General features: G+C 47.1%; 1 protein-coding gene across 1 annotated transcript; it reads right to left on the bottom strand.

The window, feature by feature from the left end:
- Positions 1-23,815: 23,815 nt before the first annotated feature.
- On the bottom strand, positions 23,816-70,474 carry DENR (density regulated re-initiation and release factor). Its single transcript, XM_069755668.1, has 8 exons — positions 70,339-70,474; positions 68,515-68,633; positions 67,647-67,666; positions 58,963-59,047; positions 42,190-42,270; positions 34,770-34,886; positions 34,552-34,691; positions 23,816-24,077 (listed from the first exon to the last, which is right to left on the bottom strand). Exons 2-8 carry the CDS (start codon positions 68,621-68,623, stop codon positions 24,033-24,035), a joined length of 597 nt encoding a protein of 198 aa, XP_069611769.1. The 5' UTR covers positions 68,624-68,633; positions 70,339-70,474; the 3' UTR covers positions 23,816-24,032.
- Between the last annotated feature and the right edge of the window lie 1,615 nt (positions 70,475-72,089).

The following is a 72,089-nucleotide window of genomic DNA, read 5'->3' as shown; positions in this document are numbered from 1 at the left end:
TGATAAATCCCCAGCCAACAGGAAGCCCTCCCCCTGGCAGTATATATTAGCTCACACATACACATAATAGACAGGTCATGTGACTGACAGCTGCTGTATTTCCTATATGGTACATTTGTTGCTCTTGTAGTTTGTCTGCTTATTAATCAGATTTTTATTTTTGAAGGCTAATACCAGACTTGTGTGTGTTTTAGGGCGAGTTTCGTTTGTCAAGTTGTGTGTGTTGAGTTGTGTGTGGCGACATGCATGTAGCGACTTTTGTGAGATGAGTTTTGTGTGGCAACATGCGTGTAGCAACTTTTTGTGTGTCGAGTTGCATGTAACAGGTTAGTGTAGCAAGTTGTGTGCAGCAAGTTTTGCGCATGGCGAGTTTTGCGCGTGGTGAGTTTTATGTCTGGTGCCTTTTGAGTATGTGCAAGTTTTGTGTGAGGCAAATTTTGCATGTGTTGCAAATTTTGTGCATGTGGCAATTTTTCCGCGTGTGCAAGTTTTGCGTGTGGCGAGTTTTCCATGAGGTGAGTTTTGCACTTGTGGCGAGTTTTGCGTGAGCCTAGTTTTTGCATGTGGCGAGTTTTGCGCGTGGCGAGTTTTGAGCAGCGACTTTTGTGTTTCGACTTTTATGTGGCAAGGTCAGTGTATGTGTGGTGAAATGTGTGCTGAGGGTGGTATATGTGTTCAAGCACGTGGTAGTGTGTGGCGCATTTTGTGTGTGTGTTCATATCCCCATGTGTGGTGATTGGTATATACTCTTTTGCGCCATCGCTCTCATTTTTTAAGTCCCCCTTGTTCACATCTGGCAGCTGTCAATTTGCCTCAAACACTTTTCCTTTCACTTTTCCCCATTATGTAGATAGGGGAAAAATAGTTTGGTGAATTGGAAAGCGCGGAGTTAAAATTTCACCTCACAACATAGCCTATGACGCTCTCAGGGTCCAGACGTGTGACTGTGCAAAATTTTGTGGCTGTAGCTGCGACGCCTCCAACACTTTTCATTTCACTTTTTCCCCATTATGTAGATAGGGGCAAAATTGTTTGGTGAATTGGAAAGCGCGGGGTTAAAATTTCACCTCACAACGTAGCCTATGACGCTCTCAGGGTCCAGACGTGTGACTGTGCAAAATTTTGTTTCTGTAGCTGCGACGCCTCCAACACTTTTCCTTTCACTTTTTTCCCCATTATGTAGATAGGGGCGATATTGTTTGATGAATTGGAAAGCGCGGGGTTAAAATTTCACCTCACAATGTAGCCTATGACGCTCTCAGGGTCCAGACGTGTGACTGTGCAAAATTTTGTTTCTTTAGCTGCGACGCTTCCAACACTTTTCCTTTCACTTTTTTCCCCATTATGTAGATAGGGGCAAAATTGTTTGGTGAATTGGAACGCGTGGGGTTAAAATTTCGCCTCACAATATAGCCTATGACGCTCTCGGGGTCCAGACGTGTGACTGTGCAAAATTTTGTGGCTGTAGCTGCGACGGTGCAGATGCCAATCCCGGACATACACACACACATACACACACACACATTCAGCTTTATATAGTAGATATATATATAGACAGTATATATGTTGTTTTTTTTTTTTTTTTTTTACACATGGATCCCTTGTATAGCCGTATGTCGGTTTTGCAAGCCTGCGATAAAAACACGCAGTACGGATGACGTACGGATTACATACAGAGGATGCCATGCGCAAAAAACGCTGAAACACCCTGCCTACGGAGGAGCTACGGACCACTATTTTCGGGACTTTTCAGCGTATTACGGCCGTAATATACGGACCGTATATTCATACGCTGAGTGTGAAGCCGGCCTTAGAAAAAGCCGGTGTACCGGCGAAACGCACGTCGAGACACATCCTATAGTTTAGAATGACGTTAGGTAGTCAGGATCTAGAACAATATAAAAGGCAGATTATAGCGGTAAATCAGCTTGCACAGGACTGAACTACACCTGGCACATAGCAGAGTTTCTATACGGCAGCATTGCTGTTAACACTCCATGTGCCATGATATGCACGGGGAGTGATCGCGCCTGCTATTGATTACCAGTCGCAGTACAATACGAACAGCGGCTTTCAGGCAGCGATCATTACCCCCCTTTGGTGGTGGTCCTGTGATAAACTGAGCAATAATCTAGTCCGCTTAGTACAAAACTGTGCCTAGGTTAGCGGAGACGTCACACCTCAACACACGTGTGTGTAATCCCGCTATTAACACTTTATGCACTGTGTAATTCATGGGGGGGTGTGTTGTGAATTCTGTGGCTGAGTTCACTTCTGTGGTCACAAGTGGTATTGCAGTCTCTGGGCTTCCTCCCTCAGGTGTTTTGGTGAGCTCGTTGGCTGCCTTGCTATTTAGCTCCACCTGAGTCTGTCTTCCTTGCTCCTTGTCAATGTTCCAGTGTTGGATCTGAGCTACTGCATCTTTCCTTGGGCCTGCTGCTCTGCTAGATAAGTGCTTCTAGTTTGTTTTCTGTTTTTTCTGTCCAGCTTGCTATTAACTTTTGCTGGAAGCTCTGAGAAGCAAAGGGGTGCACCGCCGTGCTGTTAGTTCGGCACGGTGGGTCTTTTTGCCCCTTTGCGTGGTTTTCGTTTTAGGGTTTTTTGTAGACTGCATAGTTCTTTGCTATCCTCGCTCTGTCTAGAATATCGGGCCTCACTTTGCTGAATCTATTTCATTCCTACGTTTGTCTTTTCATCTTGCTAACAGTCATTATATGTGGGGGGCTGCCTATTCCTTTGGGGTATTTCTCTGAGGTAAGTCAGGCTTGTATTTCTATCTTCAGGCTAGTCAGCTCCTCAGGCAGTGCCGAGTTGCATAGGTAGTGATAGGCGCAATCCACTGCTGCTTATAGTTGTGTGAGGATAGATCAGGTACTGCAGTCTACAGAGATTCCACGTCTCAGAGCTCGTCCTATTGTTTTTGGTTATTGCCAGATCTCTGTATGTGCGCTGATTACTGCACGCTGTGTTGCCTGATTGCCAGCCATAACAGTACAAGGAGCCAAACCAATGATTCCCAATAGAGGGAAAAAAGAAATCCTGACATCATTTTTTTTTCTTAGCTCTGTCTTCAGTCTTTTTTTTCCCCTAGACATTAGAGTGCTTCAGGACACAGCTGTGGACATGGATATTCAGGCTCTGTGCTCCTCAATGGATAATCTCGTTGTAAATGTACAAAAGATTCAAGATACTATTGATCAGAAATCGATGCTAGAACCAAGAATTCCGATTCCTGATTTGTTTTTTGGTGACAGAACTAAGTTCCTGAGCTTCAGAAATAATTGTAAGCTATTTTTGGCCTTGAAACCTCATTCTTCTGGTAATCCTATTCAACAGGTTTTGATTATTATTTCTTTTTTTGCGCGGCGACCCACAGGACTGGGCGTTTTCTCTTGCACCAGGAGATTCTGCATTGAGTAATGTTGATGCATTTTTCCAGGCGCTGGGATTGCTTTACGATGAGCCTAATTCAGTGGATCAGGCTGAGAAAAATCTGCTGGCTTTATGCCAGGGTCAGGATGATGTAGAAGTATATTGTCAGAAATTTAGGAAGTGGTCAGTACTCACTCTGTGGAATGAATCTGCACTAGCGGCTTTGTTCAGAAAGGGTCTCTCTGAAGCTCTTAAGGATGTAATGGTGGGATTTCCTATGCCTGCTGGTTTGAATGAGTCTATGTCCTTGGCCATTCAGATCGGTCGTCGCTTGCGCGAGCGTAAATCTGTGCACCATCTGGCGGTATTGTCTGAGAGTAAACCTGAGCCTATGCAGTGCGACAGGACTATGACTAAAGTAGAACGGCAAGAACACAGACGTCTGAACAGACTGTGTTTCTATTGTGGTGATTCTACTCATGCTATTTCTAATTGTCCTAAACGCACTAGGCGGTTCGATAGCTCTGCCGTTATTGGTACTGTACAGTCCAAATTCCTTTTGTCCATTACCTTAATGTGCTCTTTGTCATCGTATTCTGTCATGGCGTTTGTGGATTCAGGCGCTGCCCTGAATCTGATGGATTTGGATTATGCTAAACGTTGTGGATTTTTCTTGGAGCCTTTGCGGTGTCCTATTCCGTTGAGAGGAATTGATGCTACACCTTTGGCCAAGAATAAGCCTCAGTACTGGGCCCAGCTGACCATGTGCATGGCTCCTGCACATCAGGAAGTTATTCGCTTTCTGGTACTGCATAATTTGCATGATGTGGTCGTGTTGGGGTTGCCATGGCTACAAACCCATAATCCAGTATTGGATTGGAACTCTATGTCGGTAACCAGCTGGGGTTGTCAGGGAGTACATGGTGATGTTCCATTTTTGTCTATTTCGTCATCCATTCCTTCTGACATCCCAGAGTTCTTGTCGGACTTTCAGGATGTATTTGAAGAGTCCAAGTCTGATGCCCTACCTCCGCATAGGAATTGTGATTGTGCTATCGATTTGATTCCTGGTAGTAAATTCCCTAAGGGTCGTTTATTTAATTTGTCCGTACCTGAACACACCGCTATGCGCAGTTATGTGAAGGAGTCCCTGGAGAAGGGACATATTCGCCCATCATCGTCACCATTGGGAGCAGGGTTCTTTTTTGTAGCCAAGAAGGATGGTTCGCTAAGACCGTGTATTGATTACCGCCTTCTTAATAAGATCACTGTTAAGTTTCAGTATCCCTTGCCATTGATTTCTGACTTGTTTGCTCGGATTAAGGGGGCTAGTTGGTTTACTAAGATTGATCTTCGTGGTGCGTATAATCTGGTGAGAATCAGGCAGGGAGATGAATGGAAAACGGCATTTAATACGCCCGAGGGTCATTTTGAGTATCTGGTGATGCCGTTCGGACTTGCCAATGCTCCATCTGTTTTTCAGTCTTTTATGCATGACATTTTCCGTGAGTATCTGGATAAATTCTTGATTGTTTACTTGGATGACATTTTGATCTTCTCAGATGATTGGGAGTCTCATGTGAAGCAAGTCAGAATGGTTTTCCAGGTACTGCGTGCTAATTCCTTGTTTGTGAAGGGATCAAAGTGTCTCTTCGGTGTGCAGAAAGTTTCATTTTTGGGGTTCATCTTTTCCCCTTCTACTATCGAGATGGATCTGGTTAAAGTTCAGGCCATCCAGGATTGGACTCAGCCGACATCTCTAAAAAGTCTGCAGAAATTCCTGGGCTTTGCTAATTTTTATCGTCGCTTCATCTGTAATTTTTCTAGCATTGCCAGACCATTGACCGATTTGACCAAGAAGGGTGCTGATTTGGTTAATTGGTCTTCTGCTGCCGTGGAAGCTTTTCAGGAGTTGAAGCGTCGTTTTTGCTGTGCCCCTGTGTTGTGTCAACCTGATGTTTCTCTTCCGTTCCAGGTCGAGGTTGATGCTTCTGAGATTGGTGCAGGGGCGGTTTTGTCACAGAGAGGTTCTGGTTGCTCAGTGTTCAAACCATGTGCTTTCTTTTCCAGGAAATTTTCTGCTGCTGAGCGTAATTATGATGTGGGCAACCGAGAGTTGCTGGCCATGAAGTGGGCATTCGAGGAGTGGCGTCATTGGCTTGAGGGTGCTAAGCATCGCGTGGTGGTTTTGACTGATCATAAGAACCTTACTTATCTTGAGTCTGCCAAGCGCTTGAATCCTAGACAGGCCCGTTGGTCGTTATTTTTTGCTCGTTTTGATTTTGTGATTTCATACCTTCCGGGCTCTAAAAATGTGAAGGCGGATGCTCTGTCTAGGAGTTTTGTGCCCGACTCTCCGGGGTTATCTGAGCCGGCGAGTATCCTCAAGGAGGGAGTCATTGTGTCTGCCATCTCCCCTGATTTGCGGAGAGTGTTGCAGAAATTTCAGGCTAATAAACCTGATCGTTGTCCGGCCGAGAAACTGTTCGTCCCTGATAGGTGGACTAGTAAAGTTATCTCTGAACTTCATTGTTCGGTGCTGGCCGGTCATCCAGGAATCTTTGGTACCAGGGAGTTGGTTGCTAGATCCTTCTGGTGGCCATCTCTGTCACGAGATGTGCGTGCTTTTGTGCAGTCCTGTGGAATTTGTGCTAGGGCTAAGCCCTGCTGTTCACGTACCAGTGGGTTGCTTTTGCCCTTGCCGGTCCCGAAGAGGCCTTGGACACATATTTCGATGGATTTCATTTCTGACCTTCCCGTTTCTCAAAAAATGTCGGTCATTTGGGTGGTCTGTGATCGCTTTTCTAAAATGGTCCATCTGGTGCCCTTGGTTAAATTGCCTTCCTCCTCTGATTTGGTGCCTTTGTTCTTCCAGCATGTGGTTCGTTTACATGGCATTCCTGAGAATATTGTTTCTGACAGAGGTTCCCAGTTTGTCTCGAGGTTCTGGCGAGCCTTTTGTGGTAGGATGGGCATTGACCTATCTTTCTCCTCGGCCTTCCATCCTCAGACTAATGGCCAGACCGAACGAACCAATCAGACCTTGGAAACATATCTGAGATGTTTTGTTTCCGCTGACCAGGATGATTGGGTGTCATTTTTGCCGTTGGCTGAGTTCGCCCTTAATAATCGGGCCAGCTCGGCTACCTTGGTCTCTCCATTTTTCTGCAATTCTGGGTTCCATCCTCGTTTCTCTTCAGGACAGGTTGAGTCTTCGGACTGTCCTGGTGTGGATTCTGTGGTGGACAGGTTGCAGCAGATCTGGACTCAGGTAGTGGACAATTTGACCTTGTCCCAGGAGAAGGCTCAGCTTTTCGCTAATCGCAGACGCCGTGTGGGACCCCGACTTCGTGTTGGGGATCTGGTTTGGTTATCTTCTCGTCATATTCCTATGAAGGTTTCCTCTCCTAAATTTAAACCTCGTTTTATTGGTCCGTATAGGATTTCTGAGATTCTCAATCCGGTGTCTTTTCGTCTGACCCTCCCAGACTCCTTTTCCATACATAATGTATTCCATAGGTCGTTGTTGAGGAGATACGTGGCACCTATGGTTCCATCTGTAGAACCTCCTGCCCCTGTTTTGGTGGAGGGGGAATTGGAGTATATTGTGGAGAAGATTTTGGATTCTCGTGTCTCTAGACGGAAACTCCAGTATCTGGTCAAATGGAAGGGTTATGCTCAGGAAGATAATTCCTGGGTTTTTGCCTCTGATGTCCATGCCCCAGATCTTGTTCGTGCCTTTCATGTGGCTCATCCTGGTCGGCCTGGGGGTTCTGGTGAGGGTTCGGTGACCCCTCCTCAAGGGGGGGGTACTGTTGTGAATTCTGTGGCTGAGTTCACTTCTGTGGTCACAAGTGGTATTGCAGTCTCTGGGCTTCCTCCCTCAGGTGTTTTGGTGAGCTCGTTGGCTGCCTTGCTATTTAGCTCCACCTGAGTCTGTCTTCCTTGCTCCTTGTCAATGTTCCAGTGTTGGATCTGAGCTACTGCATCTTTCCTTGGGCCTGCTGCTCTGCTAGATAAGTGCTTCTAGTTTGTTTTCTGTTTTTTCTGTCCAGCTTGCTATTAACTTTTGCTGGAAGCTCTGAGAAGCAAAGGGGTGCACCGCCGTGCTGTTAGTTCGGCACGGTGGGTCTTTTTGCCCCTTTGCGTGGTTTTCGTTTTAGGGTTTTTTGTAGACTGCATAGTTTTTTGCTATCCTCGCTCTGTCTAGAATATCGGGCCTCACTTTGCTGAATCTATTTCATTCCTACGTTTGTCTTTTCATCTTGCTAACAGTCATTATATGTGGGGGGCTGCCTATTCCTTTGGGGTATTTCTCTGAGGTAAGTCAGGCTTGTATTTCTATCTTCAGGCTAGTCAGCTCCTCAGGCAGTGCCGAGTTGCATAGGTAGTGATAGGCGCAATCCACTGCTGCTTATAGTTGTGTGAGGATAGATCAGGTACTGCAATCTACAGAGATTCCACGTCTCAGAGCTCGTCCTATTGTTTTTGGTTATTGCCAGATCTCTGTATGTGCGCTGATTACTGCACGCTGTGTTGCCTGATTGCCAGCCATAACAGGGGTGATGTATTTTTACCACAAAAATTTAGTTTTAGCCCCATATTTTACATTTTCAGATTGGAAAATGAGTAAAAACCATATCAAATTTGTCACACAATCTCTGCTAAACATGGCAATACTTCATATGTGGTTGTACAGTACTGCTTAGCCACATAGCGAGACTCGGAGTGCTGTTTGCCTCCTGGAGAGCAGATTTTCCTAGAATATTCTGTGGACTCCATGTACGAGCCCTAAGTGCTAAAAGATTAGAATGCCCCCCTCAAGTGACCCCATTTTGGAAATTATACCCCTGCCAAACATGTGGATGCTAGGCACACTGTGGGACTCGCAAGGAAAGGGGGCCCATTTGGAAGCTTTGAATTTCTTTGGGGAAACGAGGAGCCATAGCGCTTTTCCAGGACCATTGTACTCCCAGTAATTTGGAAGCCATCAATATTTCCATTGACTGATGACGGAGCTGAGTGGGAGCATTTTTTTGTGGATTGAGTTGAAGTTTTTGTTGGGAACATTTTTAATAACATTTTGACAGTGGCGTAGGAAGGGGGGTGCCGGCGCTGCAGGAGGAGAAAGAAGAAGAAAAAAAAAAAAAAAGACGCCCCTTTAAATCTTCGGGCGGCGCCGTCCGCCCCCACGACCAGGCTCCCTCCACCCCCGGGCCCCCGCCCCCCGCTCTAATACTCACCTCTCCTGGTTCCTGCGGCAGCTATAGCGTCCTCTGACTCTGCGACGTCTCAGAGCAGAGGGCGCGATGACGTCATCACTGTGCGCGCCGCTCAGCCTCTCTGTCCTGAGCGTCGCAGAGCCGGAGAGACGCTGACTGCACCGGACCTGCGCTAGGAACGGGAGAGGTGAGGATTTTACTTTTTTCTTTTTTTTTCTTTATGTCTGACTCTGGGGGCAATGCTGGACACACTGGGGCAATACTGGAGACCATGGGGCAGATTGCTGGACACACCGGGGCAATACTGGAGACCATGGGGCAGATTGCTGGACACACCGGGGCAATACTGGAGACCATGGGGCAGAATGCTGGACACACCGGGGCAATACTGGAGACCATGGGGCAGATTGCTGGACACACCGGGGCAATACTGGAGACCATGGGGCAGATTGCTGGACACACCGGGGCAATACTGGAGACCATGGGGCAGATTGCTGGACACACCGGGGCAATACTGGAGACCATGGGGCAGAATGCTGGACACACCGGGGCAATACTGGAGACCATGGGGCAGAATGCTGGACACACTGGGGCAATACTGGAGACCATGGGGCAGATTGCTGGACACACTGGGGCAATACTGGAGACCATGGGGCAGATTGCTGGACACACTGGGGCAATACTGGAGACCATGGGGCAGATTGCTGGACACACTGGGGCAATACTGGAGACCATGGGGCAGAATGCTGGACACACCGGGGCAATACTGGAGACCATGGGGCAGATTGCTGGACGCACTGGGGCAATACTGGAGACCATGGGGCAGATTGCTGGATGCACTGGGGCAATACTGGAGACCATGGGGCAGATTGCTGGATGCACTGGGGCAATACTGGAGACCATGGGGCAGATTGCTGGATGCACTGGGGCAATACTGGAGACCATGGGGCAGAATGCTGGACGCACTGGGGCAATACTGGAGGCCATGGGGCAGAATGCTGGACACACCGGGGCGATACTGGAGACCATGAGGCAGATTGCTGGACACACTGGGGCAATACTGGAGACCATGGGGCAGATTGCTGGACACACTGGGGCAATACTGAAAACGATGGGGCAGAATGCTGGACACACTGGGGCAATACTGGAGACCATGGGGCAGAATGCTGGACACACTGGGGCAATACAGGAGACCATGGGGCAGATTGCTGGACACACTGGGGCAATACAGGAGACCATGGGGCAATACTGGAGACCCTGGGGCAGATTTCTGGACACATTGAGGAAATGCTGGAGACCCTGGGGCAGACTTCTGGACACACTGGGGCAGATTTCTGGACATACTGGGGCAATGCTGGAGACCCTGGGGCAGATTTCTGGACACACTGGGGCAATGCTGGACACTGGGGTAATATGCTGGACACACTGGGGGTAATATGCTGGACACACTGGGGGTAATATGCTGGACACACTGGGGGTAATATGCTGGACACACTGGGGCAATGCTGGACACTGGGGGTAATATGCTGGACACACTGGGGGTAATATGCTGGACACACTGGGGCAGACTGCTGGACACACTGGGGCAATGCTGGACACTGGGGCAGATTGCTGGACACACTGGGGGTAATATGCTGGGCACACTGGGGGTAATATGCTGGACACACTGGGGCAATGCTGGACACTGGGGGTAATATGCTGGACACACTGGGGGTAATATGCTGGACACACTGGGGCAGACTGCTGGACACACTGGGGCAATGCTGAACACTGGGGCAGATTGCTGGACACACTGGGGGCAGTGCTGGACATACTGGGGCAGATTTCTGGACACACTGGGGGTAATATGCTAGACACACTGGGGCAGATTGCTGGACAACATGGGGGTAATATGCTGGACACACTGGAGCAGATTGCTGGACACACTGGGGGCAGGACTTGAGGCATGGGCAGAATGTAGATTGTTATGAAGGCAATCCAGTAACACAGTGTGCCAGTAATCAGAGCACATACAGTGATCTGACAAAAACCCAAAAACAATAGAACGAGCTCTGAGACGTGGAATCTCTGTAGACCGCAATACCTGAACCTATCCTACACACAACTAAAGGCAGCTGTGGATTGCGCCTGACACTACCTATGCAACTCGGCACAGCCTGAGGAACTGACTAGCCTGAAGATAGAAATACAAGCCTGACTTGCCTCAGAGAAATACCCCAAAGGAAAAGGCAGCCCCCCACATATAATGACTGTTAGCAAGATGAAAAGACAAAACGTAGGGATGAAATAGATTCAGCAAAGTGAGGCCCGATATTCTAGATAGAGCGAGGATAGCAAAGAGAACTTTGCAGTCTACAAAAAACCCTAAAGCAAAAAACCAAAAAGACCCACCGTGCCGAACTAACGGCACGGCGGTACACCCTCTGCGTCTCAGAGCTTCCAGCAAAAACGAATAGACAAGCTGGACAGAAAAAACAGCAACAAAAGCAAAGAAGCACTTATCTAAGCAGAGCAGCAGGCCACAGGAAAGATCCAGAAGCTCAGATCCAACACTGGAACATTGACAAGGAGCAAGGAAGACAGAATCAGGTGGAGTTAAATAACAAGGCAGCCAACGAGCTCACCAGAACACCTGAGGGAGGAAGCCCAGAAGCTGCAGTACCACTTGTGACCACAGGAGTGAATTCAGCCACAGAATTCACAACAGTAGATACGGGGCATGATTGGAGACACGGGCAGGATTGGATCATGGGGCAGGACGGATACGATGGAGGCTGGTGGGGCAGGATGGGGAGATCATATGGGGTAGAATGGATACTCATGAGGGCAGGATGTGAGAACATATGGCTGGAGCCAGGAATGAGATAAACGGGGCCAGGGTGGGGAATAGTGTTACCATAGGGGCTAATTAAGGGATATTATTACTGCAGTGATGTATTTATTTTATTTTTTGAGTATACTGTTTTAAATGGGGAGGCGGTCCTGTTACTGTGCAGAGTGACACTATATCACCTTTTTTTCTTCATGTGATGTAATGTAGAAGTTGTGAAAAATTAAGTAATGTGTTCTGCAAGCGGAGCTTGAGATAACTTATTTCCTGCAGAAACGAGTCCTGGCTGGAAGGAATGATGGCGGTCTGTGCTGGATGAAAGATGAAGGACTTCACCTAGAGACGTCACTGGTGAGTCAGTGTTACCTATACACTGACACTATACACTGTATACTATATACAGCGGTCCTGTGTACAATGTCACCAGTGATCACTGTATTATCTATACATTATATACAGAGTTCCTGTGTATAATACCACCAGTGATCTCTGTATTACCTCTACACAGACACTGCATACTAATTACAGATCTCCTGTGAATACTGGCACTTATGGTGATAGTATTGTGTTTTTGTTTTTTTTATTACTGATCAGTATTGTAGTATTCAGTCACTATGTGGTGGTAATATGTGGTCTGGAAATGGTGTTGTGGTATTTGTCCCTTGTATGTAGTATTATTCGGTCACTATGTGGTCTGGTCATGGTGTGTTGGTATTAAGTCACAGGTTTGGCATGTGGGGGTGACACCATTAGGCCCAGTTTAAGTTCTACAAAACAGGAAAACCATTTTTGGTAACCTTTGTGTGTATTGAGCCGGGGGAGGGGGGGGGGGGGCGCCAAACTCGGGAACAGCCCCGGGCGGCAAAAGCTCTAGCTACGCCTCTGCATTTTGAATCCCATTTATCTTGTGCTCTATACTGAGCACTTACATCTAAATCTTTGAGTAACGTGATACAGATGAAACTCCCCACCCCCAATGATCTATTCAGTATATTGAGGCAGTAGAGTTACCCTGGACTCCATCTGTCCTCTGTTCAGCGTTGTAATTTTCAGAAGCGCACAAAACTGTGGTCGACAGTACTTTTGTGCACGCTTAAAAAAACTGACACTGCCAGATCATAGGCCAGACATTGTCCATAGTGTCTGCATCTGCCTCGTTGCGGGGAATCTTCCACTGGGGATTCGGTCTGAATCAAGTACTTCAGAGATTTACACAGAAACCCCGATGTAAGCACACAGCCTAGAGAGCAGGATAAATGTGAGCAGAGCCAAACTGTGATCTTTTTGAGGCGGGGGGGGGACAGGGGGGAACCAACAGCAAGCAAAGAATTGGTTTTACTCTTTTAAAGCAATTCCTCGTGTGGTATTGAGTGATTAGACAACTTTATTCTTCGGGTTGGTGCAATTACAGCAATACCATATCTAAAGTGTTTTTTTAAGTTTGGATATTCCGATTTTTGAGAGGCAGAATGAACAAAAACCAGCAATTCAGGAATTGTTTTTTTTGGGAGGGGAGGTTTATGCCGTATCACATGTGGTAAAATTGATAAGGCAGTTTGATTCTTCGAGTCAGTACGATTACAGCAATAACTTGTCTTTTTTTGTGTTTTGGCACTTTTACGCAATAAAAACTTTTATAGAAAAAATATTTTTGCATCACTTTATTCTGGGAGCTACAACTTTTTATTTTATTTTTCTGCTGATGAAGCTGTGTGGCAGTTTATTTTTTTGTAGGACAAGATATTTTCAGCTATTCCACTTTTGTTTACATTTGTCTTTTTGATCGCATTTCATTCCACTTTTTTTTCCAGCAATCTGAAAAACCATAGTATGCCATGTTTTATTTTTTTTTTTTACGGCGTTCACTGAAGGGGTAAACTAATGTGACCGTTTTATAGATCGGATCATTTCGGACACCGCAAAACCAAATATATACTGTTTCTGGTTTATTTTTTTACATAAAAATGTGTATTTAATGGCCTAATAAACATTATATACATTTTTATTATCTACTATATAATTGTCTAAGGGTCACTTCCGTCTTTCTGTCCTTCTGTCTGTCACGGATATTCATTGGTCGCGGCCTCTGTCTGTCATGGAAATCCAAGTCGCTGATTGGTCGCGGCAAAACAGCCATGACCAATCAGCGACGACCACAGTCCGGAAGAAAATGGCCGCTCCTTACTCCCTGCAGTCAGTGCCCGCATACTCCCCTCCGGTCACCGCTCACACAGGGTTAATGCCGGCGGTAACGGACCACGTTATGCCGCGGGTAACGCACTCCGTTACCACCGCTATTAACCCTGTGTGTCCCCAACTTTTTACTATTGATGCTGCCCATGCGGCATCAATAGTAAAAAAAATGTAATGTTACAAATAATAAAAACAAAAAACCTGCTATACTTACACTCCGTTGTCCGCCGAGCCGCTTGCGCCTGCCGCCATCTTCCGTTCCCAGCGATGCATTGCAAAATTACCCAGAAGACTTAGCAGTCTTGTTATGTAGCTATGCATGTGTATGTATATATATATATTAGCTATTGAACCCGTTCTACACCCGGGTGGCGAGAATCTATATTGGTATATGGTCTCCATCCTGCGTCCCCATCCTGTCATGAGCTGCTCCATCCTGCGTCCCCATCCTGTCATGTGCTGCACCCATCCTGCACCCCCATTCTGACATGTGCTGCTCCAATCCTGCACCCCCATTCTGACATGTGCTGCTCCATCCTGCGTCCCCATCCTGCCATGTGTTGCACCCATCTTGCGCCCCCATCCTGCCATGTGTTGCACCCATCTTGCGCCCCCATTCTGTCATGTGCTGCTCCCATCCTGCGCCCCCATTGTGACATGTGCTGCTCCCATCCTGCGCCCCCATTCTGACATGTGCTGCACCCATCCTGCACCTCCATTCTGATATGTTCTGCACCCATCCTGCGCCCCCATTCTGTCATTTGCTGCTCCCGTCCTGCGCTCCCATCCTGTGCCCCCGTTCTGTCATGTGCTGCTCCCATCCTGTGCCCGTTCTGTCATGTGCTGCTTCCATCCTGCACCCCTGTTCTGTCATGTGCTGCCCCCATCCTGCGCCCCCGTTCTGTCATGTGCTGCTCCCATCCTGCGCCACCATTCTTTAATTTGCTTCTCCCATCCATATGCCCCATAAGCTGCTCCATTATGGTTGATGGCCCCCATAAGATGCTCCATAGTATATGCCCCGTACACTGCTCCATTATGGTTTATGGCCCCCATAAGATGCTCCATAGTGTATGCCCCCCCGTACACTGCTCCATAAAGGTTTATGGCCCCCATCAGATGCACCATAGTGTATGCCCCCCGTACACTGCTCCATAAAGGTTGATGGCCCCCATAAGATGCTCCATAGTATATGCCCCCGTACACTGCTCCATAAAGGTTTATGGCCCCCATAAGAAGCTCCAGTGTGTATGCCCCCGTACACTGCTCCATAAAGGTTTATGGCCCCCATAAGACGCTCCAGTGTGTATGCCCCCGTACACTGCTCCATAAAGGTTTATGGCCCACATAAGATGCTCCATAATATATGCCCCCGTACACTGCTCCATTATGGTTGATGGCCCCATAAGATGCTCCATTGTATTATATGCCCCCCATAAGATGCTCCATTGTATTATATGCCCCCCATAAGATGCTCCATTGTATTATATGCCCCCCATAAGATGCTCCATTGTATTATATGCCCCCCATAAGATGGTCCATTGTATATGCCCCGTATGCTGCTGCCATATATAAAAAAAAAAAATACCATACTCACCTATGGTCGCTGGGCGCCGAGTGCTGGGGGCCTGAGCAGGCGGGGACACCAGCGCGCTGTGGGGGTCAGGTGCCGGTATCACCGCTAGCTCAGGCCCCCAGCACTTGCTATACTCACCTGTCTGTCCCATTCCACCGCTGCGCACTGCCATCTTCCGGCTCCTCTGGCTGTGACTGTTCAGTCAGAGGGCGGCGCCGGCGCGCATTAAGCGCGTCATCGCGCCCTCTGAACTGTGAACGTCACAGCAGAGGACCCGGGAGACGGAGCCGCACGCAGAGCTGGAACGGGGGACAGGTGAATATACTTACCCTCCTGGCGGTCCCTGACTCTCCGGTGGAGATCGCGGCGTGCGTTCAGTGTTTACGCATACCGCGATCTCCTGGGAGCGTCACTCTGTGGGGGCCAGACTGCGCTTGCGCAGTCTATAAAGGCTTCGGACAGAGTGACGCTCTCAGCGTTATATAATAGATTATATACACACTCCTTCACGCCGAGGCCAATTTCCATTTTTTCCTCCCCTTCTTCCAAGAGCAAAAACTTTTTTTTATTTTTCCTTCCACATACCCGTATGAGAGCTTGTTTTTTTTGAAGGATGAGTTTTACTTTTGAATTGATGCCATTTTATCATGTGATACACTGGAAAGTGTGAAAAAAAAGCCCAAGAGCGTCGAAGTTGCAAAAGAGATTTTTTTTTTTTGTTTTGTTTTTTTTTTTACCATTTTTGCTATATAGAAAAAAATAATTATCCAGGTCAGTACGATTATGCAGATACCATACATGTATTTTTTTTTTATTTCAGTGGTGTAGCAAAAAATCGGTTTGTATAAAAAAAAAAAATGCTGTCATTTTCTATTTGTTATTTCGAGACCCATAACATTTTTTGCTTTTGGGATACGGGGCTGTTTGACGGCTTTTTATTTGGTGCCATGAGCTGACTTTTTACGGACCATTTTGGAGCAGATACAATGTTTTGATTGCCTCTTATTGCAATGTTGCAGCGGCCAAAAACCACCTTTCCTCGTTGCGCGGCTTACCGATCAGATTAATTTATTTTCGATTTTAACCACCAAGGGTGGTTTGCACGTTAATGACAGGGCCAATTTTTACAATTCTGACCACTGTCCCTTTATGAGGTTATAACTCTTGAACGCTTCAACGGATCCTGATGATTCTGAGACTGTTTTCTCGTGACATATTGTACTTCATGATAGTGGTAAAGTTTCTTTGATAGTACCTGTACTTATTTGTGAAAAAAAACAGAAATTTGGCGAAAATTTTCGCAATTTACCAACTTTGAATTTTTATGCCCTTAACCCCTTTACCCCCAAGGGTGGTTTGCACGTTAATGACCGGGCCAATTTTTACAATTCTGACCACTGTCCCTTTATGAGGTTATAACTCTGGAACGCTTCAACGGATTCCAGTGATTCTGACACTGTTTTCTCGTGACATATTGTACTTCATGACAATGGTAAAAATTATTTGATAGTACTTGCGTTTATTTGTGAAAAAAACGGAAATTTGGCGAAAATTATGAAAATTTCGCAATTTTCCAACTTTGAATTTTTATGCAATTAAATCACAGAGATATGTCCCACAAAATACTTAATAAGTAACATTTCCCACATGTTTACTTTACATCAGCACAATTTTGGAACCAAAATTTTTTTTTGTTAGGGAGTTATAAGGGTTAAAAGTTGACCAGCAATTTCTCATTTTTACAACACCATTTTTTTTTAGGGACCACATCTCATTTGAAGTCATTTTGAGGGGTCTATATGATAGAAAATACCCAAGTGTGACACCATTCTAAAAACTGCACCCCTCATGGTGCTCAAAACCATATTCAAGAAGTTTATTAACCCTTCTGGTGCTTCACAGGAATTTTTGGAATGTTTAAATAAAAATGAACATGTAACTTTTTTTCACAAAAATTTTTATTCAGCTCCAATTTGTTTTATTTTACCAAGTGTAACAGGAGAAAATGGACCGCAAAAGTTGTTGTACAATTTGTCCTGAGTACACCGATACCCCATATGTGGGGGTAAACCACTGTTTGGGCACATGACAGAGCTCGGAAGCGAAGGAGCGCCATTAGACTTTTCAATGCAAAATTGACTGGAATCGAGATGGGACGCCATGTTGCGTTTGGAGAGCCACTGATGTGCCTAAACATTGAAACCCCCCACAAGTGACACCATTTTGGAAAGTAGACCCCCTAAGGAACTTATCTAGAGGTGTGGTGAGCACTTTGACCCACCAAGTGCTTCACAGAAGTTTATAATGGAGAACCGTAAAAATAAAAAATCATATTTTTTCACAAAAATTATCTTTTCGCCCCCAATTTTTTATTTTCCCAAGGGTAAGAGAAGAAATTGGACCCCAAAAGTTGTTGTACAATTTGTCCTGAGTACGCTGATACCCCATATGTGGGGGTAAACCACTGTTTGGGCGCATGGGAGAGCTCGGAAGGGAAGGAGCGCCATTAGACTTTTCAATGCAAAATTGACAGGAATTGAGATGGGACGCCATGTTGCGTTTGGAGAGCCACTGATGTGCCTAAACATTGAAACCCCCCACAAGTGACACCATTTTGGAAAGTAGACCCCCTAAGGAACTTATCTAGATGTGTGGTGAGCGCTTTGACCCACCAAGGGCTTCACAGAAGTTTATAATGCAGAGCCGTAAAAATAAAACAAACATTTTTTCCCACAAAAATTATTTTTTAGCCCCCAGTTTTGTATTTTCCCGAGGGTAACAGGAGAAATTGGACCCCAAAATTTGTTGTCCAATTTGTCGTGAGTGCGCTGATACCCCAAAAGTGGGGGGGAACCACTGTTTGGGCGCATGGGAGGGCTCGGAAGGGAAGGAGCTCCATTTGGAATGCAGACTTAGATGGAATGGTCTGCAGGTGTCACATTGCGTTTGCAGAGCCCCTAATGTACCTAAACAGTAGCAACCCCCCACAAGTGACACCATTTTGGAAAGTAGACCCCCTAAGGAACTTATCTAGATGTGTGGTGAGCGCTTTGACCCACCAAGGGCTTCACAGAAGTTTATAATGCAGAGCCGTAAAAATAAAACAAACATTTTTTCCCACAAAAATTATTTTTTAGCCCCCAGTTTTGTATTTTCCCGAGGGTAAGAGGAGAAATTCGACCCCAAAAGTTGTTGTCCAATTTGTCCTGAGTACGCTGATACCCCATATGTTGGGGGGAACCACCGTTTGGGCGCATGGGAGGGCTCGGAAGGGAAGGAGTGCCATTTGGAATGCAGACTTAGATGGGATAGTCTGCAGGCGTCACATTGCGTTTGCAGAGCCCCTAATGTACCTAAACAGTAGAAACCCCCCACAAGTGACCCCATATTGGAAACTAGACCCCCCAGGGAACTCATCTAGATGTGTTGGGAGAACTTTGAACCCCCAAGTGTTTCACTACAGTTTATAACGCAGAGCCGTGAAAATAAAAAAATCCTTTTTTTTTTCCCACAAAAATTATTTTTTAGCCCCTAGTTTGTTTTATCCCAAGGGTAACAGGAGAAATTGGACCCCAAAAGTTGTTGTCCTATTTGTCCTGAGTACGCTGATACCCCATATGTTGGGGCAAACCCCTGTTTGGGCACACGGGAGAGCTCGGAAGGGAAGGAGCACTGTTTTACTTTTTCAACGCAGAATTGGCTGGAATTGAGATCGGACGCCATGTCGTGTTTGGAGAGCCCCTGATGTGCCTAAACAGTGGAAACCCTCCAATTATAACTGAAGCCCTAATCCAAACACACCCCTAACCCTAATTCCAACGGTAACCCTAACCACACCCCTAACCCTGACACACCCCTAATCCCAACCCTATTCCCAACTGTAAATGTAATCTAAACCCTAACCCCAACTTTAGCCCCAACCCTAACTGTAGCCCCAACCCTAACCCTAGCCCTAACCCTAGCCCTAACCCTAGCCCCAACCCTAGCCCTAACGGGAAAATGGATATAAATACATTTTTTAAATTTTTCCCTAACTAAGGGGGTGATGAAGGGGGGTTTGATTTACTTTAATAGCGGGTTTTTTAGCGGATTTTTATGATTGGCAGCCGTCACACACTGAAAGACGCTTTTTATTGCAAAAAATATTTTTTGCGTTACCACATTTTGAGAGCTATAATTTTTCCATATTTTGGTCCACAGAGTCATGTGAGGTCTTGTTTTTTGCGGGACGAGTTGACGATTTTATTGGTAACATTTTCAGGCACGTGACATTTTTTGATCGCTTTTTATTCCGATTTTTGTGAGGAAGAATGACCAAAAAACAGCTATTCATGAATTTCTTTTGGGGGAGGCGTTTATACCGTTCCGTGTTTGGTAAAATTGATAAAGCAGTTTTATTCTTCGGGTCAGTATGATTACAGCGACACCTCATTTATATCATTTTTTTATGTTTTGGCGCTTTTATACGATAAAAACTATTTTACGGAAAAAATAATTATTTTTGCATCGCTTTATTCTCAGGACTATAACTTTTTTATGTTTTTGCTGATGATGCTGTATGGCGGCTCGTTTTTTGCGGGACAAGATGCCGCTTTCAGCGGTACCATGGTTATTTATATCCATCTTTTTGATCGCGTGTTATTCCACTTTTTGTTCGGCGGTATGATAATAAAGCGTTGTTTTTTGCCTCGTTTTTTTTTTTTTTTCTTACGGTGTTTACTGAAGGGGTTAACTAGTGGGCCAGTTTTATAGGTCGGGCCGTTACGGACGCGGCGATACTAAATATGTGTACTTTTATTGTTTTGTTTTTTTTATTTAGATAAAGAAATGTATTTATGGGAATAATATTTTTTTTTTCATTATTTTGGAATATTTTTTTTTACACATTTGAAAAAATTTTTTTTAACTTTTTTACTTTGTCCCAGGGGGGGGACATCACAGATCGGTGATCTGACAGTTTGCACAGCACTCTGTCAGATCACCGATCTGATAGGAGTGCAGGCTGCTTCACAGTGCCTGCTCTGAGCAGGCTCTGTGAAGCCACCTCCCTCCCTGCAGGACCCGGATCCGCGGCCATCTTGGATTCGGGGCTCGAGCAGGGAGGGAGGGAGGTAAGACCCTCGCAGCAACGCGATCACATCGCGTTGCTGCGGGGGGCTCAGGGAAGCCCGCAGGGAGCCCCCTCCCTGCGCGGTGCTTCCCTGCACCGCCGGCACATCGCGATCATCTTTGATCGCGGTGTGCCGGGGGTTAATGTGCCGGGGGCGGTCTTTGACCGCTCCTGGCACATAGTGCCGGATGTCATCTGACACCCGGCCGCGATCGGCGGCGCTCCCCCCGTGAGCGCTGCCGATCGCATATGACGTACTATTGCGTCCTTGGGAAGTAAAGCCCACCCCACATGGACGCAATAGTACGTCTAATGGCAGAAAGGTGTTAAATCACAGAGATATGTCACACAAAATACTTAATACATGTCTACTTTACATCAGCACAATTTTGGAACCAACATTTTTTATGTTAGGGAGTTATAAGGGTTAAAAGTTGACCAGCAATTTCTCATTTTTCCAACACAATTTTTTTTTTTAGGGACTACATCACATTTGAAGTCACTTTGAGGGGTCTATATGATAGAAAATACCCAAGTGTGACAACATTCTAAAAACTGCACCCCTCAAGGTGCTCAAAACCACATTCAAGAAGTTTATTAATTCTTCGGGTGTTTCACAGGAATTTTTGGAATGTTTAAAAAAAAAAAATGAACATTTAACTTTTTTTTCACAAAAAATGATCTTTTAGTCCCCAATTTTGTATTTTTCCAAGGGTAACAGAAGAAATTGGACCCGAAAAGTTGTTGTGCAATTTGTTTTGAGTACGCTGATACCCTATATGTGGGGGGTAACCACCGTTTGGGCACATGGCAGAGCTCGGAAGGGGAGGAGCGCCGCTTGGAATGCAGACTTTGTTGGAATCGTCTGCAGGCATCACGTTGCATTTGCAGAGCCCATGATGTACCTAAACAGTAGAAACCCGTGAAAATGAATATCATTTTTCCACAAAAGTTATTTTTTAGCCCCAAAATTTTTATTTTCACAAGTGTAACAAGAGAAATTGGACCCCAAAAGTTGTCCAATTTGTCCTGAGTTCGCTGATACCCCATATGTTGGGGTAAACCCCTGTTTGGGCGCATGGGAGAGCTCGGAAGGGAAGGAGCACAGTTTTACTTTTTCCACGCAGAATTGGCTGGAATTGAGATTGTACACCATGTCGCGTTTGGAGAGCCGTGATGTGCCTAAAGAGTGGAAACCCCCCAATTCTAACTGAAACCCTAACCCAAACACACCCCTAACCCTAATCGCAACCCTAATTATAACCCGAACATGCCCCTAACCCTATTCCCAACCACACCCCTAACCCTAACTCCAACACACCCCTAACCCTAATTCCAACCAACCCTAACCACACCCCTAACCCCAACCGTAAATGTAATCCCAACCCTAACTTTAGCCCCAACCCTAACTTTAGCCACAACCCTAACGGGAAAATGGAAATAAATAAATTTTTTTAATTTTATTATTTTTCCCTAACTAAGGAGGTGATGAAGGGGACTTTGATTTACGTTTATAGCGGGTTTTTTAGCGGATTTTTATGATTGGCAGCTGTCACACACTAAAAGACGCTTTTTATTGCAAAAAATAGTTTTTGCGTCTCCACATTTTGAGAGCTAAAATTTTTCAATATTTTGGTCCACAGAGTCATGTGAGGTCTTGTTTTTTGCGGGATGAGTTGACGTTTTTATTGGTACCATTTTCAGGCAGTGACTTTTTTAATCGCTTTTTATTCCGATTTTTGTTAGGCAGAATGACTAAAAAAAACAGCTATTCATGAATTTCTTTGGGGGAGGGGAGCGCGCGTTTGTTTCTGTTCCACGTTTGGTAAAATGGATAAAGCAGTTTTATTCTCCGGGTCAGTACGATTACAGCGATACCTCATTTACATCTTTTTTATGTTTTGGCGCTTTTATACGCTAAAAACTATTTTATATAAAAAAAAATAAAAAAAAAATTTTGTATCGCTTTATTCTGGGGACTATAACTTTATTTTTTGGCTGATGATGCTGAATGGCGGCTCGTTTTTTGGAGGTCAAGATGACGTTTTCAACGGTACCATGTTTATTTATATCCGTCTTTTTGATCGCGTGTTATTCCACTTTTTGTTAGGCGGTATGATAAAGTGTTTTTTGCCTCTTTTTTTTACGGTGTTCACTGAAGGGATTAACTAGTGGGACAGTTTTATAGGTCGGGTCGTTACAGACGCAGCGATACTAAATGTGTACTTTTATTGTTTTTTTTATTTAGATAAAGAAATGTATTTATTGGAACAATATTTTTTTTTATTAATTTAGGAATTTTATTATTTTTTTTTTTTTTACACATGTAAATATGTTTTTTTTTTTTTTTTTTTTTTACTTTGTCCCAGTGTGGGACATCACAGTATAGTGTCAGATCGCTGATCTGACACTTTGCAAAGCACTGTGTCAGATCAGCGATCTGACAGGCAGTGCTCCAGGCTTGCCAGCGCCTGCTCTGAGCCTGCAGGAAGGAGACGCTCAGAACAACGCGATCACATTGCGTTGTTCCGAGGGTCTCAGGGAAGCACGCAGGGAGCCCCCTCCCTGCACGATGCTTCCCTATGCCGCTGGAACGCTGCGATCATGTTTGATCGTAGTGTTCCGGGGGGTTAATGTGCCGGGAGCGGTCCGTGACAGCTCCTGGCACATAGTGCCAGATGTGAGCTGTATTAATCAGCTGAGACCCGGCGGCGATCGGCCGCGCTCCCCTTGTGAGCGCAGCCGAACGCCTATGACGTACTATCCCGTCCCTGGGAATTAAGTCCCGGGTCACCTCGACGGGATAGTACGTCATATGGGATTAAGGGGTTAATAGATTGGAGTTTTACAAACACAGAAATATCACATCTGTATTTTTTTTCAATTACTTTATTTTTAATGAGGCAAAAGTTGGGTGATTTAAACATCTATATTTTCTTCTTTTTAATACTTAAAAACTGTCACTTTTTACTGTATTGAATAGTCCACTTGGGGGACTTGAACCTATGATCAGCGATTTCTTATACTATACATAGTGCATCAGCACTGCGATGTATAACGAAAATCACAGTCTTATGAACGGCAGTTAAACGCTAGCTTTCACAGGAGAACAACTATAACAAGTACGAAGGTCTTCAGCAAATTCCCAGCTGTCATGGAAACCCATCGATGCCAAGCAATCATGTCATGGGACTGTGTAATGGCGCGGTCCCCTGCAGGCACAAATTAAATACAGCTGTCAGACTGACAGTGGCATGTAATAGGTTAAGGTGGAGCTGTTAGAGGCAGGTGATGACTGAATAGTTCAGGCATCATCTGCTGGGAAAGATGAGAACTCAGCTTGCAAGGCTGCATCAGTCAGGAACCAAACATAAGACGTAACTGCACGTCATATGTCATGAATGGTTTAAATAAAAGGATAGCCATACTGGAATGCTATCAGAAAAGGTGGAATCCCCAACCCCCAAATAATAAGGCTTGCAGTGGCACATCACAACTCTGAACCTAGGCAATTTGATAATGACCAAAAACATTTTTATTAAACTAAACACATATCATGCGATTGCATGAGGGAACCAGTTACTTTAAGTTTCGGCATTTAATAAAAACAAAAAGTAGCATTCTACAGTGGTGAAACAAGGTGGTAGAGTTTGACCGAGGACACACAAAGCTGAGAATCCTCTCTCACTTTGGCTACATAGTCTAGGACAGTACAGGCACGATGTTAGGTTACTTCTTCACTTCCCCAAGATCATCAATGCTGTCATCATCAACCTGTCAAAGAGAGAGACAGTTACTGACGTCACTACGAAGATCTTGCACCAATACAGATACACAAAAGCCAATAACAGTTATTGTCTCACATCCTATGTACTAAACTGGAGAACGCATCCACAAGATCTATCCAATTGTAATAAGCCTGTAAATAAGTAAGTTTACTCCCCCTGCCACCACGGGCGAGGAGAATGCAACTGTAATCAGTAAGCAGGTACGATTTCTGATCCTACATGCAGGGCCTTTTCTAGACTTTCTTGATGCTTGAGGCAAATGTTGAAATAGGGATTTTTGTGTGTACTCACCGTAAAATCCTTTTCTCCGAGCCACTCATTGGGGGACACAGGACCATGGGTTATGCTGCTGTCACTAGGAGGCTGACACTAAGCTGAGACAAAAAAAGGTTAGCTCCTCCCCTGCAGTATACACCCTCGTACTGGCTTCCAGATACCCAGTTTAGTGCAAAAGCAGTAGGATATTAACAATATAACAAGTAACATTAGAATATAACATGTCAAACAAACAGTCAAGATCAAAAAACAAGGTCACGAGCCGAAAGGCTACCAGGGTGGGTGCTGTGTCCCCCAATGAGTGGCTCGGAGAAAAGGATTTTACGGTGAGTACACACAAAAATCCCTATTTCTCCTTCGCCTCATTGGGGGACACAGGACCATGGGACGTCCCAAAGCAGTCCCTGGGAGGGAAACAATACAACCAAATAACTCCGTGTACCATCTGACTACAAATGCGCAACGGCCGCCTGCAGGATACGCCTGCCAAGGGCCGCGTCCGCAGAGGAGTGAATGTGAACATTGTAATGCTTTGTGAAAGTATGCAGGCTGGACCACGTTGCGGCCTTGCAAACCTGCTCCGCTGTGCCTGGTGCCGGATGGCCCAGGAAGCACCCATCGACCGAGTGGAGTGAGCTCTAATCCCCGCCGGGATAGGACTGCCCCTGACCCGATAGGATTCCTGGATAGCAGATCGGATCCATCTGGCTATCGTGGATTTAGACGCAGCCAAACCCTTTCTGTGACCTTCCGGGAGCACGAAAAGGGCGTCCGATTTTCTGAAATGAGCCGTTCTGGAAATGTACCTCCTGAGGGCCCTTACCACGTCCAGGGTATGGAGGGCCTTCTCGACCCTATGTTTGGGCTGCGGGCAAAAGGAGGGAAGAATGATGTCCTCATTGAGGTGGAAAGATGAGACCACCTTCGGGAGAAATGCCGGAGAAGGAGGTAGGACTATCTTGTCCAGATGAAAGGCAAGGAAAGGAGCCCGGCAGGATAAAGCGGCGAGCTCTGAAACCCTTCTGATGGACGTCACCGCTACCAGGAAGGAAACCTTCCAAGAGAGGACAGAGAGCGGAACGTCTTGAAGGGGTTCGAACGGAGGTTCCTGAAGAACCCCGAGGACCAAGTTGAGATCCCAGGTCTCTAGCGGCATCCTGTAGGGAGGAACCACATGGGAGACTCCCTGGATGAAAGTCCTGACTTGAAGGTTGGTGGCGATCCTACGCTGGAAAAGCACGGATAACGCCGAGATCTGACCTTTGAGGGAACTCAGGGCCAAACCGGAGTCCAGACCCGACTGAAGGAAATTCAAGATGCAAGGGATAGAGAAAACGAGCGGAGGGTGACCCCGGAGCCTGCACCATGAGAAAAAGGCTTTCCATACGCGGTGGTAAATGGAGGCGGAAGACGCCTTGCGAGCACTTAACATGGTGGGGATGACCTGCTGAGAGAAACCGGCACGAGTTAGAATCCAGGTTTCAACAGCCACGCCGTTAAACGTAGGGCCCCTGAGCTCTGATGGTAGATCGGTCCTTGGCGAAGCAGGTCTGGGCGGTCTGGCAACCGCAAGGGAACGTCGGCTACGAGCTGAACGAGCTCCGCGTACCAAGCGCGACGAGGCCAGTCTGGGGCGACCAGGATGACTGGAACTCCCTCCGTCTTGATCTTTCGGATCACCTTCGGCAGGAAGGGAAGGGGAGGGAACACATATGGGAGCTGAAATTGATGCCACGGAGAGATCAGCGCGTCCACTCCAATGGCCTGGGGATCCCGAGATCGAGCAATGAAGTTGTGGACTTTGGCGTTCAATCTGGACGCCATCAGATCCACGTCCGGGGTCCCCCAGCGAAGACAGATCTGGTGAAAAACCTCTGGGTGGAGTTCCCACTCCCCCGAGGCAAGGCCCTGGCGGCTCAAGAAGTCCGCCGCCCAGTTCTCGACTCCCGGAATGTGCACCGCAGAGATGATGGAATGGTTGGTTTCGGCCCAACGAAGGATGAGGGAGACTTCCTGCATCGCCGCCCTGCTGCGGGTACCCCCCTGGTGGTTGATGTAAGCCACCGCCGTGACGTTGTCCGATTGGACACGTACTGGGTGACCCGCGAGCAGGGCGTGAAAGCGACTCAGAGCAAGTCTGATAGCACGAATCTCCAGGATGTTGATGGGGAGTTTGGATTCCCGAACTGTCCAGCGGCCCTGGGCAGAGTGGTGGAGGAACACCGCCCCCCAGCCAAGAAGACTGGCGTCGGTAGTTACCACTAACCAGCGGATCGGGAGGAAGGACTTCCCCTGGAGAAGAGATGGGCCCAGGGTCCACCATACGAGAGATTGTCTGACCCGCGGGGACAGGGGACAAGGGCGGTCGAGAGATGAGATACTCCTGTCCCAGCTGTCCAGCAAAGCCTGTTGCAAGGGACGGAGATGGAGTTGAGCAAAAGAAACTGCTTCGATTGTGGCAACCATCTTTCCCAGAATCTTCATGGCGAACCGAATGGTTCGCGGGCGGGGATGACAGAGCGTTCGGGCTCCCTTCTGAAGTGCTAGGGCCTTGGACCGAGGAAGCAAGACCAGTCCCCTTGAAGTGTCCAGGATCATTCCCAGAAAGGAGATCCGACGGGCCGGAACGGGAGCGGATTTGTCCCAGTTGATCAACCAACCTAGGCGCGAAAGAGAATCCAGGGTAATGTGGACGCTTGACTCGCAGGCTTGAAAAGACGGGCCCTTTATGAGGAGATCATCTAAGTAAGGTAACACGACGACTCCTCGAGAATGAAGAATGGCCATGACAGCCGCCATGACCTTGGTAAATACCCTGGGCGCAGTGGCGAGACCGAAGGGTAAGGCCGTGAACTGGAAGTGGTCCTCCCGAATGGCAAAGCGGAGGAACCTTTGATGAGGCGGGAAAATCGGGATGTGAAGATAGGCATCCTTGATGTCTATCGAGGCCAGAAATTCCCCTCTTTCCATCGAAGAGATGACCGATCTGAGCGATTCCATCCTGAAATGCCGGACTCTTACGCGCTTGTTCAGGAGCTTCAGATCCAAAATGGGCCGCACTTTTCCGTCCTTCTTTGGCACGACGAAGAGGTTTGAGTAGAAACCTTTGAACCTCTCGTGTTCCGGGACCGGGACAATGACCCCGCTCTGGCGGAGGGTGTGAATGGCGCAAAGAAGGGCGCGAGACTGAGCTGCCGAGCTGGGAAGACGAGAGAGGAAAAACCGAGTTGGGGGAGGAGAGGAGAACTCTATCTTGTAGCCTGACGATACCAGATCCCTGACCCATTCGTCGTGCACGACGGAGAGCCAGGCTTGCTGAAAAAGGAGCAGGCGTCCGCCTACTCTGAAGGTATCGACTGGCGTCGTTCCCGAGTCATTGAGACGGGAATCTGGGAGGTCTGGACCCTCGGGATCTGGGTTGTCTCGGTTTCCCGCGCCAGGAAGGAATAGGCCTGAAGGAGGGACGAGCGTCTCTGTCTGTGCGAGCGGCTCGGTCCGATCTTGGAAGAACGGTAGGATTGGACCAGGCTGGGCTGGTACGAAAGGGCCGAAAGCGAAAGTAAGGCTGGCGTTGGAAGGCCGCCTTGGGCCTCTGTTGGGGAAGGAACTTGCTCTTTCCCCCTGTGGCGTCGGAAATAAGCTGGTCAAGCTTTTCGCCGAAAAGACGCCCGCTTTGAAAAGGGAGGGAGATCAGAGATTTCTTAGAGGAGGAATCTGCGCGCCAATCTCTGAGCCAAAGAGCCCTTCTGATAGCGATGGCGTTGGAAGCCGCGGAAGCTGCGCAATTCGCCGCGTCGAGGGATGCGAACATCACATAATCGCTAGCCATGGCTAACTGCTTGGCTAGGTCTGCCATATCAGACGGGAGGTCCTGTTCGTTAATGGATTTCGCTAGAGCATCCGCCCAGGAAACCATAGCCTTGGACACCCAAGCCGCTGCGAAGGAGGGGGACAGGGAAGAGCCAGAGGCTTCATACACCGAACGAGCTAGCGAGTCTATCTGGCGTTCGGTGGGGCTCTTAATTGACGCGCCTTCCGGAACTGAGAGAAGCGTTTTAGAAGCTAGGCGCGAGACCGGCGGATCTACTAAGGGAGGATCCGTCCAGTCTTTCACGAGATCCGCTGAGAAGGGGTACTTTGATAGCAGATTCTTCTTACCCGTAAACCGCTTATCTGGATGCTCCCTGTGACGCCTGACTATATCCAGAAAGGCTGGATGAGAGGCAAAGGATTTGTGGGAACGTTTGGATCTGGTAAAAGAGACCGCGTGTTCCGGAGCGGAATTAGCGTCATCCTCCACTTTAAGAGCGTGATTGACTGCTACAATGAGGGAGTCGACCGTAGCTCTGAACTCCGGAGCCTCCGGGTCCAATGATACCTCGGACTCATGTTCAGAGTCGGGAACGCTGTGAGCCCCCAAAGAGGGTGAGCGAGAGGGGGAGCTGCCAGATTCTGAACGGCGAGGAGAGCGTTCAGGAGAGGTAGGGCGGATCCGCTTCCGGGATGACCAAGCCTCTTTATGGAGAGAGCGGCCCCTGCTGACCGACGATTCCCCTGCTATGGAGGGATCTCTTAACGCCTGTAACGGGTTGCCTCGTTCCCCCGGAGGATTTTGAATGGATTTGATGGCGTTGGCTAAAAAATCCACGGATTGAGAGAGAGAAGCGACCCACGGGGGGGGGGGGGGGGGGACTAGGTACGCCAGAGTCGGTGGCGGTGGAGGGCTCCTGGGCACATGGGGCATCGCAGGCAGAACAGAGAGGGGAACTTTGAGGCCTAGGAAGAGGGGCCTGACAGGTGGTACACGCAGAAAAAAAGGTCGTATGCACCTTAGAGGATTTTTTAGATCTAGTCTGCGACATGACTCTAATGCACAAAAACCACAGGGGCTATAATCTGGCCTGGGAAGCAGAGGGCGGCGCTGCAGAGGAGAAGCTGACGATGTCTCCTTACCCCGGTCCTGTGTCCCGCTGTCCAGGGGAGCCGAGCTGTGAATCCAGAGAACTGAGCTGCCGAGCTAGAGCTGCACGTGGGCGCTGTGCCTCCGTGATGCGGCAGAGCTGGAGCTGCGGCGTGTATGGGTGGACCAAGATGGCCGCCGAGATCAGAGGAGAGATCTCGGCGGCTGCGAGAAGCGCCAGGGACCGGGGGGCGGCGCCGCCGATGACGCGCAGGAGTGGGCGGAGCCTATCGGCAGCGACCAGCGGCCAGGCCGAAGCCGGGGGCTAAATTTGCGGCCCCGGGCCGGCGCGCGGCCGCAAAAGGCCGACGTCTCGGCCCACCATACTGTGCTGCAGCCCGCCAATGTGCCAGATGAGGAAGAGCCCTCCGACCGCTGTGACCCCCCCATCCCCCACGGAACACTTACCCTATGGAGGTGAGAGGAACCTTAGGATGGCTGGGACGGTGCAGGGAATGGGAAGCCTCAATCCACCAGCCCCTGAGAGAGAGGGGTGGAGAGGAACCGTCCACCACCTGAGTCACACAGAACATTGGTGATGCAGTGTGGTCTGCACGGACGCCACGGGGATAGGGCCACTGTACAGCCGAGGGTAGAACCTGGTGGACAGGGCATATGTCCGGCATAAAAAAGGCCTGGCTGCAGAGGAGGATACTGGAGGAAAACCCAGTGCTCGTCTGTATAAAAAAGGGGAGATCGGGGCCCTATTAGGGGAGAAACCGTCGCCCAAAAAATGTCAGCTCAGGCAGTGGCTCCCACGTCGCAGGAGAGGATACGGAGAGGTAAAACTCCCGTGCTCGCCTGTTGTTGGTTCGGGGGAGATCGGACCTAGAAAGGACCCGTCGCCCCCTTCGTCCGGAATAGATTAAAAGGAAAAAATTCGTGAAAATAAAAATCAGTGTGCCTCCTACGGACACTAAGCTTAAACTGGGTATCTGGAAGCCAGTACGAGGGTGTATACTGCAGGGGAGGAGCTAACCTTTTTTTGTCTCAGCTTAGTGTCAGCCTCCTAGTGACAGCAGCATAACCCATGGTCCTGTGTCCCCCAATGAGGCGAAGGAGAAATCAATTTTGCACCACAGTGTAACAAACCTGCATTGGATGCATGCAATTCTGCCTTTTTTGGGTGGTTACCGGTAATTTTGTTATTGAATTATTTGTATTGTAAGTGACTGGTCAACACGATTCTCCAGGCCAGATGGATTATGGCAATACCAAACAAATTATTTTTCCGTCCATTGAAATATTTTAAGGGTGGTTTTCACACTAACCTGACATTTTTATTGACACCAATATGGGGCACATACAACGTTATGACAGTATTTTCTTGCATTTTTTTTAGGGAGGCAAGGTGACAAAAAAAAAAAAAAGAAGATTTTGGGTACTCACCGTAAAATCTCTCTCAGAGTCTCTTTTTTTCTACTGCTTGCTCACTAACCGACTAGCCTTATGCCAGATGGTGAGGTGTATGCTGCTCGGGAGGAGCTAATTTTTTTTGCTTCACCAGCCTCCTAGTAGCATTTACCTATGTTTTTTTTTTGTTTGTTTTTTTGTGTCCCCCAATGAAGTGATAAAAGAGAAACGAATTCTGGTGTTCAACTTTTTTCTCACTTTATGTCATTTACTGTACAGGATAAGAGGGTTTTGTCCGGGCTGAAGAAAAAGTGTGCAGTCACTCTATACGTCTGCCAAATCATGACAGTGTGTTATGCACATTATCACAATTCAGCTATAGTCTCTGCCAGGGAGGTCAGCAATGTGACCATATGTAGGTAACTTGCACCAGATCTCATCCCACTTCATCCCTAACCTAGCTCTTCAAACTATCACTAACAACTGGTGTTTTCTCCTCATGCTTCAAACATGCCTCAATAAAACCCATTTTCAAAAAGCCCTCTCCACCCATCCTTTGTATCTAGCTATCGTCCCATATCACCTCTACTCTATGCCTTAAAACTACTGGAACAACAAGTCCATCTTAAACTGTCCTCCCACCTCTCTTCCTACTCCCTTTTCGACCGCATCACTCCACTGAAACTGTCCTAACTAAAGTCGCCAATGATCTATTAACCGCCAAAGCCAAGCAACACTACTCTGTCCTCCTCCTGGACCATTCCCTATTACTACAGACCCTCATCTCTTGGCATCACAGACTTGGCCATATCGTGGATCTTGTCATACCTAACAGAATAGACATTCAGTGTCTCCCACTCACACCACCTCCTCATCTCGCCCCCTATTTATCGGAGTCCCGCAAGGTTCAGTTCAAGGGCCCCTGCTCTTCTCCATTAACACCTTCGGCCTACCAGTTCATTGAATTTCACGACTTTCTGTATAACCTCTAGGCTGATGACACAGATCTTCATCTCTGGACCAGATATCACCTCCCTACAAACCAGAATCCCTCAATGTCTGTCTGCAATTTCATCCTTCTCAGCTAGATTTCTCAAATTTAATATGGAAAGAACAGAATTCATCATCTCTCCCCCATCTTACTATAACCTGCAGTAACCATCGATCCACCAAACGACCAGCTCTACCCTCACCTACTGTATCCTCACCAATCCCTTGTAGATTGTGAGCCCTCGCAGGCAGGGTCCTCTTTCCTTCAGTACCAGTCGTGACTTGTATTAAGATTACTGTACTTGCTTTTTATTATGTATACACCTCCTCACATGTAATACGCCATGGAATAAATGGCGCTATAATAAATATAAACCATTAGACTTGCGGTCAGGGGCCAAATAGCTTCATCTGGCCTCTCTTAATATAAGAGAATTAAGAGAAGTTAGAGGAGACTGGTCAGCACATGACCTCGAGTGTGCAAATCACTTACCTTCGGACACAAGGCCATTCATTTGCACAGGAACGGACTGCCGACTTTTCATTTCAGCCCGGACAACCCATTGAACTACCCAAGTATGTCAGTACATAGTTAAAATCTCAAACTGTGGAGCTATAATGGCAGCAACAGACTACTTGAGTAGGTCCCTGGCTGCCAATGGATCCTATCGATGCCATGTGATAGCGTCACGTGGAGGGGGGACAATGGGAGCCAGTGCAAGTGATCACTGGCAACTGCTCCATTTATGTGCTGTTGAGATTGAAAGTGTCATCTACAGTTGTGCTCAAAAGTTTACACACGCCGGAAGAATTTTTGTTTTCTTGGCCTTTTTTCAGAGAATATGAATACCGGTAACACTAACTTTTTCTCTACTCATGGTTAGTAGTTGCGTGAAGCCATTTATTGTCAAACTACTGTGTTTTCTCTTTTTAAATCCTAATGACAACCCAAAACATCCAAATGACCCTGATCAAAAGTTCACATACCCTGGCAATTTTGGCATGATAACATGCACAGAAGTTGACACAAATGGGTTTGAATGGCTACTAAAGGTATCATCTCACCTGTGACCTGTTTGCTTGTAATCAGTGTGTGTGCATAAAAGCGGAGTGGTTTTCTGGGATCCAGACAGACGCTTACATCTTTCATACAGCGACTGACTTTTTGGATTATGAGTCATGGGGAAAGCAAAAGAATGGTCAACGGATCTACGGGAAAAGGTAGTTGAACTGTATAAAACAGGAAAGGGATGCAAAAAGATATCCAATGAATTGATAATGCCAGTCAGCAGTGTTCAAACTGTGATTAACAAATGGAAAATCGGGGACTCTAAAAACAAAATCACGGTCAGGTAGACCAACAAAAATGTTATCTACAATTGCCAGGAAAATTGTTCGGGATGAAAACAAAAACCCACAAATACCATCAGCTGAAATACAGGATTCTCTGAAAACTAGCAGTGTGGCTGTTTCAAGATGCACAGTAAGCAGGCACTTGAAGAAAAATGGGATGCATGGTTGAGTCGCCAGAAGAAAGCCATGCGCAAATGCCACAAAGAATATCACCTACAATACGCAAAACAGCACAGAGACAAGCCTCAAAACTTCTGGAACAAAGTAATTTGGAGTGATGAGGCCAAAATTGAACTTTTTGGCCACAATCCTAAACGTTACATTTGGAGAGGTCAACAAGGCCTATGATGAAAGGAACACCATTCCTACTGTAAAGCACGGAGGTGGATCGCTGATGTTTTGGAGATGTGTGAGCAAAGGCACAGGAAACTTTGTCAAAGTTGAAGGAAAGACGAATGCAGCACGTTATCAGCAAATACTGGAGGCAAATTTGCACTCGTCAGCCAGAAAGCTGCGAATGGGACGTACTTGCACGTTCCAACATGACAACGGTCCAAAACACAAGGCCAAATCGACCTGTCATTGGCTACAGTAGAATAATGTGAAGGTTGTGGAATGGCCATCTCAGTCTCCTGACCTCAATATCATTGAGCCACTCTGGGGAGATCTCAAGTGTAGTTCATGCTAGACAGCACAGGAATTTACAGGAATTGGAGGCTTTTTGTCAAGAAGAGTGGACAGCTTTACCAACTGAGAAAATTAAGAACCTCATCCACAACTACCACAAAAGACTTCAAGCTGTCATTGATGTTAGAGGGGGCAATACACGGTATAAAGAAATCGGGAATGCGAACTGTAGTTCAGGGTCATTTGGATGTTTTGGGCTGTCATGATTTAAAAAGAGAAAACACAGTAGCTTGACAAATGATTTCACCCAAACACTAAACCATGAATGACGAAAATTTTTTGGTGTTAGCATTCATTCTCTGAAACAAAGCCAAGAAAGCAAAAATTTTGCCAGGGTATGTAAACTTTTGAGCACAACTGTAAATGGTTAAGGGAGCTCAGATTCGTTCGCTGCTGTTAGAGACAGATGCTCCCTGTGTAATACAGCCGGCATCTGCCCTGTATAGAGTGGGTTGAGCTCCTGAACTCTCTCTGCACACAGTGTCACGCTCTGAGGAGTATGAAGGCAGAGTTCTCAGGGAGGTAGCATTATTCCTCCCCACTAAGGGACATCTCAGTCCATTGCCTGAAGAGAGATGCTCATCTCACCCCAGGGCAGAAGCAGACTTGCCTACACGAGTAGTTATGCCTCAAGGGATGTAAAAAAGTGCTGTAAATACGCATACAGAAACCCAAACAAGATAGCAATACTAACACTGGTAGGCAAGAGCCATCCTTAATAGAAAAATACTATATATCACCTCTTTGGTCAGGTAGCTGTCAACAAAGCAACATACTTATTCTCACTCATCAATTGCACAAAAACATTGTACAGATGTGGTCTGTGTTTTCAGTAGTTTACCTCTGGCCACTTTTCCTGGATTACATCAATAATATCATCTGTGAAGTCTCCCTGAATAATGATTTCATCTTCCCCCGTCACTGAGGCACCACAGGAGAATTTCTGAGCAAAGAACCGTTGTGCTTCCTTGAGATCAATTTCTGCAAAGATAAATTACCATCAATGAGCAAATATAAGAATCAGGATTGTAGTCTGCTCACAAGACTTCTCAGACTCACCAAATGTCGCCAGCCCGCACACTCTGGTTACATATTTCTTCTTTGCTCTGGGGATTTTGGCTATTGTAACTTTTTGGGGTACAGTCTTTTTCTTCTGTTTAATCTGACCTCTTCCTCCTGCAAAAGTTCAAACCCTTGAATCAAATCTATGCAATAAAAAGGTGGCCTAAATCCATTCTTCCAACTGGTGTGCCAGATTAACTACTTTTGATTACTCTTCACATTATTTTTATTTTTTTTATAACATTAACCCCTAATGATGCCAATTTTCATTTTCGTATTTTTGATTTCTATGTCTCTTCCAAGAGCCAAAAGTTTTATATTTTTGAGTCGACATTGTGGTGAAATGGTGAAAAAAATATTCAAACCTTCAATTCTGGCATGATTTTACACCACTTATGTGGTAAAGAAAAAAAATTACCCAATTATTATTATTATTTTTTTATTACTTCAGTGGCTTAAAACTAATATTAGTACCGTATTTTCCGGCGTATAAGACAACCCCCCAACTTTTCCAGTTAAAATATAAAATCTTCTTAAAAGTTGTGGGTCTTCTTTTATGCCATGTGTCGTCTTATAGGGCCGGTGACTAGTGTGCCTTTGTTGGGGGGGGGGGGGGGGGAGTGGTCCCGATGACGCAGAGGAAAGTGTGAATGGAGTATCCCCCTATTACCTCATTGTAGCAGCGTGGGGTCACTGTGCTGGGGAGTAGTGGCGGCTGCTCCTCTTTGTGCCGCGTGGGTGCTGTGCTGTGAGGCGGCGTATCTTCGTGCAACGTCGGGGCTCCTCTGGCATTTCCTCAAAGCCAGGAGGCACCGGCAGCTCCATTGCTGCGATGCGGTGGCCTCCGGGAAAATGGCCGCTGGGGGCGGCGCATGCTCAGATTCAGATCTCGTCTCCCGAGATCTCAGGACGAGATCTGAATCTGAGCATGCACCGCCCCCAGCGGCCATTTTCCCGGAGGCCACCGCATCGCAGCAATGGAGCTGCCTGTGTCTCCGGGCTTTGAGGAATTGGGAAATGCCGGAGGAGCCCCGACTCTGCACGAAGATACGCCGCCCCACAGCACAGAGCCCTGAGGCTGCACGAAGAGGAGCTGCCACCCCACAGCACAGCACCCACGCACAAAGAGCAGCCACCGCCGCTCCCCAGCACAGAGACTCCACTCAGCACAGAGACTCCACAACTCCACTCACACTTTCCTGTGAGACGCCCCCTCTGTCATCGGGACCACTTCCCCCACCCACCATATACACATTGGTCTGCACCCGGCGTACAAGACGACACCATGCGTATAAGACGACCCCGGACTTTTAAGAAGATTTTCAGGGGTTAAAAAGTCATCTTAAACGCTGGAAAATACGGGTAAAATCGATTTTTTGCTTGTGCTGCTTTTTTCAAAGATCCATACATTTTTTTTTTCTGTAGACTGATGTTTGTGTGCTGAGCTGCAGTATTTATTGATACCATTTTAGGGTACATAGGACATTTTGATCACTTTCTATTGCATGTTTTAAAAGGTTTGGTAAGTGAAAACCAAAAATTCTGGAGCTTCTTTATATTTTTCTTAGAAATTAAATAATTTTATATTTTGCTAGATTGGGCTATTACGGACACAGTGACAATGATTATACTTTTTTTTACATTTCTTTATTATTGCATAGAATAACAATCAGCACCTGCGCTGTGTGGGGCACCCACACATGGTGTACTGTTCTGTCCTCAGGAGGGAAGGTGTTAAGGTGGGCAGACATCTTAGGTTGCTTTTCATGGAAGTATAATGAGGTCGCAATAAACCAAGTTTTGTGCCCATATTACATTTGTGTGAAACTGGCGATACATAGCAGTTAGTTGAGTCCGCCATTAACAAGGGTTTTTAAAAGTGTACGAACCACTGCGCCCCACCTCTTCAAAAGAAATCAACATGCCAAATCCTACCTCCCTGACATCTGCTGGGTGACTTACTCCAGCTTAGTTTACATGCTGAAATTAGTACCAAAAACGAACAGCACTGGTACAGCAAAAGGAGAATGAGGTGAGTATCAGTAATTTTTATTTTACTTGTATAAATTACAGCACTTAAGAAGGACATCTCAGAACAGTGGACAACCTCTTTATCGGATGCATACTTCACTGCACATACCCATAAAATATACAGTGCCTTGCCAAAGTATTCTGCCCCCTGGAACTTTTCAACCTTTTCCCACATATCATGCTTCAAACATAAAGATACCAAATGTAAATTTTTGGTGAAGAATCAACAACAAGTGGAACACAATTGTGAAGTTGAACTAAATGTATTGGTTATTTTAAATTTTTGTGGAAATTCAAAAACTGAAAAGTGGGGCGTGCAATATTATTCGGCCTCTAACTTAATACTTTGTTTGGCCACCTTTTACTGTGATTACAGCTGCAAGTCACTTGGGGTATGTCTCTATCAGTTTTGTACATCTAGAGACTGAAATTCTTGCCCATTCTTCCTTCGCAAACAGCTCGAGCTCAGTGAGGTTTGATGGAGATCGTTTGTGAACAGCAGTTTTCAGCTCTTTCCACATATTCTCGATTGGATTGAGGTCTGGACTTTGACTTGGCCATTCTAACACCTGGATACGTTTATTTGTGAACCATTCCATAGTAGATTTTGCTTTATGTTTGGGATCATTGTCTTGTTGGAAGACAAGTCTCCGTCCCAGTCTCACATCTTTTGTAGACTCCAACAGGTTTTCTTCAAGAATGGTCCTGTATTTGGCTCCATCCATCTTCCCATCAATTTTAACCATCTTCCCTGACCCTGCTGAAGAAAAGCAGGCCCAAACCATGATGCTGCCACCACGTTTGACAGTGGGGATGGTGTGTTCAGGGTGATGAGCTGTGTTGCCTTTACACCAAACATATTGTTTGGCATTGTTGCCAAAAAGGTTGATTTTGGTTTCATCTGACCATAGCACCTTCTTCCACATGTTTGGTGTGTCTCCCAGGAGGCTTGTTGCAAACTTTAAACAACACTTTTTATGGATATCTTTGAGAAATGGTTTTCTTCTTGCCACTCTTCCATAAAGGCCAGATTTGTGCAGTGTACGACTGATTGTTGTCCTATGGACAGACTGTCCCACCTCAGCTGTAGATCTCTGCAGTTCATACAGAGTGATCATGGGCCTCTTGGCTGCATCTCTGATCAGTCTTCTCCTTGTTTCAGATGACAGTTTAGAGGGACGGCCGGGTCTTGGTAGATTTGCAGTGGTATGATACTCCTTCCATTTCAATATGATCGATTGCACAGTGCTCCTTGGGATGTTTAAAGCTGGATTGGGACACAAAATGATTTCCAAAACTTTAAACCTCTCCACAACAGTATCACGGACCTGCCTGTTGTGCTCCTTGGTCTTCATGATGCTCTCTGTGCTTCAAACAGAACCCTGAGACTATCACAGAGCAGGTGCATTTATACGGAGACTTGATTACACACAGGTGGATTATATTTATCATCATTAGGCATTTAGGACAACATTGGATCATTAAGAGTTCTACAATGAACTTCTGGAGTGAGTTTGCTGCACTGAAAGTAAAGGGGCAGAATAATATTGCACGCCCCATTTTTCAGTTTTTGATTTTCGATAAACAATTTAATAACCAATAAATTTCATTCAACTTCACAATTGTGTTCCACTTGTTGTTGATTCTTCCTCAAAAAATAGAAATTTGGTATCTTTAGGTTTGAAGCCTGAAATGTGGGAAAAGGTTGAAATGTTCCAGGGAGTCGAAAACTTTCGCAAGGCACTGTATGTCTTCAAAAGGGAACTTGCCATGTGAAAAAACGCTATTAATTTGCAGATTTGAGGTTAATCTGCATTTTAATAGCATTATGAAGCCGTGCGGCATCCGCACTGACAGCCCAGCAATCGAGAGGAAATAAACTTTCTCTTGGCAGCCACCGGTTTTCAGTCATAGGGGCGCAAGTTCAGTTACCGCACAATACATAGTGCCGGGGGTATGGTTATAGTCGTTGCACACCGACAGTCAACTGCATATTGATGCACTGCTAACTTGGCTGTCCATCAGTGCCAGGGCGTGGTTACAGCCATCACTTACTCTATACTGAGCGGTGACTCAAATGGCGCTCTTATGACTGAAGAGGAGGATTAAAATGAATTTCCTTCCGGCAGCAGAGCTTTCAATTTCAGCACGTTATCAAGTGCAGCACTTAAGTGTACTGCAATGAATTAGACCAGAATTCCAGAATTGAACCAGAAGGGAATTGAAGGTAACTGGATACATAGTTACCGTAAACAATGTTTCTGTTTGTTTTCATTCTTACGCCCATAGCCCTTCACTTCCTACTAACCTACTTAATTCTGATACATAGTAATGAACTGGATATCTTTCCCTCCATCCCATCAGCTTCTCAGAACTGTTCCTCAACATAAAATCCTGTGTGTCCAAACACAGACAGCCACCTCATGCCATCTCCAGCTCCCACCTAACACTTTCTCTGCTCCTCCTCTCTGCCAGAAAAATCTCTCTAAATCCTGGTCCTCCTAACCACATCCCCACAGTCACTTCTACCTCCCATTCACAATCAATCACAAATTTCCACAACCTTTATAACCTTATACACATTCACCCAGCCCCCGCTCCCTCAGTGTATCTAACAGGAGCTTTATGGAACGCTCACTGTCTGCAACAAACTGGCATACAGCCAGGATTTTTTCACTACTAACAAACTCTCCTTCCTCGGCATCACTGAAATCTGGCTCACCCCCTCTGATACAGCCTCTCCAGCTGCACTTTTGGTGGATTCCATCTTTCTCACACCCCCAACCCAGCAATAAGTATAGTGGATAAGTTTTTTTTTCTCCTGTCAGATGCGTACTCCTTCACCCCAATTCCACTGCCACCCTCCATTACTCTCCCTTCTTTTGAGATGTACTCTGTGCGCATCTACTCCCCCCTTAACTGTCATTTACCGCGCTCCAGGGCCAGCCATCACTTTTTTTGGCTACTTCACCAACTGGCTACTTGATTTGTTTGCAGCCAATATCCCCATTATCATCAAGGATGACTTCAACATCCCCATTACACTTCCCATTCAGCTGTGTCTAAGTTTCTATCTCTCACTTCCTCCTTTAGCCTTGCTCAATGCCACTCACAAAGTTGGCCAGACAATGGACCTCCTCTTCACCCGCCTCTGTTCCCTATCTAACCTCTCCAACTCACCTCTATAATAATAATATTTTTTCTTCTATAGCACCAACATACTCAGCAGCACTTTACATTTTTACATTTTGGAGGAGACTTGTACAGACAATAGACATTACAGCATAACAATGAACACATAGACCAAAACAAACCTCTCCCTCTGTCTGACCACAACCTACTTACATTCTCTTTCTACTCCTCTCCAGGTGCACAATCCCAACTCCACAAACTTGCTTACCCTCGCAGAAATCACAAACACCTTGTTCTACACTCACTTTCTGAATCCCTTCTCCCTCTTGCAGACATAAGTTCCTTACACAATGAAGATGCTGCTGTCCCTGTATATAACACCACAACAGTTGAAGCTCTCAAATTGATCTCCCCCGTCACACACACCAAAGCTCCCACAATCAACAGGCAACCCTGGTACACCAGCCTGTCTAAAGAACTGAGTCGGGCTTCCAGTGTTGGTGAGCGGATTTGGAAAATATCACACTCCAACAAGCACTCCATCACATTCAAACAATCCCTCACTACTTTCAAGTCCACACTCACTGCAGCAAAAAAAATATACTTTACATCATTGATATCCTGTCTCGCAACCTTAAACAGCTATTCAACACTTTCAATTCTCTCCTTTGTCCTTCAGCGGCTCCTCCCTCTCCTCTCAGCTGAAGACTGCCTCATTCTTCAAGCAGAAGATTAATGACTTGTCATGAGGGAACGTGCTCGAATAACATATTATACGAGCATGCTCGGGCGTGCTCGGATAATATATTCGAGTCCCTGCAGCTGCACGATATGAAGCAGTAGATAGCCACAACACATGCAGGGATTGCCAAACAAACAGGCAACCCTGCATATGTTACAGTTGTCAACCGCCGCAAAACATGCAGCCACAGGGATTCGAATATATTATCCGAGCATGCCCAAGATACTCCAATAACACGATATCTGAGCACGTTAGCTCATCACTATTGATAACATCAGAGAAAGCTTTGGCCTACAGTTCCCACAGCCCCTCCTCAATTATTCAGCCCTCCTCCTTCAAAACCAGCTTCTCCGCTATTACGGAAAATAAACTTTTTTCTCTACTCACTAGAACACATCTCCCCACCTGTGCACTTGACCCGATCCCATCCCACACCAAACTACCGTCTTCATCACAACCCTAACCCATCTCTTCAACCCATCACTAACAACTGGTGCCTTCTCCTCTTGCTTCAAACATACCTCAATCACACCCACCCTCAAAAAAGCCCTCCCTTGACCCATTCTCTGTGTCTAGCTATCGCCCCATATGACTTCTCCCCTATGCCTCAAAACTACTGGAACAACATGTCCATTCTTGAACTGTCCCCCCACCTCTCCTCCCTATTTGGTTGCTTACAATCTGGTTTCTGACCACATCTTTCCACTGGAACTGCCCTGACTAAAGTCACCAACCTACTAACCGACAAATCCAAGCGACACTAATCTGTCCTTCGAAAACAGTGGACCATTCTCTACAAATTCTCTTATCTCTTGACATCACAGACCTGCCCTATCCTGGATCTCTTCATACCTAAAAGGACATTCAGTATCTCCCACTCACACACCACCTCCTCCTCATCTTGCCCCCTATCTGTCGGTGTCCCCCAAGTTCAGTTCTAGAACCCATGCTCTTCTCAATCTAAACCTTTGGCCAGGGATAGCTCAGCGTCCCATGGCTTTCTGTATCATCTCTATGCTGAAAATACACAGATCTCTCTGGACCCAATATCACCTCCTTACTAACCAGAATCCCACTATGTCTGGCTGCTATATCATCCTTCTTCTGTGCTAGATTTCTAAAACTTAACATGAACAAAACAGATTTGGTCATATTTCCCCCATATCACTCAACCACCCACCCCCAATAGACCTATCCATCAAAGTCAATGACTGCTCACTCTCCCCAGTTCTGCAAGGTCACTGCCTCAGTGTAATCCTTGACTCTTGATCTCTTCTTCAAACCACAAATCCAAGCCCTCTCCACTTCCTGCCGACTCCAACTCAAAAATATTTCCTGAATCTGCAAACACACTAGTGCATGCCCTTATCTCCCACATCGACTACTGCAACCTCCTACTCTGTGGCCTCCTTTCTAACACTTTAACCACATATCTGCAAGTTAACTTTTTTGTTTTTGTTTTTTAAGAAAAACAAACAAACACAGTTTTGCTGATTAGAAATGTTGTTTTACCTCTTTTTTGTTTTTTCTTCTCCTCCTCTTCACCTATGGGACCTGACCCCTCACCAGGAGTTTCTTGTTTGGGAGAGTTTCCTAGAAAAAAAAAAGTTGGTGACAGGCAATATCTACATGAAGATAGAGAAATCGTAATAATAATAATAATAATAATAATAATAATAATAATAATAATAATAATAAATGCAGATCCCTTGTTTGACAGGAAAAAGCAGCACAGAAAAAGGACTATTGAACCTAAAAGGCATGTATGTTATGTGCTTAGAAGTTTGCTAACAGTCAGAATAGAGAGAATAGGGAGGATAGAAAGCAGAAATCTTAAAATGTTTTGGAATTGAAACAAAATACATCAGACAACTACATAAACTGTAGAATCTCTGAGAAACTAAAAACAATAAGGCATATACTACAATTTTGGTACAAGAAAAGAACAAAAAAATTAGTGAGTGTAGTTGACGTTCACATCTCATGTCATGGGATATTTAGTGCCCACTAAATGGTGATCTAATGAAATCACCTGGTGATGATAGCATATGATGGGTGTTCCGCTCATCATATGCTCATAATCTCATATTAGCTTTGTGTAACTGTTTTGCTCCATCGTGCAAATATCACACAGCGCCAGCTATTTTCCATGTAACTTGAGGCTGTTGCACTTCAGTGTCAAGATATCCATCCTTTCCACTTTGTACAGCAGAGGCTATACACTGTAGTAGAGTCCATTGCCATTGACTAATAGGGTCTCTCAGATTCAGCTGCTGTTTATTGTGTTGACAAGAAAATGAAGATTTTGGGTACTCACCGTAAAATCTTTCTTGAAGCCTTCATTAGGGGACACAGGTAGCTATGGGTGTATACTGCTGCCATTAGGAGGCTAACACCAAGCAATAAAAAAAAAAAAAAAACACTTCGCTCCTCTTCAGCAGTACACACCCACCAACCAGATCCAAACAGATCAGTTGTGTGATAGCAGAAGGAAAAACAATCTAAAACAGAACACAGACTAGCCCAACTTAACATTTAGAAGGGAAGGTGCCGTGTCGCCCAATAAAGGCTCCGAGAAAGATTTTACGGTGAGTACCCAAAATCTTCATTTCTCTATCGCTTCATTGGGGAACACGGGGACTACTTTGAGATGTCCCGTGGCTTCCTAAGTATGGGAAGGGAAAAAAAAAGAAGGGCTAACCAAATGTAAGAGCAGAGACGAGAATCCCAGATCGGAAACTAGCCACTGTAATATGCAAAACCTTTCTAGCCGGGCCCGAAATAGCCAAGGAGGAGGAGGACAGTGAGTACTCAACACCTGGAAAAGGTAGGAACAGATAAATAAGAAGCAACTTAGACAGCTGCCACAGAGGCCTAAAAAAGAATGGTGAAGGAGGCCCCTAGGCCCAGATGAAGAGAGTAAGAACGATAGGGATGGTGTTCTGTCCCTTGCCAGTCTGCATCCAGAATGGTAGAGGGATCCAGACTGTAAGACCGTTAGGAGGGCTCAAGACACAAGCAGGGAATATGAATGACTAAGGAATCTGCTCCCGACACATAGGGCGCTGAGATGCACTCTGACCAGATACAATATAGCCTAGAGACCGATGGTAGAAGGAAAGATGGAAAGAGAGAAGGATCTCTCCCACAATGAATTAGAGGACCGAACGCAGGAGCACCATGACCCGAGAAGATCAGCAAGTGAAGGCAACAGGGCAGGGCTGGAAGAAACAGTTGGAGGAAGAACTTTCCAGGGAGCAAGGAAGTAGGACTTAAAAAGGGTAAGAAGAAAAGCGCAGTAGAGCGTTCAACACCAGATTGGAGCCCCCAAGGTTCACGGGAGGTCACTAGAAAGTTAATAAGCATGCACAACCCACAGGAAAACTGGAAATGATAAAAGCTAGTTTAGTTTGAAACTAAAGTAGAATACTGACCTTAGGGAGCTGAAGAACACACCAGAATCAAGGCCCGAAATAAGGAGCTCAGGAGGGAGAGAAGAGGAAGGAGAGAATAAGAGGCATTCCACACTTAGGCCGCAATCAAGACGTGATTGGAGAAACCAGAGATTGAACACTGCTGTTCACGAGCTAGGCCGTGAAACAGAAAGAAGGGAAAAATTGTGATAGTGAAGAGGATGCAGCTGGAAACAGATATGGACGTTTCCAGGAGACTATAAGAAATGGACTACCTGTGCAAGAGAGGACTGAAGGAAAGGGAAAGAGATGAAGTTTTGGACAAAAAAATGCTGAGTTGTAGAATATGGAAGTGGACTGAAAGACCCTGTAGAGCACCCTGGTTGCCTTTGGATCAATATTGGATATGTTCCGCCATAAACAAGAATTGACTGATGAGACAACCTTTCTCCGGTCAAAGGCTTTTTGCAGGTCAGGAAGCAGGTAGAAAGTAACTAACTGTGGACGAGTGAACTGCTGAAACACCAGCAGGTGACGAGATATCTCTGCCAAGGATGACTATGATAAGAGTTCCACATTGGAAGGGAGCAGAAAAAACCTAAGTGTTTCTTCTTGGAAAGTAAAAGAGAAACCTTCCACTCCAGGTTCCAAATGAAGAATGACTTACCTAGTCTACAGGCAATGTTGAACTGTGCAACGATGGAATAAAGTTCCTAACTGAGAAGAAGGATGTCTGTCAACACGAACTTCCTTCGCTCTGGACGGGTCCTTTACGACGAAGCAGGGTAGGACACCGCTACTAGGCTAACAATAGAGTATGCTCGGATTAGAGGGCATAGGAAGGAAGTTAGGGCGATTAGAGTTCCAAGAAGAGTAAAGAACACGTCTTCAGGGAGAGAAGGGCAGCTCGTGTTCCAAGAGGAAAGATAATGAACCCTTTTTGGGGGAGAAAAGGACGGCTCATGCTCGTGATTAACCAGGTAACTGAGGCGCAACTGATAATCAGGGTGAAGAGCGTGAATGAAGTGGGTGTGCCTCGCTAGATAGCAGACAGAGCACTTGGGTCGCTGCTATAATCAGTCCTATGCCGAAATCTCCCTCTGCCCTTGCGCCACCCCCGGCAGCCATTTTCCCGCAGTCCACCGCATAGGAAACCATGGAACTGCAGGGGCTCTGGCCTTTCACAAAATGTCGGCAGATGCCCCCAGCAGCACCGGACACCACCCGCTGCACCAGACACGCATTGGCACGCCGCACATCCAAACACCCCCTGCGGCCTGCAGCCACACTCCACTCTTTCCTCCTCCAGCCACGACCCGCCTGCCTGCGGTTGCCCTGGAAACTCTAGATGTGATAGGGGGATAGGCTCCTGCCAGATTGACCTGGGGGACAACAGTAGTGATGCAATCCCACACTGTGCTCTCGGTCTTTGGGGAGGGTGGAGATCAGAGTGACAATTCTACTCTGTCACCCTTAGCAGACAAGAGGGCTGCTTCACAAGCTGTATATGGAAGAAAAATGGAAATCATTAATAAAACACAACAAACCTAAGGTAGAAACCAGCTAAACTGGACGGTTTGGCTCCGGTTGGTGGGTGTGTACTACTGAGGAGGAGCTAACTTTTAGGCTATGTGCACACGTTGCAGATTTGCCTGCGGATTTTTCTGCACAAAATCTGCAGCTCTTGGCAGAAAACGCAGGTGCGTTTTTGATGCTTTTTTTAATGCGGTTTTGTATGCGTTTTTGAAAGCTAAATAAAGATGTATTATTGAACAAAAAAAAAAAAAAAAAGCCGGATTACGTACCGGTAATGCTCTTTTAAGGAGTCCACGACAGCACCCCACATGAGAGAGAGGGATCCGCCCATAGGAACAGGAAACCTACAGAATAAAAGGAGGCGGTCCCCTCTCCTCCTCAGTTTAGTTACAGAGTATAAAAAGGGGAACCGCAAAAGTGTTAGTATTCATTCTTATTCAGTCACATAAATTTCTTAACTCTATACAACCATTATTTGTGACCTTAAAGGAAAGAGCTGTGCATAATTTAGGGAGGGTAATACATGGGTGCTGTCGTGGACTCATTAAAAGAGCATTACCGGTACGTAATCCGGCTTTTTACCCTTCGCCACGACAGCACCCCACATGAGAGATTTTCAGAGAGTCATTATTTGGGTGGGATTACTGTATTAAGAACAGCTCTACCAAAGGTCAGATCAGAAGACGTGGACAGATCAAGTCTATAATGGTTGTAGAAGGTAGAAGGTGTAGACCAAGTTGCAGCCTTACATATTAAATGGATCGGTACATCTGCTTGTTCCGCCCAGGAGGAAGCCATGGCTCGTGTTGAGTGCGCTTTTATACCCACTGGAGGAATCTCGCCTTTTGACGTATAGGCCAAGCAGATAGCCTCTCTGATCCACCGAGATATGGTAGCTCTCGTGACCCCATGTCCTTTCTTGTGGCCCTGAAAGGAGATAAACAGAGCCCTACTCTCCCTCCATGTCTGACACCTTTCTATATAAGTCAGGATGGCTCTTCTGACATCTAAGGTGTGGAACTTATGATGTTCTGGAGTTACAGGTGAATCAAAAAAGGAAGGGAGAAATATTTCTTGTGACCTGTGGTAGGTGGACGCTACCTTAGGGAGGTATGAGGGGTCTGGTTTCAGGACTATCCGATCATGAAATATCAGTAAGAAAGGTGGGTCTACTGATAGGGCCTGGATGTCACTAACCCGTCTAGCTGAGGTTAGGGCTACTAGTAAGGCTACTTTATATGTTAGGATTTTTAAAGGTATTGAATCTAATGGTTCAAATGGAGAGCTTGTTAAGGCCTCTAATACTAGATTTAAATCCCACGGAGGTAGACGGGGAATATGGACCGGTTTACTACGTTCACAAGATTTTATGAATCTGGAGATCCACCTATTAGCTGCTATATTGCATCCATATAGGGCTCCTAATGCCGAGACCTGAACTCTTAAGGTATTTACAGATAGTCCTAACTCTCGGCCTTTTTGCAAGAACTCTAGGATAGGTGTGAGTGGAACTTGCTTAGTGAACGGTACCGTGTAGAAGTCTAAAAATTTATTCCATACCCTACTATATATTAGGGTGGTAGATCTTTTCCTGCTCAATAAGAGGGTGTTTACTAGTTCTGTTGAGAACCCTCTGGAACTTAATAGTTGCCTCTCAAATTCCACGCCGTCAAGTGAAGACCTTTCACTTGCGGGTGGAAAAAGGGGCCTTGGTACAGCAGCTCTTTGTCTGATGGGAGGATCCAAGGATCGCATAGGCACATGGTCTGGAGACAAGAGAACCATGGTCTTTTCGGCCAGAATGGTGCAATGAGGATTACTCTTGCCTGTTCCCTCCTGATCTTTCTGATCACTAGAGGAATCAGAGACATTGGAGGAAAGGCATATGCCAGTCTGAACCGCCAAGGATGGTGGAGAGAGTCCAACATATCTGGGTGATCCCTGGTGTTCAGGGAAGCGAACCTTTGTACTTGCCGGTTGTCTCTTGTGGCAAATAGGTCGATTTGTGGTATCCCCCATGCTTCTGTTATCCTTCTGAATATGGATTTGTTTAAGGTCCATTCTCCTTGACGCAACTCGTTTCTGCTGAGGTAGTCTGCCCTGATGTTCTCTACACCTTTGATGTGCAGGGCTGTTAAGGATGTTAGATGAGCCTCTGCCAGCTGAAAGATGTTTGCAGCTATGGTCATCAGACTTCCTGACTTTGTACCACCCTGACGGTTCAAGTATATGCCACTGCGGTGGAATTGTCTGAGTAAATTCTTACATTTGTTCCATGAATCTGCGGAAGAAAATGATATAAGGCACATTCTATTGCTTTTAACTCCTTCCAGTTGGAGGAACATATTAATTCTGTCTGATCCCAAGTATTTTGGGCCAGATTGTCTTCCATATGTGCTCCCCACCCAATAGGGCTGGCGTCGGTGGTAATTATTTTAGACGGGTCTATTATCCATGGCACACCCCGTGATAGGTGGTCCATGTCTAGCCACCAGGATAGCGATTCTAAGACATTACTGGAAAGAGTTATTCTACTTTCTAGATAACCGTCTTTCCCCTGAGCCAACAATACTTCGTACTGCAATTGACGGGTATGGAATTGTGCCCAAGGTACAGCAGGGATACATGATGATAATGACCCCAGTAAGGACATGGCCTTCCTTAGTGTCATGTAGGGTTTGCGTATTGCGTCTGATACCTTTGATTGTATAGTCAACCTCTTTGACTGAGGAAGAAAGCATTTCTGACTTACGGAGTCTAGCTGGATTCCTAGAAATGTCTGAACGGTTTCTGGATTCAGCCGAGATTTTTCGAAGTTGACGATCCAACCTAACTCCTGTAGGGACGAGATCGTATTAGATAAACGAGTTTTACATTGAAGTGCAGAGCTTCCTACCACTAGAAAGTCATCTAGGTAGGGTATTATCAAGGTATCTCGTTGGCGTAGATGAGCCATCACTTCTAGTATCACCTTAGTGAAGACGCGGGGAGCCATAGAAAGCCCAAATGGCATTGCAACATATTGAAAGTGACGAACCTTTCCCTCCAGGGTGACTGCTACCCTTAGGTACTGCTGATGTTCGGCATGTATGGGAAGATGGTAATAGGCGTCCTTTAAGTCTATTCCGGCCATGACACACCTAGGGAATAAGAGTTTTATGGTAGAACTAATGGATTCCATTTTGAAGGTATGATTACGCAGGAAAGAATTTAATTTTTTAAGATTTATGATGGTTCTAAATGAACCATCTGGTTTATTAATCAGGAATAAAGGGGAGTAGAACCCTTTCCCTTTTTGATCCTGGGGAACTTCAATCAGGACTTTCTTAGATAGAAGAGATAGGATCTCTATTTCTAGAGCCCTCTGTTGGTCCTGACCTTTTGGAGATGTTATTATGAAGGAATCCCAAGGGATTCGATCAAATTCTAATTTAAGGCCGTATTGCACAATGTCCAGAATCCACTGGCTGGATGTTATCTGTTCCCATTGGGGAAGAAAAAATTTTAATCTGCCGCCTACTTCCTGGTTAGCGGTATTTACGTCTCGGATTATGGGACCCGCTAAAAAAGGCACCTTTTTGCTTTGGGTCCTTCGACTCCCATCGCTCTCTTTGTTCAAGCGGCTTGTTCCTAGTAAAGGGGCGTCTCCTGAAGGCTCTCCTGTAGGATGGAAGATACTGGTTAGGGAAGCCTTTCTTCCTTTCACCTGCTTTATTCAGGAGTTCATCCAGCGTCTTCCCAAAAAGGAACTCACCCTGACAGGGAATCGCACAAAGTTTCGCTTTAGCTTGTGCGTCCCCCTTCCAATTCTTTTGCCAGAGTGCACGCCGGGCTGTGTTGACTAGGCCGGCTGACCTGGCTGCAAGACGTAGCGAGTCCACTGAGGCATCAGCTAGGAATGCTACTGCTTCTTTAATTTGAGGCAATTTCAGCAGGATAGATTCCCTCGAAGTTTTGCCTTTAATCTGTTCCTCCAATTGCTCCGTCCATACTAGTAGAGATCTTGCAGTACAGGTACTAGATATGGCGGGCCTGAACGCCCCCGTATTGACTTCCCATGACCTCTTTAGTAAAGCTTCTGCTTTACGGTCCAGCGGGTCTGTCAGGACCCCTGAATCCTCCACTGGTAGGACCGACTGTTTGGCACCAGCATCAACTTTTGGCACCTTTGACCAGGTGTTTAGGTCTTCATCGCTGAAGGGATAGCGCCTTTTAGAGGATGATGGTAAAAACCCTCTATTCTGCTTGTCCCACTCCTTTTTAACAATATCTTTGATGGTTTGTATGACGGGGAAGGACCTACGTTTCCTCTGTCCTAACCCCGCAAACATTATGTCCTGTGCTGATTTCTTTTCTTTCCCATCTGGGCACCCCATCGTGCTCCTGACAGATTTTATTAAATTGTCCACATTACTGTTGGGAAGACAAAGTCCCCCTTCAGTCTCGGATGAGCTCGGCTGAGATCCCTCTTCGTCTGAAGAAATACATACACCCTCTGACTCCGAACTAACCGGAGACCGGGACCTGCTAGGCTGACGGGTACTGGCGCTACTTGTCTGCGCCAAACCCTGCATCTCTTCTCGGATAATAGCTCTGACATCTGAGGGAGTCATGATATTTTCCTGCCGTAGAGTTTGCATGATACACTCTGCACACAGTTTTTTGGCATAATCATCCGGGAGGGGCTGCGTACATAAAGCACACTCTTTATGCTTAGATTTGTGTGTCCTTTTCTTAGTCTAGAGGAAGGATACAGGAGGAACATATATCAGCATATAGGAAGAGACTCTTTCAAAAACTCACCCAGTGAAGCTGACAGGTACCGGTTCTGGAGGCGGAATTCGTTTGGTGGTAGAACTCTTCTCTGGAGGTCGGCCACCACTCTTTGTGCTGCTCCTCGTGCTTCTCTCGCTGCAGGGAGAGCGCTGTTGCACTGCGGGCAGGTGCGCTTCGTCGGCCGGTGAAGCCATTTCACACACACCGGCCCGACGCTAGCGCTGCATTTTTAAAACTGCCGCCCATTCTCCTGCCTCCCCGGACCAACCCGGAAGTGCTCCCGCGACTTCCGGGTTAGACGCGCCGCTCTCACTCACCATGCGGCCGCCGGAGGCTATTAAGCCGGCCGCTGCAGCGCGCGCGTCCTCACAGTGCCGGCCGGACCTACGGTGACCGGACCCGGACCGTGGATGTTTGGCCAGACGAGGGGGGAGGCTGCAAGCAGGGGCTCCCCCGCCGCTGCTTCTGGTACCGCAGCCCCTGCCGTTCCCACAGAAACCGGCGCAGGCGGGTGCATGGCCCAGGGATCCTCTTCATCTGTAGGTAAGCCGGGTCCCTGTAGGAACAGGAAACCTAAACTGAGGAGGAGAGGGGACCGCCTCCTTTTATTCTGTAGGTTTCCTGTTCCTATGGGCGGATCCCTCTCTCTCATGTGGGGTGCTGTCGTGGCGAAGGGTAAAAGATTTGTGATGACATGTCTTGTCCAACCCACACTCCATTGCACACATAGATAGACAGACAAGACAGGCCAGCACAGACTCCCGACAGGCCAGCACAGACCCCCGACAGGCCAGCACAGTCCCCGCCCGCACACACAGACACGCAGTCTCCACCCACACTCCCCCCTCCCGATCTGCAGCGTTTTCACCGGCAGCTAAACCGCAGATCTTTTTTACATCTGCGGTGTTGCTGCGGATGTGCCCGACTCAATGCAAGTCAATGGGTGCAGAAACGCTGCAGATCTGCACAAAGAATTGACATGCTGCGGGAAAAACAATGCTGCGTTTCCGCACTTTTTTTCCACAGCATGTGCACAGCGGATTCGGTTTTACATACGTTTACGTGCTACTGTACACCATATGGAAAACTGCTGCAGATCCGCAGCGTCAAAAACGCAGCGGATCCGCGGTTAAGAACTGCAACGTGTGAACATGGCCTTATTGAGTAATCTCAGCCTCTTAGTGGCAGCAGCATACACCCCTGGCTTCCTGTGTCCCCCAATGAAGCCATAGAGAAACAGCGCTGCATGCAGACAATATCTATGACAAAGGCGGGTTCCAGCAGAGAGGCCAATGCAGTTGAGAATAAAGTCATTAATATCAGTAGAATTTGAATGGTGCAACACAGAAGCATCAAACAAAAATAGATGTCAGCTGCCAGTTTCGTAGGATCAACTGTCACTGATGAAGCCAGACCTGAAGGGCCTAATCCCTTATGCAAATACATAGTGTGAAAGATCCCCCATCCATCCCCCTTCTCATGTACAGCACCATGGAATCATTGGTGCTATATAAATAAATAATAATAATAATCCATGGCAGGAATCTGAAGGGCAGCCTAGATTTCTGCCACCAAAAGTAGAAGTTTGTTTCCAATCCAACATGAAAGCATAATCTAGCCCTACAAGTGAAGGTGGCACAGCACCTAAGGAACAATTCTGGTCATGAGTATAACAAGATACTGATTGGGCTAAAATCATTTTTGAAATTGAGTTACCTTAAAAATTTTGCACGTTATGCCTGTTATAGCCTTTGTTGTGCAATTTCTATCGATGACTGCAGTTTGCAACTCTAAGGGTGTGTGTCCACGTTAAGGATTGCATCAGGATTTGGTCAGGATTTTATGTCAGTATTTGTAAGCCAAAACCAGGAGTGGAACAATTAGAGGAAAAGTATAATAGAAACATATGCACCACTTCTGTATTTATCACCCACTCCTGGTTTTGGCTTACAAATACTGACATAAAATCCTGACCAAATCCTGATGCAATCCTGAACGTGGACACATACCCTTATCTGCCTTTTCTAGTGCTGTTTTAGGGCCAAAAACTTCAACACAAACTTTATGTGTTTTGTGGTCATAAATCAGCTAAGGAGCTCAGAAAAAAATACAAAATAAAACACACCCCATAAAAAAAATTGACACCGTCTCCTGTCTAAAAGTCATTCTGCGACCAGCAATGTACAGATAAGCAAAGAACCTGTAAAAGCCAAATTATGAAAATGTTTAAATAAACACAAATATAGTTTTTTTTTGCCCAAAACATATGCATTAAAAATAATAAATAAAATATCCCCAAAGGTGTCAATACCATGTAATTGGGGAGCATGTACTCTTCTGTAAAATAATATGTCGGTGTTTTAAGCTTGTATAGTAAAAAAAAATAAAAATAAGATCATTGCCAGAATTTTCCAGCCGTATTACAAAATGTTTTATAAATGACTAAGCAGGATGGTAGCGTCAGCAAGCCAAAAACTCTTACATTAACCCCTTCATGACCCAGCCTATTTTGACCTTAATGACCTGGCCGTTTTTTGCAATTCTGACCAGTGTCCCTTTATGAGGTAATAACTCAGGAACGCTTCAACAGATCCTAGCGGTTCTGAGATTGTTTTTTCGTGACATATTGGGCTTCATGTTAGTGGTAAATTTAGGTCAATAAATTCTGCGTTTATTTGTGATAAAAACGGAAATTTGGCGAAAATTTTGAAAATTTCGCAATTTTCACATTTTGAATTTTTATTCTGTTAAACCAGAGAGTTATGTGACACAAAATAGTTAATAAATAACATTTCCCACATGTCTACTTTACACCAGCACAATTTTGGAAACAAAATTTTTTTTTGCTAGGAAGTTATAAGAGTTAAAATTTGACCAGCGATTTCTCATTTTTACAACGAAATGTACAAAACCATTTTTTTTTAGGGACCACCTCACATTTGAAGTCAGTTTGAGGGGTCTATATGGCTGAAAATACCCAAAAGTGACACCATTCTAAAAAATGCACCCCTCAAGGTGCTCAAAACCACATTCAAGAAGTTTTTTAACCCTTCAGGTGCTTCACAGCAGCAGAAGCAACATGGAAGGAAAAAATGAACATTTAACTTTTTAGTCACAAAAATTATCTTTTAGCAACAATTTTTTTATTTTCCCAATGGTAAAAGGAGAAACTGAACCACGAAAGTTGTTGTCCAATTTGTCCTGAGTACGCTGATACCTCATATGTGGGGGTAAACCACTGTTTGGGCGCACGGCAGGGCTTGGAAGGGAAGGAGCGCCATTTGACTTTTTGAATGAAAAATTGGCTCCACTCTTTAGCGGACACCATGTCACGTTTGGAGAGCCCCCGTGTGCCTAAAAATTGGAGCTCCCCCACACGTGACCCCATTTTGGAAACTAGACGCCCCAAGGAACTTATCTAGATGCATAGTGAGAACTTTGAACCCCCGGGGGCTTCACAAATTGATCCGTAAAAATGAAAAAGTACTTTTTTTTCACAAAAAAATTCTTTTAGCCTCAATTTTTTTCATTTTCACATGGGTAACAGGATAAAATGGATCCTAAAATTTGTTGGGCAATTTCTCATGAGTACGCCGATACCTCACATGTGGGGGTAAACCACTGTTTGGGCACATGGTAAGGTTCGGAAGGGAAGGAGCGCCATTTGACTTTTTGAATGAAAAATTATCTCCATCGTTAGCGGACACCATGTCGTGTTTAGAGAGCCCCTGTGTGCCTATGCATTGGAGCTCCCCCACAAGTGACCCCATTTTGGAAACTAGACCCCCCAAGGAACTTATCTAGATGCATATTGAGCACTTTAAACCCCGCAGGTGCTTCACAGAAGTTTATAATGCAGAGCCATGAAAATAAAAAATAATTTTTCTTTCCTCAAAAATGATTTTTAGCCTGGAATTTCCTATTTTGCCAAGGGTAATAGGAGAAATTGGACCGCAAATGTTGTTGTCCAGTTTGTCCTGAGTACGCTGATACCCCATATGTGGGGGTAAACCACTGTTTGGGCGCACGGCAGGGCTCGGAAGGGAAGGCACGCCAATTGGCTTTTTAAATGGAAAATTAGCTCCAATCATTAGCGGACACCATGTCACGTTTGGAGAGCCCCTGTGTGCCTAAACATTGGAGATCCCCCACATATGACCCCATTTTGGAAACTAGACCCCTAAAGGAACTAATCTAGATGTGTGGTGAGGACTTTGAACTTCCAAGTGCTTCACAGAAGTTTATAACGCAGAGCCATGAAAATAAAATAAAAATTTTATTTTCTCTAAAATGATTTTTTAGCCTGCAATTTATTATTTTCCCAAGGGTAAAAGGAGAAATTTGACCCCAAAAGTTGTTGTACAGTTTCTCCTGAGTACGCTGATACCCCATATGTGGGGGTAAACCACAGTTTGGGCACATGTCGGGGCTCGGAAGTCAAGTAGTGACATTTTGAAATGCAGACTTTGATGGAATGCTCTGCGGGCGTTACGTTGCGTTTGCAGAGCCCCTGATGTGGCTAAACAGTAGAAACCCCCCACAAGTGACCCCATTTTAGAAACTAGACCCCGAAAGGAACTTATCTAGATGTGAGGTGAGCACTTTGAACCCCCAAGTGCTTCACAGAAGTTTATAACACAGAGCAGTGAAAATAATAAATACGTTTTCTTTCCTCAAAAATAATTTTTTAGCCCAGAATTTTTTATTTTCCCAAGGGTTACAGGAGAAATTGGACCCCAAAAGTTGTTGTCCAGTTTCTCCTGAGTACGCTGATACCCCATATGTGGGGGTAAACCACTGTTTGGGCACACGTCGGGGCTCAGAAGGGAAGTAGTGACTTTTGAAATGCAGACTTTGATGGAATGGTCTGCGGGCGTCACGTTGCGTTTGCAGAGCCCCTGGTGTGCCTAAACAGTAGAAACCCCCCACAAGTGACCCCATTTTGGAAACTAGACCCCCCAAGGAACTTATCTAGATATGTGGTGAGCACTTTGAACCCCCAAGTGCTTCACAGACGTTTACAACGCAGAGCCGTGAAAATAAAAAATCATTTTTCTTTCCTCAAAAATGATGTTTTAGCAAGCAATTTTTTATTTTCTCAAGGGTAACAGGAGAAATTGGACCCCAGTAATTGTTGCCCAGTTTGTCCTGAGTACGCTGATACCCCATATGTGGGGGTAAACCACTGTTTGGGCACATGTCGGGGCTCGGAAGTCAAGTAGTGACGTTTTGAAATGCAGACTTTGATGGAATGGTCTGCGGGCGTCACGTTGCGTTTGCAGAGCCCCTGGTGTGCCTAAACAGTAGAAACCCCCCACAAGTGACCCCATTTTGGAAACTAGACCCCCCAAGGAACTTATCTAGATATGTGGTGAGCACTTTGAACCCCCAAGTGCTTCACAGACGTTTACAACGCAGAGCCGTGAAAATAAAAAATCATTTTACTTTCCTCAAAAATGATGTTTTAGCAAGCAATTTTTTATTTTCTCAAGGGTAACAGGAGAAATTGGACCCCAGTAATTGTTGCCCAGTTTGTCCTGAGTACACTGATACCCCATATGTGGGGGTAAACCACTGTTTGGGCACACGTCGGGGCTCGGAAGGGAAGGAGCACCATTTGACTTTTTGAATGAAAGATTGGCTGGAATCAATGGTGGCGCCATGTTGCGTTTGGAGACCCCCTGATGTGCCTAAACAGTGGAAACCCCTCAATTCTAACGCCAACACACCCCTAACCCTTATCCCAACTGTAGCCGTAACCCTAACCACAACCCTAACCGCAACACACCCCTAACCACAACCCTAACCCCAACACACCCCTAACCACAACCCTAATTCCAACCCAACCCTAACCCTAAGGCTATGTACCCACGTTGCGGATTCGTGTGAGATTTTTCCGCACCATTTTTGAAAAATCCGCGGGTAAAAGGCACTGCGTTTTACCTGCGGATTTACTGCGGATTTCACCTGCGGATTCCTATTGAGGAATAGGTGTAAAACGCTGCGGAATCCGCACAAAGAATTGACATGCTGCGGAAAATACAACGCAGCGTTTCCGTGCGGTATTTTCCGCACCATGGGCACAGCGGATTTGGTTTTCCATAGGTTTACATGGTACTGTAAACCTGATGGAACACTGCTGCGGATCCGCAGCGGCCAATCCGCTGCGGATCCGCAGCCAAATCCGCACCGTGTGCACATAGCCTAATTCTAAAGGTATGTGCACACGCTTCGGAAAACGCTGCGGATCCGCAGCAGTTTCCCATGAGTTTACATTTCAATGTAAACCTATGGGAAACAAAAATCGCTGTACACATGCTGCGGAAAAACTGCACGGAAACGCAGCGGTTTACATTCCGCAGCATGTCACTTCTTTCTGCGGATTCCACAGCGGTTTTACAACTGCTCCAATAGAAAATCGCAGTTGTAAAACCGCAGTGAAATGCGCAGAAAAACCGCGGTAAATCTGCCATAAATCCGCAGCGGTTTAGCACTGCGGATTTATCAAATCCGCTGCGGAAAAATCCGCAGAGGACCAGAATACGTGTGCACATACCGAAACCCTAACCCTACCCCTAACCCTACCCCTACCCCTAACCCTACCCCTACCCCTAACCCTACCCCTAACCCTACCCCTAACCCTAACCCTACCCCTAACCCTAACCCTAGTTCTAACTCCAACCTTAGTGAAAAAAAAAAAAAATTCTTTATTTTATTATTGTCCCTATCTATGGGGGACAAATGGGGGGGGTCATTTACTGTTTTTTTATTTTGACCACTGTGATAGATTATATCACAGTGATCAAAATTCACATTGGAACGAATCTGCCGGCCGGCAGATTCGGCGGGCGCACTGCGCATGCGCCCGGCATTTTGGAACATGGCGGCGCTCGGGGAAGAAGACGGACGGGACCCCGCCAGGATCGGTAAGTATAAGGGGGGGAGATCAGGGCACAGGGGGGGGAGATCAGGGCACGGGGGGGCGTCGGAGCACGGGGGGGGAGGGATCGGAGCATGGGGGAGAGTGATCGGTGTGCGGGCGGGTGGATCGGTGTGCAGGGGGGGTGGATCGGTGTGCAGGGGGGGTGGTTCGGAGCACGGGGGGGGATCGGAGTGCGGGGGGGTTTGATTGGAGCACGGGGGGTGTGATTGGAGCACGGGGGGAGCGGGCAGGAGGACGGGGGAGCGGAGCACAGGACGGAGGGGAGCGGGCCACAGATCGGGGGGCTGGGGGGGCGATCGGTGGGGTGGGGTGGGGGCACATTAGTATTTCCAGCCATGGCCGATGATATTGCAGCATCGGCCATGGCTGGATTGTAATATTTCACCATTTTTTTAGGTGAAATATTACAAATCGCTCTGATTGGCAGTTTCACTTTCAACAGCCAATCAGAGCGATCGTAGCCACGAGGGGGTGAAGCCACCCCCCCTGCGCTAAACTACCACTCCCCCTGTCCCTGCAGATCGGGTGAAATGGGAGTTAACCCTTTCACCCGGCCTGCAGGGACGCGATCTTTCTGTGACACAGCATATGCGTCACAGGTCGGATTGGCACCGACTTTCATGATGCATACGCTGTGTCACAGGTCGGGAAGGGGTTAATTTATAAATAAATTAATTTTTTTCTTCTTTTTAAAATGTAACAGTTCATAAATAGTAATTTTCCAATAGAATGACACTCAATGGAACGTTAAATTAGCATTTTTTTATTGACAGATGCTTGTCCAAATTAAGCTGCAGACGCCATCCTGAATGATGGAAACCACCAGCAAACATTAAAGGGAACCAGACAGCTGATTTACGCTGCTCAAACCAAGACCAGCGCCGCCATTGCAGACATTTACTCTGCAACACTGCAAACATACTTTTATTAGCGGGCCAGGAACAATACGACTGAGACATCCATGTGAAATGTCTGAGTGCTGCCAGATTTTTGATCGTCTTAATCGGACGGCACACTGACCAATTGAGTTAAACGGATTTATTCAGACATCTGTTAAAATGAAATTCATAAATGAAACTCAAAGCACGTGCTATCTTGATCAAATTTGGAGCATCAGAAATTGACATAATGGGTCTGTTTTTTTCAGATTTTAACAAAAAAAACAAAACCACACAGGTGTGAAAGAAGCCCAACATATAAAACGGCTGCAGTAACTAAACCCAAGGTCCTGGGTGCATGAATCCGCTGTCAGATTTCATTTAAAGCACAGTTTATGTCGGGAGTTTTCCCCAACGTATACTACATCGCCATAGGCGAACATTCACCAAGCAAAGGCTGAATGTGTTTTCTTTTGGATTCCATGTGACTCGGTCTCAATCTATGTAACTACATAGGAAAGTGCAGTTTGCTGTACAGAGGAACAATAGAAAGAAACGTATACCATTGACAGTGGGACCCTATGATGGACAGATGCCTAAGCGGCATTTTTCTTGGTGTTCAGGGATATGACTCCCTGTCAAAAGATGCAAGTGTTCATGGCAACTACACAAAAAACGACAATTATGATGTACAAACAGCACACACGAAATAAGAGAAAACTATACAGCAATCACTTACCTAACGTAAGTTTAGCAAACTCATTTGGAAAATTCTTCTCTAGCCATTGCCTGCACTTCGTAACATCGGGCATGTATTCACAGTACTAAACAAAGCAATGAAATATACGTGAGGCACAGAGTACAGTATGTAACTATAAAGCATATATTCCACCATTTTTAGGTTCTAATCAACGTACAGTTTATATTATATTTTCTATTTACGTCTTAAAGAAGTTGTCCCATCAAGGCGAGCTCCTTCCATATTCCCTTTGGGGCGTGCAGACATCATACAGCAGTGTTCCCCAACTCCAGTCCACAAGCGTCACCAACAGATCACATTTTCAGGATTTTGCAGATATTGAACAAGTGATGGAATTATCACCTGGGCAATACTAAAGATATTGTGAAAACAGGATTTTTGGTTGCTTACCGTAAAATCTGTTTCTTGAAGCCTCCATTGGGGGACACAGGAACCATGGGGTGTATGCTGCTGCCACTAGGAGGCTGACACTATGCAAATAACAAAATTAGCTCCTCCTCTGCAGTGTACACCCCACCGACTGGCATTAAACTCTTCAGTTAGTGAGAAAGCAGTAGGAGAAAGAACAAGGTTGAAAAACCATAACCACAAACTTGAGAACTGTAAACGTGAGAACAGTCAGAGAACATATAACAAAAACATTGGGAGGGTGCTGTGTCCCCCAATGGAGGCTTCAAGAAACAGATTTTACGGTAAGCAACCAAAAATCCTGTTTTCTTTATCGCCTCTCATTGGGGGACACAGGAACCATGGGACGTCCCAAAGCAGTCCCAAGGGTGGGAAAAACAGACTTCCATCAGGTCAGAGGACTCACCACTGCCGCCTGCAGGATCCTTCTGCCTAGGCTGGCGTCCGCCGATGCGTAGGTATGGACCTTGTAAAATTTGGCGAACGTGTGGATGGAAGACCAAGTTGCCGCTTTGCACAGCTGTAGGGCGGAAGCCCTGTGGTGCACCGCCCAGGAGGCGCCGACTGCCCGGGTAGAGTGAGCCTTAATCCCAGGAGGGGGCACTCTGTTCTTGACCCGGTAAGCCTCCAAGATTGCCATTCTGATCCATCGAGCAATAGTCGCTTTAGAAGCCGGCTGGCCTCTGCGCGTGCCATCAGGAATGACGAAAAAGGAATCCGTCTTCCGGAAAGTGGACGTTCTGTCCAGATAGATCCTCACAGCCCTGACAAGATCCAGCTTGTTCAATGATCGCTCCAGAGGATGAGTCGGAGCTGGACAAAAGGAAGGTAGAACGATGTCCTCGTTGAGGTGGAAGGTGGAAACCACCTTAGGAAGAAAAGAAGGTGGGGGCCGGAAGACCACCTTGTCCTGGTGAATGACCAAAAACGGAGGACGGCAAGACAGGGCCGCCAGCTCGGAAACGCGGCGAATGGACGTGATGGCCACAAGAAAGGCTACCTTCCATGATAAAACTGATAGAGGAATCTCCCTAAGAGGTTCAAAGGGAGAAACCTTCAGAACGTCCAGTACCAGGTTTAGGTCCCATGCCTCCACAGGGGCCCTGTACGGCGGGACGGCGTGGGCTACCCCCTGAAAGAAGGTCTTAACCTGTGGCCGAGAGGCCAAGGTCTTCTGAAAGAGGATGGAAAGCGCAGAGACCTGACCCTTCAGAGAACTAAGAGCCAGGCCCGAATCCAGTCCTGCCTGAAGGAAGGCCAAAAGAGAAGGCAGGGAAAAAACCATAGGCGGAAGGCGGTTGGACTCGCACCACCGGAAGTAGGCCTTCCAGGTGCGGTAGTAGATCCTGGAAGACGAAGGCTTCCGAGCCTGAATCATGGTGTGAATCACCCGGTCCGAAAGGCCAGACGCTCTCAGAACCGCGGTCTCAACAGCCACGCCGTTAAACTGAGCGACCGAGAATTCGGGTGGCAGATCGGACCCTGGGACAGCAGATCGGGCCTGTCTGGAAGGCGCCAGGGAGCGTCCGCGAGAAGGTTGACGAGCTCCGCGAACCAAGCTCTCCTGGGCCAATCCGGGGCGATCAGGATGACCGGCACCCCTTCCGCTTTGATCTTCTTCAACAGTTTGGGAAGTAATGGAAGGGGTGGGAACAGGTAGGGCAGCTCGAACTGTGACCAAGGAATGGCCAGAGCATCGACGCCCACTGCGAGAGGATCGCGGGACCTGGAGACGAACTGCGGAACCTTCCTGTTGACTCGGGACGCCGTGAGATCCACATCCGGAGTTCCCCATCGAAGACAAATCTGATGGAAGACCTCCGGATGTAAGGACCATTCCCCTGCCGCGAGGCCCTCGCGGCTGAGGAAGTCGGCGGCCCAGTTTTCCACGCCGGGGATATGCACCGCGGATATCACCGGAACCGTTGCCTCTGCCCAAAGGAGGATCTTGGATACCTCGGCAAGGGCCAAGGAGCTCCGAGTCCCCCCCTGATGGTTGACATATGCCACAGCCGTGGCGTTGTCCGTCTGGATCCGGACTGGAAGGCCCCTGAGAATCCTTTCCCAGTGGCGGAGGGACAGGAAGATGGCCCGAATTTCGAGGACGTTGATCGGCAGAGATGACTCCTGCAGCGACCAGCGGCCCTGGACCGTCAGGTGGCGAAAAACCGCACCCCAGCCGAGCAGGCTGGCGTCCGTTGTCACCACCTGCCAGTGAACTGGAAGGAAGGACCTGCCCTGGGAGATGAGAGGTGACGTCAGCCACCAGTTGAGAGACCGCCTGACCCGAAAGGAGAGTTTGATCGGTCGATCCAGGGAGAAGACCGACCTGTCCCACTGAGACAGAATGGCTTGCTGAAGGGGTCGCGAATGGAATTGGGCAAAGGGAATCGCTTCCAATGTAGCTACCATCCTCCCCAGAACCTTCATGGCCGAACGGAGAGAGGGAGGTCGAGGACCCTGGAGCAAGCGTATGTCCCGACAGAGAGTGGATCTCTTGTCTGTGGGAAGGAAGACTCTGCTTTGACGAGTATCGAAAAGCATGCCCAGAAAGATGATGCGCTGAGAAGGAATAAGGCAGGACTTCTTCCGGTTTACCAGCCACCCGAAACGGGCTAAGGTGTCGAGAACAATGGACAGGCTTTCGTGGGCCTGAGCGAAGGACGGAGCCTTGATGAGGATGTCGTCGAGATATGGAAATAGGACCAGGCCTCTGACTCTCAAGATGGCCATCAGCGCCGCCATGATTTTCGTGAACACTCTTGGCGCGGTTGCGAGACCGAACGGCAGGGCGACGAACTGAAAATGATCTCGTTGCACTGCAAAGCGCAGGAAACGGTGATGTCCGGGAAATATCGGGACATGGAGGTAGGCGTCCTGGATATCTATTGAGCATAGAAACTCCTGAGCCTCCATGGAAGCAATTACTGAACGAAGGGATTCCATCCTGAAGTGTCTCAGGCGAACTCTCCTGTTCAGCAATTTGAGGTCCAGAATGGGGCGAACTTTGCCGTCTTTTTTCGGTACCACAAAAAGATTCGAGTAGAAACCCGTGAAGCGTTCCTTTTCTGGGACAGGAACGATTACCCCGGATTTGAGCAGAGAAGCGATGGCTGAGAAGAAGCCCGGAACTAGAGCGGGGTCTCTTGGAGGACGGGATTGGAAGAAACGATCCCGAGGTCGGGAAGCGAACTCTATTTTGTATCCCGAGGATACAACTTCCCTGACCCATGCGTCCTCTACTGAGGAAATCCAGACGTCCCTGAAAAGGAGAAGACGGCCGCCCAATCTGGGAGTTGGGCTGGAGTCTTGCCGAGAGTCATGCCGAGGTGGATCTTCCAGTCCTGGGCCTGGAGGATCTACCCTGGGAGAAACGAGGACGCCAGGACGGAGTGGGCCTAAAGGACACCGCCTTCTTCTCTTGACGTGCCTGTGGCCTCTGTTGCTGCTGGGAAAAGGAGTTTGACGCAGCGAAGCGACGAAAAGGCCGAAAAGAACGAAACTGTCGTCTAGGAGGAGGGCGACGAGGCTTAGCCTGGGGGAGAAGAGAACTTGTACCCCCGGTGGCGTCCTTAATTATTTGGTCCAGCTGGGAACCAAAGAGGCGAGAGCCCTGGAAGGGCAGACTAGTGAGGGACTTTTTGGAGGACAAGTCCGGCTGCCAGGCCTTGAGCCAAACGGTCCGGCGGATGGCAACGGCATTGCTGGAAGCTTGAGCCGCACAAGACGCGGCATCCAGGGAGGCGGAAACCAGGTATTCACCAGCATGGGAAATCTGGTTGGCAAGTTCCGCTAATTGCGCGGGAGGCGCCCCATCCAGGATACCCCGCCGAAGATCCTTGGCCCATTTTGAGATGGATTTTGAAGCCCAAGTGGACGCAAAAGCTGGACATAGAGCCGCTGAAGCCGCTTCGAAAGCAGATTTCGCGAAGGATTCTATAACTCTGTCGTTAGAATCCTTCAGAGATGCTCCGCCAGACAGAGGAAGCACCGTGTTGGTGGACAGCCTGGAAACAGGGGGGTCCACCGAGGGAGATGCCGTCCAATTGGCGGTAAGTTCTGGAGAAAAAGGATATAACACACCCAGGCGTTTTCCCCTCTGAAAACGCCTAGTGGGGTTCTCTCTCTCTCTCTGGACACGATTTCCTCGAATTCAGGATGAGGAGCAAAAAATTTTGAAGGTGGTTTGGCCCGTCTGAACGAAACCGCCTGATCTGCGGGTTCCGTAGAGGGATCCTTGATGCCACATGTTTGGTTTATTGCCCCAATGAGGTTCTGGACTGTCTCACTCATGGTGGTGATTTGGTTAGGATCCAGCTCCGAAGTATCCTCCGAAGGCGCATCAGATAATGCCTCGCCTGACTCAGGGGAGGAGGATCGGTGGGACACCAACCGCGGGGGAGGGCCGAGCGGCGAGATGGAGCGCGAAGAGGACTCAGACCGACGTTCCTGTCTGGACCTTTTGTGGCTAATCAAGGAGGGCTCGGGCGGCGGTTCCTGCGACCCGCTGGCCACTGCAGGGGTAACCGATCCAGCGCGGACACTAGGGTTTGAGATACCTGTGTTAAATCGGCCACCGATTGTGACAGAGAGGCGGCCCAGCCTGGGATGGGGGGATCACTCTCGGGCGGAACAGCCGGGGGATCCTGGGCGGTGGGAACAATCGGGTTGCTGCAGGACTGACACAGCGGGGAGGACTGACCTGAGGGAAGTTTGCTGTTACAGGACGAACATGCAAAGTACGTGACTAAGGCAGAAGATGAAGAGGTAGGGGGACGAGAGCGGCCCCCTTTAGAGGTAGACATTTTTAGGGACCCTGAAGATGCCAGTGGGTTAGGGGACAGTGGGCAGAGGGGGGTGTCAGTCTGCAGTGCAGCTACTCACGGACCCGGTCCTGGAAGATGTCCCACTTGTCCTCGGTGGAGAACTTCCCTGAGGTGCTGATTCTGCGATGCTGAGCCACAGAAGATGCGAGTGAAGGAGCGTGGCGCGCTGCGTGAGGCACTGCGAGGGCGGCTGCTGCTGTGAGAAGCGGTGCACACCGGCCGAGGGACCCACGAGGAAGGGGGTGGAGCCAGACGCAGAGGCGCCGGCGGGCAGGGTGCAGTATGTCGGGCGGGAAAAAAGCCCGCCCGCAGAACCGGAAGTGAGGAGCCGAGAAACCGGAAGTAGGCCCCGGCCTAAGCCGGGACCTAAAATAGAGACCGGCGCCGCCGGAGAAGGGAACCGCGGCGCCGGAGCAGTGTGCCGCAGGGACTGAAGAGCGGCAGCCTGCCAAGGCTGTCCGGGAAAACGGAACTGGCGGGGTCGCGGCGCCAGAAGTAGGCCCCGGCAGAAGCCGGGACCTAAATTAGAGGCCGGCGCCGCCGGAAATTCGCGGAGAATCGCGGCGCTGGAGCGCCGTCGGAAAATCGCGGCGCCGGAGCGCCGCCGGAGAATCGCGGAGCCGGAGCGCCGCCGGAGAATCGTGGCGTCGGAGCGCCGCAGAAAGTAAGTGGCACGGCATCCTGCCAAGGACGCCGTGCAGACACAGGACGCATTGTGGCCCCCGAGCAGAGAGACCGCAGGGGGAAGCGGCGCGGCAGCCTGCTAGGCTGTGACTCTGTAAGGGGCTGTGCGGCTGCAGGGAGAGAACTGCGGCCGCTAAGGAAGAAGAGCTTATGGCTGTCCCTGGGATCCCTCTAAAATAAACGCCATGAGGGAGGACAGGGGGACATCTGGGAATACTCACCTAAACATCCCACGCCGTTACTAACCTGAGGGTAATGAGACGTCCACGGAGCTGTGATGGACGTCCTCGTCTCCTCCAACCGACAGGCTCTGGTAGGCGAGTGGGTGGGGGACGGAGCCAGGACCGGACTTCTGAGCACGCTCCTGTGCTAGGATCTTGGTCCTGGAGAGGGATCTATGAGGATACGGGGTGGCAGTACACGCCGTACTCATAGTCCGCATTGTGGGAATACAGGTGTGACTGCTCACCCTGTATCCCTCCGGAAAAAACCTGAAAAGAAACGACGCACATTGAGGTAGATAAGGGTCTAATGAAAGACCCGTGTCCACCTCCTACTGACACTAAGCTAAACTGAAGAGTTTAATGCCAGTCGGTGGGGTGTACACTGCAGAGGAGGAGCTAATTTTGTTATTTGCATAGTGTCAGCCTCCTAGTGGCAGCAGCATACACCCCATGGTTCCTGTGTCCCCCAATGAGAGGCGATAAAGAAAACATGATGTTTTGGGGGATCCTCTGCAAGGAGTTTGTATGTTCTCCCCGTATTTGCGCGGATTTCCTCTGGGTTCTCTGGTTACCTCCCACAGTCCAAAGACATACTGATTGGGAATTTAGATTGTGAGCCCCAATGGGAACAGTGCCAATAACGTCTGTAAAGCGATGTGGAATTAATGGAGCTATATAAGTGGGTAAAATAAATAAATCCTGAGGACTGGAGTTGGGAACCCTTTTATCTTTGATAGTGGCCCCCTCCTTGAGACTTCACTCCATTAACCAAACAATTAGCAACCAAGAAGTGAGGATCTCTCTGGATGTGGATGACCCATTTTAGTACTTTCATTATGCGTCATCTCAAGCTAAAGGTAGCCATATGCCCAGGATAACCATCAGCCCACAGCTATCTCATCCAATTTCTTTGAAAAGAGCGGGGAAAGACACTGCCAGACAAGTCTTTTCTACCTCAAGAACATAAGTACAGTATTTAGGCTCTGATTCATAAAAGATAACGTACGCCAAAATTCTGGTGTTATGATAAGTCACAAAATTTTGTGACTTGGCATTTTAAAGGGAATCTGTCACCCCAAAATTGGCCTAAAAACTAAGGCCACCGGCATCAGGGGCTTATCTACAGTATTCTGTAATGCTGAGCTCATCATCCTTCTTCCATCTGAACTATCTTTCGCAATAAATTACATCACGCTTTCCCTAGTACCTGAAGACCGCTGCCTTGGAGTAATCCTCTACTCTCCCTTGTCCTTCAAAATCACATATCCAAGCCCTCGCCACCTCCAACTCAAAAATATCTCCAGAATCTATTCCTTCCTCAACCCTCAATCTACTAAAATACTAGTGCATGCCCTCATCATCTCCCGCTTTGACTGTTGCAACATCCTCCTCTGTGGCGTTCCTGCTAACACTCAAACCTTTCCAGTCTGTCCTTAACTCTGCTGCCCAACTAATCCACCTCTCTCCTCACTACTCCTCTGCAAAATCCTTCATTGGCTCACAATTCCCTAACGTATCCACTTCAAGCTACTAACATTACCCTATAAAACTTTCCATAATCTGTCTCCCCAAATACATCTCTGAACTAATCCCCAGATACCTCCCACCACATAATCTTTGGTCCTCCCAGGACCTCCTCCTCTCCTCCACAGTCGTACGTTCCTCCCCCAGTTGACTTCTCCAGAGTATCTCCTATCCTCTGGAATTCTGTGCCCAAACAAGTGTGATTATCCTCTACTTTTGGAACTTTCAAGCGGGATTTGAAAACGTATCTCTTCAGAACAGCTTACAGCCTGCAATGACCAGATGCCCCCCCAAAATCTACCGTTTCCTTCCCCATTATCATGTGAAATATAAGCCTACAAAGGCATGGTCATCTGCCCTCTGTACCTGTTTGTCGCTATTAGTTTGTTCATTGTAATTTTTATGTATTGTATATAAACCCTTGTCACGTACAGCACCATGGAATCAATAATGCTATAAAAACAATAATAGGTCATCAATATAAGTATGAACAACCACTTTAGGAAATTGCAGGTGTACTGCACACAACTATCTGTGCAGAGTAATGTAATATTCCCATCATGAAGTAGGTGTAAAGCAAGGTGGCTCAGTGGTTAGCACTGTTGCTTTTCTACCACGGGTTCAAATCCTACCAATGACAACATCAGAAAGGATATTGTATGTCCTCTCAATGTTTGCATGGGTTTCCACTTGTTTCCTCCCACACCCCAAAGACATACTGATCTAGATTGTGAGCCCCAATGGGGTCAGTGAAGATAATGTCTGCAAAGCGCTGCGGAATTAATGGTGCTACATAAGTGAGTAAAATAAATAAATCATTTTGTGCCTCATGTCCGAACTCAGGATGTGAGCTATGGCACTCGGTGGACTCCAGACACAACAGGCTCAGCCTGCACTGGTCTAAAGTAACCTGATCAGCTGGTTAGTAAAGTTAGGCTAAAGGCAAGCACTCTTTAATAATGCCATTTCAGAAATAAGGAGAAAACTGAAGTCTTACCTCTGTTGGTAGTGAACACACTGCAGAGGGACAAGAAATGACAGTGTTAAGTCTACAAAAAGATTTCATTTTCAGAACAAAGACAAGAACATCAAGAAAATAAAGGTATAAAAATAAAACAAACATGGATAACATAGCACGATTTCTAAGCCTGGTATAGTAAGAAAAGGAGAAGAAACCAACAGCGAAAAACTGGACAGATGAACTCATCAAAGGTACGGCTCAAAAATGCATTAACCCTATAGAAAAAATGGTTAATAATTAACAAAACTAAAATGTAGCAAGCGGCTAATTAAGGGGTATTCTGCTGTTTAGATACTAAAAAAAATAAAGGGTCATTACACACAGTAAAGCCCTAAGGGTGCTTTCACATTGCGTTGCGGCCCCGTTGGGGCTTACGTCTAACCTCGCGCAAAACGGGATTTGGACTTAGGTGCCAATGGGACCTTTTCTGGCGTATACGCCAACTGGAAGCAGACACCCAGACGACGTCAACCTTGTCTGACCACCTGCAAAACGGAATATGGACAAGCCTAGAAGTGAGCCACAAAACGGGTGCCTAAACGCAATGTGAAAGCACCCTAATCATGTATCCTGCACCGTTTTGTCAAATTGTCGCTACTCTTCAGTGGTCTCGGCTTCAGCCGCAGCTCTTATGGGTGGTAGCAGACCACAGTTCCCTTCATCCACTGATCACATGTATTCCAGCCTGCCCTCGTCCCCCTTTACACCACCGCCTGCTGGACAGAGCCATTTTATGTATCAAGTACCATAAATGTTATATCGCGGTCCATGTTTGGTTTATTTATGCATACCCCTTCCAGAAATGGAAGAAAATTTGAAACATAACCTAGAAAGAAATACTTGCCTCCACAGTACAGTACTTTTAGTGGATAATCGCCATCCACTTTAGGAATTCTTGACTCTCCTTTACAATCGTGCGATGGCTCTGAATTTTCAGTTGCTGTACTAGCCATCTCCAAGACCCTGGGAAATAAATGCCAAGAACACAGCTTATAATACAGAAATAGCTTAAAGGGGTTGTCCATCTCGATCTCATACATTTACAACATATCCACAGAATATGCAGTAAGTATGGGTCCCACGGGGCACCGTTGGCAGTGAGGTGATGGCCTCTCCATTCATTTCAATAGGAGGTAAGAAAATCGCTGGGCGTACTCCCGTAAAAATAAACAGCTGAAAGTGTGTGGCCACCTCTCCGCTGACAACGATGGGCAACCGAGACCTGTTCTCAAGATAGACCCGTGTCTCATACGCTTAGGGCTCATTCTGTGGATATGGCATAAATAGGTTTATACCAGGCATTGGTGTTGGGGGTGTGGAGGGACATATAAATAATACTATACCAGACAGATGTGTACTGGTTTATACCACGGATGCACTGCCATCACATCAGAACTGCATGTTATACAGTGGCAGTGTAACATGGCACGGCCTATGGTAAAGTCACTAGTCGCAGCAGTACACATGTGGACGTGGGCCGTATTTTACTGTCCACTTTACAACCACCATTCCCAGCCCGAGGGCAGGTCTTACGCCCTGAACCTACAACAGAGACATAGGATACTAGAAATGACGGCCACAAGACCCCCGGGTGGGTTGTGGAATTTTGGGTGTAACGTGAATGAGAAAATACTAGTGAAAAGTACGCTCGGGTGTTATCCGAGTATCTTGGGCGTGCTTGAATAATATGGTCAAGTCTCCTCGGCTGCATGTTTCGTGGATCTTAGGCATAACACATGCGGGGATTACCTAACGTACACGGGCAATCCCCACGTTTATGCTTCATCAAATACTTGTAATGGCTACTGGAAAATAAGAAGTGAGAGGTGCAGTGAATACTAGAACGTATGATGCAGAGACCGCAAGGGATGGAGAAGGAAAAAGATGGAGGAAATAAAAGCAAAACCCACTGCTGAGCCTCATTCCTGGCCTACACACATATTACATAACATACGAAGGCGGAAACCAATGGCATTTAGATACTGGTTGGACCATTAGTGGGATATTTCCATCTATGACGTTTCCACAGCAGATATGTCCCAGCAATGGGACAAGGCGGCAGAATTCCCATTCATTTGTTTGGGATTTCCGTACAAGTCTCCGCTGTCATTGGTGTATGCCAAGACCCCGTTCTTCAGATAAATGCAGGTCCTATTGGTGGGACACATACCCTGCTATGGGGGTATCCCGTACACCACCATTGACAGTGCCAGCGCAGGAACGGATAAGGCAGTAATAACCTGTACATGGCGGTGGGGAGGATTCCTATATTACACGGGTATTGGATCTCCCCCTGCCCACAGCTGGCACACCCACCATCTGGTCACCCACCCATTTGCTATATTTGGGCAGGTTAGGAACTGCTGGTATAGGAGCCCCTGAATGTCTGTGCGGTGTGTGGAGGAGGCGGGGCTGTCAGGGATTGCTGGTATCTGTAGTGTCTCAGCAGGTGGCAGGCACATGTCTGCAGGTCCAGCTCTCTGGTGGGTGGCGTGCTCTGCCAGGCCTCTGGTGGGCAGGGCAGCCTAGAGGACACCACCTGGATGCGGAGTGTGGCCCTGATCCGCTCTCGTGTGTAGGGCCCTAGGAGGACGGAGACTCATCCTGCTGGTATACTAGTGGCAGCCATCATGGTGCTCTCAATCCCACTCATTATAGCGCACATTACCCGAGCAGCCGTCCTCTCTGCTCCCGGGATCCGTTTCACATGCAGATCACAGCCCGGTCCCCACGCCGGGGAAGCTGTCCAATGCCGTTTCTCCCTGCACCACCGCCACTTCCGCCGCCGTGATGCGAGCCCTTCCCAAGCCGTGACTAGACTTCCGGCCGCCATCTTTCTACACCCAGGCAGTTAGGCGTATTACAAGTTGTGAGGAAATCTTCTGGTCATTCCACGTGTCTTACATAGATCGCTGTCAGCTCCTCAGTAGCCAATTTTTTAAGGCTGGTACAATGGAACAGGGGAGCAGTGAGGAGACTACGTCCTTGTGCCAGTGTTCTATGTGCTAAGAGTTGTCAGTACTTATGCAGTGTGTGTAAGACAATTTCAAACATTCTAAGACCCCCTATCAAGTCAGATATTCCCATGACTGAGCCTCCATGTTTATTGACTTTGAAAAACAAGGTCACACTGCGCTATTTGGCAAGTCACCTGAGCTAAGGCGTTTATCTGGTTGTGACCGGCGCAGGCGATGTTAGTGCTTGAATCTGGTGGTGGGACAAATCGCGGGGTTATAGATGGGATTTCCATTAAGCTTATTTATTATGCTTTGCTTATATATTATTATTATTTATATAGCACCATTGATTCTATAGTGCTGTACATGAGAAGGGGTTACATACAAATTACAGCTACCACCCGTGTAAGCAAACTAACAATGACAGACTGATACAGAGGGGCGAGGACCCTGCCCTTGCGGGCTTACATTCTACAGGATGGTGGGGAAGGAGACAATAGGTTGAGGGTTGCAGGAGCTCCGGTGTTGGTGAGGCGGTAGCTTTGGTAGTGGTGAGGAGGCAGTGGGGTCAGTGCAGGCTCTAGGCTTTCCTGAAGAGGTGGGTTTCAGGTTCCGTTTGAAGGATCCGAATGTGATTGATACTCGGACGTGTTGGGGCAAAGAATTCCAGAGGATGGGGATATTCAGGAGAAGTCTTGGAGGCGGTTGGGTGAGGAGTGGATAAGTGTGGAGGAGAGAAGGAGGTCTTGGGAGGACCGGAGATTACGTGAAGGAAGATATCAGGAGATTAGTTCAGAGATATATGGAGGAGACAGGTTATGGATGGCTTTGTAGGTTAGTATTAGTAGTTGGAACTGGATACGCTGAGGGAAAGGGAGCCAGTGAAGAGATTTGCAGAGGGGGAAGCGGAGGAGCAGCGAGAAGAGAGATGAATTAGTCTGGCAGCAGAGTTAAGGATGGACTGGAGGGGTGCGAGTGTGTTAGGAGGGAGGCTGCAGAGAAGGATGTTGCAGTAGTCAAGGCGGGAAATGATGAGGGCATGCACAAGCATTTTAGTAGATTTACGGTTAAGGAAAGGACGGATTCTGGAGGCGACAGGAGATGGAAAGCTTGGATGTGCCGTTTGAAGGACAGGGCAGAGTCAAGGGTTACTCCGAGGCATCAGACTTCCGGTACGGGGGAAAGCGTGATGTCGTTTATTGCGAGAGATATATCGGGTAAGGAAAATCTGTGAGATGGAGAAAAGATGATGAGTTCAGATGTGTCCACATTGAGTTTGAGGAAGCGAGAGGAGAAGAAGGATGATATGGCTGATAGACACTCCGAGATTCTGGACAGCAGAGAGGTGACGTCTGGGCTAGAAAGGTAGATCTGAGTGTTATCAGCATAAAGGTGGTACTGGAATCCTTGGGACTTTAGGAGTTCTCCCAGGCCAAGTGTATAGATTGAGAAGAGTAGGGGT

This window comes from Ranitomeya imitator, chromosome 1 (assembly GCF_032444005.1).
Source record: "Ranitomeya imitator isolate aRanImi1 chromosome 1, aRanImi1.pri, whole genome shotgun sequence".
NCBI classification, from domain to species: Eukaryota; Metazoa; Chordata; class Amphibia; order Anura; family Dendrobatidae; genus Ranitomeya; species Ranitomeya imitator.
This window is presented reverse-complemented; position numbering and strand designations above follow the sequence as displayed.

What these genes read in the sequence shown, in the direction of transcription:
- DENR (XM_069755668.1), bottom strand. Translation starts at nt 68,623, where the DNA reads ATGGCTAGTACAGCAACTGAAAATTCAGAGCCATCGCACGATTGTAAA. An exon ending in AAAAGTACTGTACTGTGGAG is followed by an intron (nt 67,667 to 68,514) that starts GCAAGTATTTCT and finishes GTCCCTCTGCAG; the next exon opens with TGTGTTCACTACCAACAGAG. An exon ending in GAAGAAAAAACAAAAAAGAG is followed by an intron (nt 34,887 to 42,189) that starts GTAAAACAACAT and finishes GAACTTTTGCAG; the next exon opens with GAGGAAGAGGTCAGATTAAA.